This window comes from Spinacia oleracea, chromosome 6, assembly GCF_020520425.1.
Source record: "Spinacia oleracea cultivar Varoflay chromosome 6, BTI_SOV_V1, whole genome shotgun sequence".
Taxonomy (NCBI): Eukaryota; Viridiplantae; Streptophyta; class Magnoliopsida; order Caryophyllales; family Amaranthaceae; genus Spinacia; species Spinacia oleracea.
The window spans coordinates 136,118,148-136,173,122 of NC_079492.1; the positions used below are offsets into that span (position 1 = coordinate 136,118,148).

Sequence of the window (54,975 nt, forward strand, 5' to 3'; positions counted from 1 at the left end):
TTAAAAGAGCTACTCGTGAGCTAAGCTCGAACAATGAAAAACCTCAAATAAGTCAAGCTCAAAAAGGGAAAATGAAAGCTCGGTTAAGCTCGGCTCAAGCTCGAGCTTGGAAATTTCTTATCTAGCCTAGATCGAACAACCAAATACACTGCTCGGCTCGGCTCATTGACATCACTACTCCCAAACATCAAACCCAACACCAATAACATTTGAAATTTTTTAGCAAATACCAAAATTTACAAGTATGCATCACTTTTTTGAAGGAAATAATGCCCTTGGTCCAAGTATGCATTCTATATTAAGTCTAATAAATGCGGTTCAGTATTAATTAACAAGTTAATAATTCAGTGAGATCAAGTGAGCTGAATGCCTAGCTAGAGGCCGCTTCAGTTCAAGTGGAATTAATGATATTAATCCACAGCTTACTCTTGACTGAACCCGTAGGGTCACACAAATAGTACGTAAACGGATCAAGTATTTAATGGCATTAAATACTCCATCTATGAATATTCGGAACCGACGGATCTTGGTTTCAGTTGGAGCTAAGATCGTCACAGGCAAGGAATGAATACTCCGGAAACGATGATATTGCCGGAAACGGAAATATGGATCGTATCGGAAATATAAATATTATCCAAGTCGTAGATGTTGCCGGAAACGGAAACATGGTACGTGTCGGAAAATATTATCGGAAATGGAAATATTGCCAGAATCGGAAATATTGCCGGAAACGGAAATATTGTCAGAATCGGAAATATTACCGGAATCGGAAAATAATTCCGGAAACGGAAATATTAAATATTTGTTCGAAACGGAAATTAATTCCGGAATCGGAAATATTAAATATTGTTCGTATCGGAAATGAATTCCGGAATCGGAAAATTTAATCGGAAGCGCATCGTACGAATAAGCATCGGACGAGGCCTGCCGGACGAGGACCAGCACGAAGCCAGGCCATCGCCCAGCAAAGCCAAGCGCGCCGCACAAACAGCCATGCCAGGCCCAGCGCAAGGCCAGGCCCAGCAGGCTGCGCGCAGCGCGCAGCGCGCACAGCGCGCACAGCACACGCAGCGCGCGCGGGCGCTGAGTGGGCTGCTGCTCGAGCGCACGCATGGGGCCCATCGTGGCTGCCGTGCGTGTGTGTGCAAGTGTTTGTGTTCGTGCACGTTTCCTAAAACATGCAGAGTTCGGTTAATGATTAAATTCCTAATTCTATTTGATAAATTAATTAAATTAGAGTTCTTGTAGAATTCTAGGTTTAATTAATTTGTATCTGAATAGGATTTCGATTCCCTTTCCATACCCCTATAAATATGAGGCTAGGGCTCACAATTTATAACACAAGTTTCAAAGTATTCAAAGTGAGTTTTGAGAGAAAAATTCAGTCACACATTTGCCTATAAAGTGCCGAAAATAATAGTACCTTAAGGGCGATTCTAGTTGGTCAATCTTAAGGCGGATCCGGATGTGCTGTGGACTATCTACGGAGGGACGACACTTGGAGTCCTAAAGACTTGTTCTTGTTCGGTTCGGGCGCAGCTAGGGAAGGCACGCAACAAAGAGTATGCATCTAATCTATGCTAAATGATTATGTGTAAATAATATGTTTTCCTGGGTTTATGGTTTTTCCGCATGATTTATGAATTGTCATATGTATCATAACCTAACAGTGGTATCACGAGCCCCTTATTATTTTCATAATCTAAATTGCATGAACATGGTTAAATATTACAAATTTGCAAGAATTAAAAGGGGTGATTAATTTTCATAATTGTTAATTAATTGCAAATTGCGTTTATTTAATTATACGTACGCAGTTTTTCGGCAGTTTCTTCGTTACTCATCCGAATTGAGTGATTTTTGTGTCAATTCCGCATGTAAAAGGCATTCTAAAATTTTGACAAAAACAGTATTTTTCTGCCGAACCCAGAATTCTCAAATTCGAAGCCTAACTATGACTTTTCGAAGGTTTTAGTTTTTCGAATGCAAAATTTCGTAAATTTAAGATGTTAAATTAAATATTTGCGATTCTTGTTGATAAATCTTGAATTTTTGATTGACCTACTGCATATGTTTAACAAGTTTGAATGCCTAGTCTTGTTAATTATGCAATCTAATTTGTAATTATGATTAATTTGTTGAAAATTAGAATAATTTAGAATTAATTTGATTTTCATAATTAATTGTAATTTAATTAGAAACCTAAGATTAAAAACCACCATAAAAATTGTAAATTTACGATAAATTTTAAATTTTTATGACCTAGACTTGAATCCATATCAATCGGAAATCAATTGGATAATAAATTTTCGATTTTTCGCCCTAAAATTATGAAATTAATAATATTTATTAATTTGTCATTAATTTTAAATATAAATTTTAAATTTTTTATGCGATTCGTTCATATAACTTGCACGCACAAAGCAATGGACGCTTCGTGTTACCCTTAAGGGGTGTTGCATAATGCGGGCATGCGACGACGAGCAAGGGAGCTCGTCGCCCATGCGGCACGAATGCAATGAGCAAGGGCGTAGTGCACGAGCACAAGGCAGCAGCCCTGCCTTGTGTCGTGTGCCACGAGCAATGAACGAATGGGCATGGGCGAAGGGCGAGCCAAGGCAGTCGCGTGTGGGCAGCAAGCGAGCTGCGCCACAACGCGCGCTGCCTCGCACAAGAGCGCGCAGCCTCGCGCGCAGCGAGCGCAAGCTCGCGTGCCACGAGCGCTGCGCCCAGCATTACTCGCGCGCACAGCGAGCGATGTCGCCCGCCCAGCGAGCGATGTCGCGCCCCCAGCGAGCGATGGCTCGCGCGCACAGCGAGCGATGTCGCGCGCCCAGCGAGCGATGTCGCGCGCCCAGCGAGCGATGGCTCGCGCGCCCAGCGAGCGATGTCGCGCGCCCAGCGAGCGATGTCGCGCGCGCGCACTGCGAGCGATAGCTCGCGTGCGATGAGCGCTGGCGCACGAAGCGAGCACCAATGCGTGCGGAGGCTTGCGATAGGGAAGCAGCAGCTATGCGACGAGCGCATGGGCTGCGCGCACATGGCCAGCAATGGCTGTGTGCGTACGGCCCATGGGCGTGCAACGCGTAGGGTGTTTGCGTTACGATTAGATCGTTTTGAATGTTTAATTTGAAAATTTCAGTTCACGTAATTTTAATTAATTTTAAAATTAATAATTTAAATTATTTTCTTGGATTTTAATTTTGAATATTATAATTATAATAAATGTTATTTATTCTAATTATTTTACTAAAATTAAAATCATGAATTAATTTAAATACGACTGAAATTAAATTAAATTTTTGGATTCAATTATAAATTGATATGAGCTTTAAATTTTAATTAAATGTGTATGTTTCCGGTTGGACTAGAAATACATTTTTATGTTTAAAATTAGTAAAGCATATAAATTTATTGGTTTAAGTGGGAGCGCTTTTTAGTCATAAACTCTTGATTAGGTCTACAAATCGTTAAGGTTAAAACAACTTGATTAGAATTAATAAGGACTGAATAATTGGTAGATTATTGGTGCCCTTGATTAATTGCTGCAAATGTTTACGTGATGCATAATGTGTTTTACTAACCAGCTATGTGGGCCATTCATGATAATGAATGGGTGAATGGTATATATTGTATATGTACTGTTTTGCAGGTTATGAAGTGACTAGTATGGCCCAAATAGGATAGAAAATATGGTCTGCGTACCATTAATTTGAATGTAATTGGTCTAAAGTACCAAAGTTATTTTTCAATTCAAATATGGTCTGCGAACCATCAAATAGTTGTAATTAGTTATAGCTTATCCTATTTGAAGAAAATGGTGCCTCCCACGGAGATTTTCAAGACGGACTTTGAAGTCAAAGCTTCAAGATGAAGTCGGGCCATACTAGATCACAAATATCTTATGCATGTTTTAAGTTATTTATTGTTTTAAATATGTCTTAAAATGCATGAGATCAAAAGCTTGATTATGTTGCATGATTAAGGATTTTAGTTCACTTAAAATCTAACCAACATAGTAAGAGCCTTAAGTTCCAAACTTAAAAATTGAGTTAAAAGGTGCCATGCCAAAATATACACTTGCTTGGATATCCTTTACATCAATCTAGTAATAGTTTTCGCTCAGCGAGGTGTTACTTATTGGTCCTAAAGGGGCAAGGTACACAAATAATTGTGAGTACATGTTAGTTTTGGTGAAACTCAACGATATAAGTAAGGAGTCCTTTTATGTCGTGGCAAATTCGATAGGTTTACCTAATAAGTTCTTAGACGTACCTATCAACCAAGAATAGTTTCTAGACTATTAGCAAAAGGCTTTTGCTTACCTAAGATGTTCTAGGATTAAGTCGACAAACTGTGCTTAGTTCTTCAATGATTTTAGGATCTTGGAATCATTTTATTCACACCTGCCGGAACACATAATTTGAATAAAATGCTTAATAAACATTGAATTATGCATGTATGCTAGAATTTAAGTTTATTAAGAGAAACTGTGAATGGTTATTTATTTGTTTATTCTTTTCAATTGTAGTTTTAATATGGCAAACAACAATCAAAACATCATCATGGGTTCTGAGCTTATGGTCAAGCTGAACCTGACAAATTTTCTTGAATGGGAAGCTAAGCTAGTTGAAATAGTCAAACTCAATGGACTAGAGTATGTACTGTCACATCCCATGCCAAGCTACTATGCCAGAGACATGACCCCTGAGAGATTTTACGCCTGGGATGCAGATCTCAAAAAGGTTATGAGTCTCATGCTGAACAATATCCCTGATGATTGGGCTAAAAGGTTTGTAGCCTATGAACCTTTTACGCTCATCAAGAATCTGAGGGATATCTGTCGTGGAAGTACGGAGGACAGGGACCTGAACGTCCATGAATCAATGTCTGGTCTAAAGGTTAGTTCTCCCAACAGGTGTTATATGATGGAGGTCCAAGAAACACATGTTCAGCTCCTTCGCACTAAACAGAGGGTAGGCGTCCCACTGAGGTTCCATGTGGATCTTATGTGTTCATATTTTGATCGCCTAAGTCTACTAGGAACACCAATAAGCGAAAGGATGGCAGTCTCTGTCTTGCTCAATTCACTACACAGTGGGTTTGGTCGCTTCAAGCAACTATACCTAAGTGAACCAAGAGAAGAAACAGTTGCAGAATTTATTCACCTTGTCAGAAAGGCTGAAATAGTACTGGACTGTGAAGCCAAAGATTTACTCAAGGCTAGAAAGAGACCATTCAAGGAAGGTGGAAAGTCCAAGGGCAATGCTAAATCAAAGCAGGACAAGTCCACATCAAGCTGTCTTTATTGTGATGGAATAGGCCATTACAAAAGAGAATGTCCAAAGCTAAAGGAAGATCAGAAGAACGGAACAGTCGTTCCATCTTCAGGTATTTTCGTTATAGACTGTATACTTGCTAATTCAACTTCTTGGGTATTAGATACAGGTTGTGGCTCACACTTATGTTCCAATCCACAGGGACTAAGAAGAAGTAGAAAGTTAAGCAAGGGTGAAGTCGACCTACGAGTGGGAAATGGAGCACGGATTGCTGCATTAGCTGTAGGAACTTACTATTTGTCGTTGCCCTCCGGGCTAGTTTTGGAACTGGAAGAATGTTTCCATGTTCCAAGTCTTACTAAAAACATCATTTCAGTTTCTTGCTTAGATGCTAAGGGATTTTCCTTTTTAATAAAAGACAATAGTTGTTCGTTTTATTTTAAAGAGATGTTTTATGGATCTGCTAGATTAGTCAATGGACTTTATTTATTAGATCACGACAAACAAGTATATAACATAAATACCAAAAGGGCCAAAAAGGATGATTCAGATCTCACCTATCTGTGGCATTGTCGATTAGGCCATATAAACTTGAAACGCTTAGAAAGACTTCAAAAGGAAGGAATTCTAGAACCATTTAACTTAGAGGATTATGGTAAATGCGAATCATGTTTACTTGGCAAAATGACAAAGCAACCTTTCTCTAAAGTTGGAGAAAGAGCAAATGAACTATTGGGTTTAATCCATACAGATGTATGTGGACCAATGAGTACAAATGCTAGAGGTGGTTTCAGCTACTTTATCACTTTCACTGATGACTTCAGTAGGTATGGTTATGTCTACCTAATGAAGCATAAGTCTGAATCCTTTGACAAATTCAAGGAATTTCAGAGTGAAGTAGAGAATCAATTAGGCAAGAAGATTAAGGCACTGCGGTCTGATAGAGGCGGTGAATATCTGAGCTATGAATTTGATGACCATCTGAAAGAATGTGGAATTCTATCAGAGTTGACTCCTCCTGGAACACCACAATGGAACGGTGTGTCGGAACGGAGGAACAGAACCTTGCTAGACATGGTCAGGTCAATGATGGGTCAGGCCGAACTTCCATTAGAATTTTGGGGACATGCACTAAATACAGCTGCACTCACTATAAATAGAGCTCCGTCTAAAGCTGTCGAAAAGACTCCATACGAATTATGGTTTGGAAAGCCTCCAAATGTGTCTTTTCTTAAGATTTGGGGATGTGAAGTATACGTCAAACGATTAATTTCAGACAAACTTCATCCAAAATCTGACAAATGTATCCTTGTGGGCTATCCAAAGGAAACAAAGGGGTATTACTTCTACAATACATCTGAGAACAAAGTGTTTGTTGCTCGAGATGGTGTCTTTTTGGAGAAAGATCACATTTCCAAAATGACAAGTGGGAGAAAAGTAGACCTCGAAGAAATTCGAGTCGAACAACAAACTCTAGAGAATGCTCAAGATGACATTCAGGATGAAACTCAGAGATCTTTAGAAGAATCTGGTGAGAATCATGGTCAATCTAGAAATGTTACCCCGCGTAGATCGCAAAGATATAGATCTCAACCGGAAAGATACTTAGGTATTTTGACGAACGAGAGCTATGACGTTCTATTACTTGAAAGTGATGAACCTGCGACTTACAAGCAAGCTATGACGAGCCCTAGCTCCAAGCAGTGGCAAGAAGCCATGCAATCTGAATTAGACTCCATGTCTGAAAACCAAGTATGGGATTTGGTCGATTTGCCAGATGGCTACCAAGCCATTGGAAGCAAATGGGTTTTCAAACTGAAAAAGGACAAGGATGGGAAACTTGAAGTTTTCAAAGCTAGATTGGTTGCAAAAGGTTACAGGCAAGTCCACGGTGTGGATTACGATGAAACCTTTTCACCAGTTGCAATGCTAAAGTCTATTCGAATAATGTTAGCAATCGCTGCATATTACGATTACGAAATATGGCAGATGGATGTCAAAACTGCTTTCTTAAACGGCGTTTTAACAGAAACTGTGTTTATGACACAGCCTGAAGGTTTTGAGGATCCAAAGAATGCTAAAAAGGTATGCAAGCTAAAGAAGTCAATCTACGGATTGAAGCAGGCATCCAGGAGCTGGAATATACGTTTTGATGAAGCAGTCAGTGACTTTGGTTTCATCAAGAACGCGGACGAATCTTGTGTATACAAGAAGGTCAGTGGGAGCAAAATTGCTTTCCTAGTATTATATGTCGACGACATATTGCTTATCGGAAATGACATTCCTATGTTGAACTCTGTCAAGATTTGGCTTGGGAAATGTTTTTCGATGAAGGATCTAGGAGAAGCACGGTACATATTGGGCATCAAGATTTACAGAGATAGATCTAAAAGGATGATTGGACTTAGTCAAAGCACTTATATCAATAAGGTGCTTGATAGGTTCAAGATGGCGGACTCCAAGCGAGGCTACCTACCCATGTCTCATGGAATGACTCTAAGCAAGACTCAGTGCCCAAAAACACTTGATGAGCGTAGACGAATGAATGGGATTCCATATGCATCATTGATTGGTTCAATAATGTATGCTATGATATGTACACGCCCGGATGTTGCGTACGCACTCAGTGCTACGAGCAGATACCAGTCAGACCCAGGAGAGGCGCATTGGACTGCTGCCAAGAACATTCTGAAGTACCTGAAAAGGCACAAAGATGACTTCCTGGTCTATGGTGGAGATGATGAATTAATTGTTAAAGGCTATACGGACGCAAGTTTCCAAACCGACAAAGATGATTTCAGATCACAGTCTGGGTTTGTCTTCTGCCTCAACGGAGGAGCAGTAAGCTGGAAAAGTGCTAAGCAAAGCACCATTGCGGATTCTACAACTGAAGCGGAGTACATTGCTGCACATGAAGCAGCAAAGGAAGCTATATGGCTAAGGAAGTTCATAGGAGAACTTGGTGTAGTCCCCTCCATTAAAGGACCAATAGCCCTGTATTGTGATAATAACGGAGCTATTGCACAGGCAAAAGAGCCTAGACACCACCAGAGAGTCAAGCATGTACTTCGTAGATTTCACCTTCTACGAGAGTTCGTTGAAAGAAAAGAAGTCGAGATAAGCAAAATTGGAACTGATGACAACATATCAGATCCATTAACTAAACCTCTGCCGCAAGCGAAGCACAACTCGCACACTGCAGCTATGGGAATCAAGCATATTGGAGAATGGCTTTGATGTCTCTGTTTAATGTTTTAAAGTTTTAGAGTTTAAATCTTTGTAAAACATTATTGGTTAATCATTCACAATAAATGAAAGGAATTCATTTTTCCATTTAATTTGTGGTTTATTAAATGATGAGTCCCTTCAATTTGACGATATATTCAAGATAGACTGTCAGGACCAGTCCTGTGACTAAGAAATGTCTATCAAGTGAACTTGAATGTCAAAGGTTGAAAATGGTCCCTAATCGGAGTTTTCTATAAAATTGGACGCATAGAAAACGTTAGACGATTAGAATGCAAGATGACTAGTAGTTCTGTTTCTTGAACTATGTGGACATGGCAATGTCATAATCATTTGCATAGATACTTACTTTGGGAAGACTAGTATCGGACAAGACCTATGAAACTTTACTGTAAGAGATGAAAGTCTGTCATAAGTAAATTTCATTAAATTATTAGACACTAAATCCTCAATACCTGAGTGATTTGAGATTACTTGTTTGAGAACTGGTTGCTTTGACGTTGACCAACCGTCGCACCGTAAAAGGAGGCTATAAAGGCAACGCTCAGGTAATCACCTATCAAACGAAGTCTAATCTCAAGATCGCAAGATTGGGATTGTCCTCCCATAAATCGGGATGAGATGCTTAAAAGTTGTACAAGGCCACTCGGAGAGCTAGAAACTGTGAAATGCATGGCCGTGCTCGGATGAATCATAGGCTATGATTATCTGTTTATTTGATCAGTTGAACTCTGAAACCGAGGAACACCTCTGGACATAATAAGGATGACAACTCTTACCTTATGTTCAAGAGCAAGCATCGAGCGACAAAGGAATTAGGAAATGCACACTTGTCCCTAAGGACAAGTGGGAGACTGAAGGAAATAATGCCCTTGGTCCAAGTATGCATTCTATATTAAGTCTAATAAATGCGGTTCAGTATTAATTAACAAGTTAATAATTCAGTGAGATCAAGTGAGCTGAATGCCTAGCTAGAGGCCGCTTCAGTTCAAGTGGAATTAATGATATTAATCCACAGCTTACTCTTGACTGAACCCGTAGGGTCACACAAATAGTACGTAAACGGATCAAGTATTTAATGGCATTAAATACTCCATCTATGAATATTCGGAACCGACGGATCTTGGTTTCAGTGGGAGCTAAGATCGTCACAGGCAAGGAATGAATACTCCGGAAACGATGATATTGCCGGAAACGGAAATATGGATCGTATCGGAAATATAAATATTATCCAAGTCGTAGATGTTGCCGGAAACGGAAACATGGTACGTGTCGGAAAATATTATCGGAAATGGAAATATTGCCAGAATCGGAAATATTGCCGGAAACGGAAATATTGTCAGAATCGGAAATATTACCGGAATCGGAAAATAATTCCGGAAACGGAAATATTAAATATTTGTTCGAAACGGAAATTAATTCTGGAATCGGAAATATTAAATATTGTTCGTATCGGAAATGAATTCCGGAATCGGAAAATTTAATCGGAAGCGCATCGTACGAATAAGCATCGGACGAGGCCTGCCGGACGAGGCCCAGCACGAAGCCAGGCCATCGCCCAGCAAAGCCAAGCGCGCCGCACAAACAGCCATGCCAGGCCCAGCGCAAGGCCAGGCCCAGCAGGCTGCGCGCAGCGCGCAGCGCGCACAGCGCGCACAACACACGCAGCGCGCGCGGGCGCTGAGTGGGCTGTTGCTCGCGCGCACGCATGGGGCCCATCGTGGCTGCCGTGCGTGTGTGTGCAAGTGTTTGTCTTCGTGCACGTTTCCTAAAACATGCAGAGTTCGGTTAATGATTAAATTCCTAATTCTATTTGATAAATTAATTAAATTAGAGTTCTTGTAGAATTCTAGGTTTAATTAATTTGTATCTGAATAGGATTTCGATTCCCTTTCCATACCGCTATAAATATGAGGCTAGGGCTCACAATTTATAACACAAGTTTCAAAGTATTCAAAGTGAGTTTTGAGAGAAAAATTCAGTCACACATTTGCCTATAAAGTGCCGAAAATAATAGTACCTTAAGGGCGATTCTAGTTGGTCAATCTTAAGGCGGATCCGGACGTGCTGTGGACTATCTACGGAGGGACGACACTTGGAGTCCTAAAGACTTGTTCTTGTTCGGTTCGGGCGCAGCTAGGGAAGGCACGCAACAAAGAGTATGCATCTAATCTATGCTAAATGATTATGTGTAAATAATATGTTTTCCTGGGTTTATGGTTTTTCCGCATGATTTATGAATTGTCATATGTATCATAACCTAACATTTTTCACCATTTTTTTTGCAGTTATACAAACAAACAAAAATCGATATTATTTGGTCCTCATTTGCCATATGTTAAGCACTAGCTCTTTGCATCAAATTGGTTTTTCATTTGGTGTTGCATGGTTTCACTTTCTCTCACACATATCTTAGGGCACAGTGGTAATTGCACCATAATTTTAAAAACTTTTCAATACCATATTTGAGAAATAAACACCATTTTTGAACTTTTGAGTACCATTTTTGAGCTTCTGAGTACCATTTTTGAACTTTTGGGTACCATTTTTGAACTTATGAGTACCATAATTGAACTTATGAGTACCATATTTAAACTTATTCTGATCTGATATATTTTTGTCAAAACATATCTGAGATTGGAATATAGTTCCTCTTTTCTAAACATACTCTTAGGGGCTATTAGTTAAGTTAAGTGAACTTAAATTAGTTCAAAAACATTCATTTAATGTAATCCCCCGTAAATTTATAAATTTTATTAATATATTTTAACGTATATTATTTTTATTTAAATAGAATTTATGAATTTTAGTAATAAATATATAATTAACGTATATTTATTTATTACATTTTTAATATTTTCAACGGTTTACGAAATTGAAAATGATTTTAGAATTTTAAGTTAAAACGAATTCGAATTACGAAATTTCCGTTCGATTGAAATTAGGAAGCAATCTTAACCATTTTGGATTCAACAACCCAAATCCTACTCCTAGCGCAATTGGATAAAGCCCAAACCATTAAAACCCAAAAAGGAACCCAAACCCTTACCCAAAATTGATTTACGTGAAAAAAAAAAAACAAGAAACCTCAAAAACCCTCATTCTCTCATTCAGCAACCACGTGAACCCATCCCTCCCCTGCTTCACGTTGCTGCAGCTGTCCACGCCGCCTCCACCGCCGGCGTTTCTTCCGTCGTAGTCCCTCTCCGTCGTCGCCGGTAACTCTCTCCCCCTCCTCTTCTCTTTCGTTTTTCTCTCTCTCTCTCTCTCTCTCTCTCTCCCGTTTTATTGCTCTCCTCCTTAAGCCTTGTGTTCTTGTTACTTGAACAGCACCTCTGCCGCCGACGTCGACCAGTCACCCCCCACTGTGTCGCCGCCCCCTAAAGGACCAACCACCGCCCTCCTTCATCTCTCGCTCGTGGAACTCTTCCACTCGTTGCTTCTTTGTTTCTTGCTCAGCCACGTGCAACCACCACCGCAACCACGTGCAACCACCAACACCAGTCGCGTAGCCCAACCCGCGGCCACCAGTGCTTCTGCCGTCGTACCTCCGCCGGCCAGCCACTCTCTCTCCTTGTTTTGGTTAATCCTTTACCCTTTAATTTAATTAATGTAATATTAATGTTTTAATAATTTAATTAGTGTTTTCATATTTAAATTATTAAGTTTTGATGATGTAGTTAGAAATTTCAAATTATATGTTGTTGAAATTAATGTAATCATTTTCAGATTTGTTAATTGCGTTTAAGTTAGAGTTTTAATGAAGTTTTATTAATTTAATTCATGTTTCTTGAATATAAATTATAAGTTTTTATGATTAAGTTAGATTTTCAGATTATATATTATGCTTAATTAATAATTTAATTTTCATATTACATAATCAAATTGAAATAAGAGTTTTTAGTATTTAAAGCATGAATTGTAAGGTTTTAATATTATAAAATCATAATAGAATGATTATATATTATTAAAGTTATTATTTTCATGATTTTAAGAACGTTGATTATATTTTGTGGACGTTTGAAATTATTTTATATTGCTGGAAATTTTAAAAGGGATGTTTTATTGGAGTTTAGAACGTTTTGGGATCATTAGTTTAATAGTTATTATGCTTGGAGGTTAATTAGTTAAGTTTCGATATTGGGGATGGTTCAAAATATGTTTAGGATGTATTTAGAGTACTTTAATATTGCTGTAAATTGTTGGATATTGATTGGGGAATTTTATTGGTTGTTTTTAGGCGGAGAATTCTTTGTAGGCGACTTTTGAATTCGTTAAAGTGACTTATCAGTTTGTTTACACAAGGTACGTACATACCGTGTGCTTGGATGTGTGTTGTATTGAGAATATGATGAATATATTTATGAACTTGTTTATGTTGGAATTTCATGTTCAATGTAGTTGAATTAATGCGTTGAGCATAGAACTTTATTTATAAGAATTGAATCATGTTAGCATGGAATATTGATGCAAGCATGTTGGTTTTGTGGAACTTTATATTATTTAATATTGGTTTAGATCTTTATTGATCGTTGTTCCTCTTTAGATTTTCACTACTTTATAAGGGCCGAGGACCTTGTTTGGTAGTTGAACCTTATACCTAATAAAGGTTTTTAAATATGGATAAAGGACGGATTAAAGTAGTTGGAATTGGCTCTTGGTTGAATGTTGTGATCACTGGTTTAATTCAAAGATAAAAGAAGTTGTGTTTACTTGTAGAATATAATATTTATGTTCGATGGGTCATAACCAAGTATTAAAAGTTAAGTCATGTAAAGTGAAAATGAGTAGCAATAGCTTTAGACTATGCACGTCTAAAGTGACGGACATCAGGAGTTGGGGTCATGGGTAGCCTATGGCTTTTTCTGGGGCCGGATTGATCACCGGTTCTATTTTTATTTAAAAGTCCCTCGATATCGCAGGTCATTGGGGTTTACGGAGTCGCGACCGTACCTCGTCTTCCTTAGTGAAGAAAAAGAAGTTTCTAGTAGACAACTCAGTCCATTGACTATTTCAATTAAAATAATGTTAATGATACAAAGGTCTAGTTCAGTCAAATATAGTCTTCAAGTCGATATATCTTGATTATCCTTGCTTATGTTTTATTTAGTACCATGTTAGGATCGTTCGTTTAATAGAATCATGTTAGGATTATTATTGATTTAGTATGTAGTACTCAGCTTTGCTGATTACGTGCTTTTGCTTGTGCATGTTGATCATGGCTATGCCTTATTGATCCTGTGATGACCCAATCTTTGGTGAGCAGTCTCTAAGGATCAATAAGCATTGTCCATCTGCAGGTTTGAAGATGTTGCATCATTGGGATCGGGAATAGAGAGCTTGTATTTAGGTTTGATTTGCTAAGTTAACTTGGGTTTGTTAATTGGGACTTTAAACTTGTCGTACTATTTATATTTCTTTATTTTCGTTGGATGATTTTTGGGACTAAACCTGTAATCGATTATTTATAAACCTACAGTTAGTTTTATGTTTTCCGCTGCAAAATTCTGAATAATCCGTTACGTTTTCACACGGGCGATAATGCCTTGATAATTCTCTACGTTTTATATTAAAAGATTATTTTAGAAAAGAGAGAATTGTCGGGGTGTTACATTTAAGTTCAGCTCAAAAGTGTCTAAGTACTCGTAACCCCTTACTTAAATTAAATAATACTCGCACAATAATATTTTTAAGAGTTACAATTACTATTTGATTCTACTACGAAGAGTTCCCACCGCCTTTGGCGAGTGGACTAATCTCCCGCGGAGTTTGCATGGGTATCTCGATAGGCATCATCCCTCCCACTTGAGATATTTTCCATACCCAAGGCTCGAACTCGAGATCTTGGTTAAGGAGCAAGAGACTCTTAACCACTCATGCTAACCTCAATTACTATTTGATAACTTCATACAATCATCCCGTATTTTTTTAGAAGTTACAATTTCATTTTTGATAACTATTACACCCACTCCCAATCGGATACATGTACGTATATAGAGTTACATACTTTTTTGCCCATTTGAAAAGTTTTACTCATTTCAAATGAGCAAAATTAATCAAATGAGAAAGGTAACCCTTGACTAAACCTTGCTATAAGATTTCTTCTATTTGGCTTATTTTGTCTGAACTTATTTTATCTGAAAAAACTTATTTTTGTGTGAAAATGTATGAAAATAAACCTATTTTTTCTGAACTTATCTTATACGGAATATGAACTTATCTGAACTTAATTTAGCTTATTTGAACTTTTCTAAACATATTTTTTATGAAATAAGTCAAAATAAAGTCGAACAAAACAATGCTTAGGTATACCTAGATACAAGAAGGATTTCGATCGATATACACGAGTATAAAAAGTAAATAGTCGTTGCGATGTAAGGTCCTGTTCTTTTTAGCTTAATTTCAGTTTCAAGGCTTATTTTTCAATTCAGTGTAGCTTATTATTATTACTAGCTTTTGAGCCCGTTCATAGTGGTTGTTAAGCCGTATTTTAAAATACTAATTTTATTGAGGGCTTGTGGTTTTAGTGGGAAAATATGACTTATATAGAGGTGGAATTTAAAAGTTGAAAAAAAAATATCTAAATTAGATGGTGAATTAATATTGAGTGTTAAAGAGGAATATGGAGTGGAAGAGCTTGAATGAACATATATGTATTAAATGGTAAATTGATATTGAATGAGGAAAAAGAAGCGGAAAAGGTGTTGAAACGGTAAAATTTCGAATAACAAAAAACAAAAGAAAATTTTAGAAAAAAAAAGTATGGATTAAAGATGAGGTGACAAATGTCATCTACTCATCCATGATTTTCCTTTTAAAATACTAGGTGTAGACTACATATAGATTATTATTTAGTAATATACGTAGTACTATTATTATTTAGATATAATTTATTATTACATATTATTAATGACTATAATTTATTATTATAATTATTGATTTCTATTATTTATTACGGAGTATTTGTTATTCAATATTCATCATTTATTTCATTCGATCAGTAATATTCATTTCGATTTAGTTTAATATATTCAGTTATGTTGAGTTAAATTAAGTTAAGTCTAGTCAATTTTGAAACATTTAATCTAGTTCAGTTTAGAAATATTTAATCGAATTCAGTTCAAAAGAACATGGTATGAGTATTAAGTGTATCCAAACGAATCTCAAATCATATATACTTCCTCTGTTTAGAAATAGTTGCACCACTTTGACTTTCACGTTTGCTAACACACACCTTTAACCGTTAATATATCTAATTATCTATTAGCTAGTACACATATTTTCTTTTGATACTTTGAAATGTATAGACATTGAGACTCATCCAACCATTTTTTTGTATGATAACATTTATTTTTTATATATGTGTAAAAAGAGAGTCAAAGTTAATACTACCTTGTTTCAAAATGATCTTTAGACTTTTCGTTTTAGTCCGTTTCATAATATTTTTTACACTTTGCTTTATTCTATTGGAAAAATTACTTTTAATAATCCAAACTTTGGACGATATTCCTATATGAATCCAACCTTTTTATTATAAAAGTTAAAAAGGTATAAAGGTTAGATTAATAAATAATAATCAAAAGGTTGAATTAATTTTGGAAAATCGTCAAAAGGTTGGATTATTAAAAGTAATATTTCTTATTTTATTTTTGGACATGAAAAATTATACCTTACCCTTCTTGTCCCACAATATTTACAATCTTCCACTTACTTTATCTTATTTTATTCATTTTTTTCTTACACTCACCCACATTTTTACACATTTATCCATATTTTTATTATATTCAACCAATTTTTTTACTTTTGTTTTAATATTTATACAAATAATAACCGTAAAAATCTTTAAAACCGGAGGTAGTATATGAATAGTGATAAAGTGAAAATGATACAACTATTTCTAAACAAAGGAAGTAAAACCCACGAGCAAAATAAAATCTCAATCAAGCATGAGTGCATGACAGCACTGATCTTGCATTATTGTTTCTTATCCTGTTGCCCTATATATATGTATCATGTATGATGTATGATGTATGTAGGACAAGGGGTATTTCCCACTTCCATCTTCTAATTAAGCTTCCTCCTTTGTTATTCACAAACCACGTTTTTATATCATGTTGTCGTCGTCAAACTTGAACCACCCAAACGTTGATGGCATTGGAATCATCAATTTCCTTAGCCACAAATACTATTTCATTACTGGATCCACTGGTTTCATAGCCAAAGGTACACCTTCTCTACTTGTACTACGTATAGTGTTGTGTGTGCGCTGTTTTTAAAGTTACACATTTGGGAAATAATCAATATAGTTTGAATAATACGATCTCATGTTTTAAGTATCATCTTCCCGAGCTTGATTGATTAAGCAAACCACCACGCCTAATAATTGTAGACATGTGACGTACGGAGTACTAGCTATTGACCTATTGTGTACTACGTACATACATTTGGCACTAATAACATGGATCATTCTTAAGAAAATGTATTACTATACCTTGGTCAATATAATTAAGATTCTATTTGTTTCAAAGAAAAATTATTTTCAAGGGAACATCAAGGGAAAATAATGTTCCTGATAAGAAAAGTTAATAAGTTATAAATTTTAAAAAAAAATATAAGAGGAGATCGAGAAAAAAAAATACAATACTACATAGTATAAGGGATTAGAGAGAAAAATTTGACATTCCTTCTTTTTAAAATGAAAGTTGTTTTTGTCCTAGTTAAAGTGGATTTTCACATTTGAGAAAATTGTTTTCACTCTTAATAAAAACAAATAAAGAAAAATGGGAAAATTATTTACCAGAAAAATATTTTCCGCCAAAGAAAGGGAGCTTAAGTTTATTCAAAAGTGTTGAATTAAAAGGTTAATCAAATTACGTTAAGCTAGTGAAAATAAATCAAAACGTTGCTAACATTTAACACGTTTATCATTTATCAGTTTTTATTGAAAAGCTGCTGCGAGAAGTTCCGGAGGTTCAAAAGGTTTACCTCTTGATGAGAGCTCAAAATGCTGAAGCCGCCGAGCAAAGACTTAAAACTGAAGTAAGTTAAATTTGTTTTTTACAAAAGAAAAAATGGTATGGGTTGAAAGTAGACATGTCAAACGGGTCAATTGGGTCGGATTGTAAAAAATTATTTTTGGGTTAGGGTTGAATCGGGTCGGTCACTTTTGGGTTCGGGTTTACAAATGCTTGTTCAAGAACCCAAAACTTCCGGGTTCGGGTCGACCCAAAGTGTTGAGAGATTTTAAAATACGCATCCTATTTGCATTAATTTGGGTGATAAATACACAAAATATGGGCACAAATTCACATATTTTCCTACACAAGTTTATATTTAGTCAACTTCAACCATAAAATGGCGTATAATTCAAATTAAAATCATATTACACACAACAATAGTAAAAACAACGTGTTTATTATGCTTAAATTTTCTCATAATCTCATTTATTACTATAAATACAATGGTTTTCAATCGGTAGGGTCCAAAACGGATTCGGACGGGTTTTGATCCATTACTTTTCGGGTTGTTCGGGTTCAGATAAAATCGGGTTACGGGTCACAAAATCTTGTTCAGGACCCAGTATATTCGGGTCGGGTTCGGATCGAATTTTGACAGGTCTAGTTGAAAACCACATGTGAATTGTTCCTACATAATATACTTAATTATATGACAAAGTTTATTTATTATTTGATGTGAATAGATAATAGATTGCGAACTATTTAAGCGGGTGAAAGATGAACACGGAGAAAGATACAATGAGTTCATGAAGAGCAAACTGGTTCCTGTTGTTGGAAATTTCAGCGATCCTGGTCTTGGCATGGATGCCGATCTGGCTCGTCTCATTGCGGACCAATTAAATGTCATCGTAAATTGTGTTGGCAATACCAAATGGCATGAAAGGTTAGTACGGAGTAAGTTAATTCATTGTTTTTCCAACAATATTGTTCTAGATCGATGACAATTTGATATAATTAGGTGGCAAATTTGCTAAAAGAAAATTTTATAACCCAAAATTTGCGAGAAATGACTTTATATAATTTTTTTGTGAAATCACACCTTAATGTAACTTTTTTTTTTTGCGAAAGACAACCAAAAGTAAGTTTCCGGTATTGACTGAGCTTTTCAGGCCATTGACTTGCACGTGAGATATACGTGTGGCTTTATTTTGCTAACCGCACCCAATTTTCCTCCAAAATTTTAAGCTTTCAAACCTAAAGTTGAAAAAAAAAAATCGAAATAAAATCAAGATTGAAAATTCAAGACTCGGGAAAATCAGTGTCTTTAGCCAACTTAAGGCCACACGTGCAAATCAATGGCCGAAAAAGCTCAGTCAATGCCATAAACTTCCCTTATGTCCTTTCTCGCAAATTTTTTTACATTAAGGTGTGATTTTACAAAAAAAAATTATATGAGATCATTTTTCGCAAAATTTTAGTTATAAAAAGGTCTTTTTTGACAAATTTACCTACTTAGGTCTTTATTTATTATTTTAATTATAGTTAAGTCTTCTTTATCAGAGCGGTTCACTTGGGCTAATCAAACTATCCAGATAGATATATACGAAGTACTCCCTCCGTTTCTTTTTGTTTGTTACGTTTGGACTTTTGCACGTTTATTAATGTATAATAAAAATTCCTTTTCTTTTTTATTAAAAAAATAAATTCAAGTAAAACCTCAATCCACTAATCATTTTTTTTTGTTTTTGTTGATAAACAAATTAATTCATTGATAAAAAGTCATACGACATCTACATAAAGACTTAAATCTAACAAATACATAACAATCGAATCAAATAAAAACTTCCTTTCACCATAGCTACGATCGTAATATATCAAACATTCTGTATACCCTCTTTTATATCGCTGAGATTTACAGCCTTCATTGACGAGGGGGTCTATAGATCTGTTGTAGCCGTGACAAATATGATTTCCGTCTGATTCGTATGATTGTAGTCGAAAGATTGACATCCTCTTCGATCCCGCGTAAATCTTTACCAAAGAAACAACCTGAATTAAACTAAACACACAAAAATTAACTAGAAACAAACCCACCATAGGGGTACTTACTAAACTGAAACAAACAAACCCACCATAGGGGTACTTACTACAATGAAACTATGTAGTTTTATTGAGATCTAACGCAAAAACACAACAGAATTAAAAGAGAAGGGGCGGAAATAACCAAATATCCGAAGAAAATTGGCTATTTCCGCCCTAGAAAACCCTAATTTTTGTAAACCCTAAAAAGAGAGAGAAAAAAGGGAGAGAGGGGAGACACGCAGAATTGCTTTTGCCTCTTCGTTAATCCACTAATCATTTACAACCAATAAGATTGTTTTATTTATCAAAATGAACCAATAATGGAAAAACACAAAGATTGCTAAATTAACATATTTGGAAAATTGCAAAGATATTTAATGAGTTGAAAAAATTGGACCAATTAAAATTCAAACATGACAAAAAAAACGATAGTATAATAAGTTTATAAAAGGAAAGATTTTCCCACGTACTCCCTCCGTATTTATTTAAGAGATACACTTGGCCGGGCCCGGGTATTAAGAAAAAAATTTGAATGAAATAAAGTAATAAAACAAGTGAGATTGAGTAGATATTTTAATAATAAAAACAAGTGGGGACCATGTCATTTTACGGAGCGGGGGATGGAGGTGGGGTGTAGATATATTATTTAATTAGATAGTGGGGTTGATAAGTTACTAAAAATGGCAAATGTATCTCTTAAATAAATACGGTCGAAAAAGGCAAGTATATCTCTTAAATAAATACTGATGGAGTAACAAACATTGTGAAACACTTTAAAATGAATACGTAGCAAACAAAAAGAAACGGAGGGAGTATTTTGTATATGGTTGATTAGTCAGGTCTTTATGACTTTATCTATCACAACACTTTCACGCATAAGGAAAAGTTTCCTCGTGAATGAAAATATGGGGAAAAACTTGTAAATTATGTAATTACGTACATATGTTAATGCTTAAATATAAGTAGACATGTAGTACAAACTGTCAAAATCAAAATAAGAACAAATCTTGTGAAATCAAAACAAAACCAAAACTTGTGAATTACGTAATTACACATGTTAATATTTAATTTTCTAATATAATAAAACAAAAGTAAAAAAAATATATGATCTGATTCAATTTTAATTTTTTTAGTCAAATCTAATTTTATACGAAGTATTGTCTTAATAAAATGATTTTTTTTTTTTACAGAATAATGAAATGAACTTAACTATTTATTTACATTTTGGATGAAGTTGTATACTTAATACTTGTATCTATTTTTAACCACATAAAACGAAGATTATTTTATTTAAGGATAAATTAATTTTTATTACCTATAAAAACCGAGAAATTGCTTTTTACTACCTAAAAACAAAGATTTGACCACTTAAAATAATAATTTAAACTTGGTTTACAACCTAAAAAAAGGAAGAATAGATGAAACTGTTATCTAGGATCCACTAATTCAGTTTCTCTCCATTTTTTTACACTCTCTCTACAATTTTCTTTAACTCCTTCACCCTTCTGTCTTTACTGCCATTAAATTTTGTTAAATTATGTGAATTAATGGAAGACAAAATTACGTAAATTCATAGAAGAGAAAGAAGTCGGGAAAGAGAAGGGAGTTAAATACTACATCAAATTGTGGAATAAGAGAAAATATCACAAATGTTAGGTTTCATCTATTTTTTTCATTTTCAGGTGATTAAAAATAAACTTTAATTTATTTTAGGTGGTAAAATAAACGAAGTAATTTAATTTTTTAGATAGTATTCTTAAAAAATAAGTTTTCGATTTTTTTAGGGGTAAAAACACAAATCATGCATGCTACGAGTACTGGGCCCACGACCTTCATGAAATGTCTAAGCTTTGATTGAGCAGAACACGTGAATTTTTATTTACATCAGATTTTGCTCAGGTTTCGCAGGGTACACTCGTGTCGGCTTAACAAATAACAATATACTAATATTATTCGAAGTACTTCATTGTTAATAATTTAATATAGAAAATTTGTCAAATATAATCCTATATATTTTCCCCTTTATAAATTACAACCTCAAACTTTCATTTTCCCAAAATACAATCTAAAACTTTATTTTACACTTAAATTACAACCCTGAATCAACTTCTGGTGAAAATAACTGACAAATGACGTCATTAATATATTTCCAACACAAATACACCATTTCTTTTGCAAATCTCATTTTTTTATTTTACGTCACAACTTTTTGTCCATGGGAATTTCTGACCGAGGAATTTCTGAACAATGGTGAAAAATATTTAAGGGTGTATTGTTCCCTAATCTTTAGCTTAAGATCTGTTCTGTTCACCTTATTTCCACTTATTTCAGGAAAAAAAGTTCAGATAAATTCAGATAAGTTCAGTTAAGTTCAAATAAGTTCAGATAAGATAAGTTCAGGGAAAATAAGGGTTGGCCAAGTACAATTTATAACTAAAATAAGTTTTGATAAGTTCTAATAAGTTCAGATAAGTTCAGTTAAGTTTAGTTAAGTTCAGATAAGTTCAGATAAGATAAGTTCAGGAAAAATAAGTGGAAATCAGGTGAATAGAACGCAGCCTTAATCAATTTATCCGTAAAGAAAGAGTACACGTATGAGAAATCTATCTTGTTAAATTTGTTACAATATACTTCCTCGATCTGTTTCATAAAAATTGCAACACTTTAACTATCACGTTTGCCAAGATACTACTTGAACCCTAATTATCTCTAATCATCTCTTCCTACAAATCTTAAAATTTAATATTATGAAAGTTTATAATGAAATGAATTGAATGATATATTACTTGACGGCATTTGCTTTTAATAAATTAGTAAAAATATATGGTCAAAATTGGTGTATGAATAGTAGCAAAACTAAAAGTGTTGCAATTTTTTTGAAACGGAGGAAGTATACCCTCAATAAGAAGTAAATTAACTTTTTTATGAATTGCAGTCAAAAAAAAAAAAAAAATCATGATTTAAATTTAACATGCATGATTAGAGATAAAAATTATCGAACTATACACTCTATTTTGTTTAATAGGTATGATGTGCTTTTGGATGTGAACGTGAGAGGACTTTCAAAACTTCTGGGCTACGCGATGAATTGCAAGAAACTCCGCCTTCTTGTACAGGTTTCAACTGGTATGCAAATGTCAATTGTCATGATTTGGCATGTGTATTGAATTGCTATAGTATAGATGAACAAGTAAATTTTGATATCAGATATAACTTTAACCAAAATCATGGGAGTGTGGGAGTCGTGGAACATGAGAAGTGTCTTACGGTCTTACCTATTCTCCCTTAAGTAAGTCATAATGCATATGTCTATTCCCAGGATATGCATGTAGTCTCTCAACTTTTATCCAATCAAACGAGTACATGTCATTTCCTAGTAAGTTAACAAAAGAAGGAACTTCCGTCAGTTTGATTCATATGATAATAAAGCTTCCCACGCAAATTTAAAATTGTGATCATGTGCGTGATGCATTTACATGGCATGTATAAGACGTATAGTTGTATACTAATGCTCCGTTCTATTTGACTTATTTTGTCTAAACTTGCGTGATGCGTTTACATGGCATGTACAGACGTATAGTTGTATACTAATGCTCCGTTCTATTTGACTTATTTTGTTTGAACTTATTTGTCTGAAATAAACTTATTTGTGCGTGAAAATATGTGAAAAAAACTTATATTTTTTTTGCTGAACTTATATTATATATTTATATGAACTTATCTGAACTTATTTTGTCAGAAATAAGTCGAATATAACAAAGCCTAAAAGTAATGGCCTGTTTTTGTGGTTTTCATAGCTTATGTTGAAACGAGATATGAAGTTATTATGGAAAATCCCATATTCATGGAAGAAAGACGCATACCAGAGAAGAAAATGCCACATTTTATAACTCGAGCAGAATTAGACATCGAAGCTGAATTAGAGATGGTTTCAAATTTTGCATCTGGAATACCAAAGGATAAATTGCAAATAGAGATGGCTAAGTTTGGTATGAGAAGGTAAGACATAAACCAATAGGGAGTACTCACTCTTTTCCATTTTGATTTTGAATCAGTACGTACAACACTTTGTTTTTCACGGCTGTCAAATCTATCTTTACATATTACAATCACGAAGTAAATCAATTACTACGTACTTGTTTGATCGACGATTATTAATGCATGTTGTGAAAATAACAGAGCTAAAAATCTTGGATGGCCAAACACTTATGTACTAACAAAGGCTATGGGAGAAGTGGTATTAACCAAGTTCAGAGAAAAATTACCAATGATTATCATCCGCCCGACTTTGGTCGAAAGCAGTTTAAAAGAGCCATTCCCTGGATGGATTGAAGGATACAGGGTGATGGATCCGATCATCTTATCTTACGGAAAAGGACAACTTCAAGGAATTACGGGAGACCCCTTAGCGGTTCTAGACATTGTGAGTATCGTAAATACAAAAACTTATATATGTCCTTGTTATTTTCCATGTTCGATTTCTGTATTTTGATATTCATTTTCATTAGGTAGGATCAACGCCTGTTTTTGTTCAAAAAACAAAATAGTTTGGGATTTTTATATTCATTTTCATTAGGTAGGATGAACGCCCGTTTTTGTTCAAAAAACAAAAAAAGTTTGGGGTGAGAGAGGCTCGAACTCTCGACCTCAGGATCACTCAACTTAGCTATGAGACCTACGCGCTAGCCAAATGCGCCACCACCCCTTTGATGTTATTTCTTTGAATTAATATTATACATATAGAGTAGTCTGGTTTACAAAATGTTCCTATTCTATTCCATCAATAATCAAGATAATATGGTTAATTTCACTTAATTGATTAGGTAGATAATTCAAAAGTTAAAAAAACTTATTAAAGACAATAATTAATAAAGATTTCATACTTTATATTTCGTACTTAATTGGTTCCGGCTATGTTGTGACTTGTGAGATATTTTCATGTTCGGTCTCTCTTTCCTCAATCAAAAGGCTATTACAAGCACCTATTGACCGTTACGTTTTATTTTATTCATTTTCTTTAATATGTGTAACGTAGCTACAATAAGTGGGAAGAACATCATTCATTTTTTATAAAATGAATCTAATGCGATTTTAATGTATGTTCACGTGTTATAGGTACCAGTTGACATGGTCGTAAATACTATGATGGCAGCCATTGCGAATCATGGTATTGTAGGGAAACCCGGGATAAATATTTACCATGTTTCTTCATCTACGGAAAACCCACTCTTTTGTCACAAGTTATTTGAATATTGTTGCAATTACTTTACATTGCATCCCCTCAAAGATTCAAGAGGAGAACTAATAAGAGGAGTCAAAGAAATGGAATTCTTCACAACAATTGATGAATATGTATTGTTTGGATTGGATGCTAATAAGCCTTCAAATGTTAAGCTGCATAGCAAGCTTGTTCGCATGGCTGCTATCTATAAGGGAACAATGCTCAACCCATCAAGGTAAATTGTACTACTTCCTTCCTTCTTTTCGCTATAGACTAGCATAATTTTAACCATTATAATGCCTCTAAATCTCTAATTATTAATAATTATAAATCATAAATAAGTTGATATATCTTTTAAAAATATACATTCAGATGAATCCACTTTAAATCACTAATATAAAATTTGGTTATTGTAAATCGCTAGAGTCAGTACGTCAAACTACGTTATGTGTGAATAGTGTAAAAAGTCAAACGGATCAGAAGAAGTATCAAGGAAGTAACTTATACATTTTGATGCATGTATATTATGTTTACTCTTTACACTATATGTTGTACTACGGTATTTGTTTTCTCTTTTTCCATCGTCAAACTTTGAGAAAAATGGATTAAGAAACACAAAGTATTCAAAATAAGAAACCTTAAAAAAAGAAAGTAATTTGGATAGATGAGAAGATTCTTGTCAGAAAAAAGATTAGAAGATAATGTTAATTAGCATGGATTTCTAATCATGATTTTGATTTGCCTAGGTTCAGTAACAAAAACAGTCAAGAATTGTTTGGGAAAATGTCCAAGGAAGAGAGGAAAGTGTTTGAGTTAAATATGAAAAGCATAGATTGGGAGGATTATTTCATCAACATTCATTTCCCTGGTCTCAGAAAGCACATTCTCAAGGAGATATTTTTACCCCCAAAACTTTGAAGCCTTAATTCTTTTGCAATATGTTTCCTACTCCTCGATCTACCTTTGTTGGAACTCGTCTTATGTACGTAAAATTCTACTCTGTAATAAATTCGGCACATGCATTGTACTTTCAATTCCGACTAGCTATTCAGTTGTCGACAATCTATACTAATATATTAAAATGCGTTAGAGCAACTCCAATTGTTTCTTATAGGGACTCGCTTGCAAATATTATAAATGTTAAGCTAGTAGCTAAACCATTGGTGCACATGTCCTAAATTAGCTTTGTTAGGCAAATTAGCTTTGTAGAGCTAATTAGCTTGAAAAAAATGGCAAAACCAAAATGATGTTTTACACGTACAAAATAATAAGTGGCAAGTAGCCAACCATTGGAGTAAAAAATAGCTAGGAATTGTGTAGCTTAAAAAGTTGATATGGCATTACAAGCTATAATATGATTTAGCCAACCATTGGAGTTGCTCTTATGGAAAACGTCTATGTGCCACGTAGTGCTCTTCCCTTTGCGCCACATCATTCACTCACCAAGTGGTATGCCATGTCATTGATAACCAAAAATTAACACAATGAGGTACGAACTCTAGACCTCATGTTTGAATGATATTTCTCATTACCATCTTAACCAACCACCAATTGTGGTTTATTTCTTCACATTAATTTATAAATAAATGTTAACATGAAGTATAAACCTACTAAATTTGGTATTTGATTTTTTATTTTCTATGGAATATTTTGAAAAAGAAAAATAAAGAATTAGGACAACTATGAAGAAACATGATGTCATGAATCTCATAAGCATCAACTATAGAAATACCTTCCATGGCTGCTTATATCTAATTAATTTGGTGTTATTAATTTGAAGCACTTAGTTCCACTAGAAAACAAATTATATAAATTGTAAGATTATCTAATTGAAAAATTACTTTGCATGATAAATGGCGTAGTGTGTCTTTATAGTTGACAAACTTAATTGATGTTTTTCACTTTATGGTATACATGCATTTCGCCAAATATTGAGCTCAAGAAAAATCTAAAATTTTAACTATTTAATGCGACCGGGGCATCGCCCGAGCCACACACTAGTTCTCTAAATAAATACAGAGAGGAACATGGTAATTACGTATAGTACAAATTATTGTCAAACAATAACTATTAGACTACATGATAATATGACATATCACTCACCTCCTACATACCTAATATATTATTAGGTATTTTTTGACAATTAATTAAATATCAAACGGTCTAATAGGAAGGGAGGAGGTTATATGTTGTAAAATTCTTCCATCTATGTAACATCTTTTATTTTTTTTAATGTTTCCACGTACCAATATAAACAACACTTCATGATATAAACAAATATCTTTATGAAAACACAATATCAACGATCCTTTCACAAAAGAATATATGTGGTGCAAATTACTACGTACTCATTATCATAACAAAAGGATAAGACAATCACTTCACTCGTTTAAAGTTTTGTACCCACTTGATGTAGTATGTCGAAAACACGTCCACCATTAACATGCATTTCTTTTACATCGATCTATAACTCATCAATGCTAATCTACCCTCATATGTATTCTTTATCTTTATATCAATTTAATCTAATTTTTATATATATATATATATATATATATATATATATATATATATATATATAGATTTACACTCAAATGAGAAGGGAGCTTAAAATGAGAAGAATATTTGCTGAATTATAAGAGCGTTACCAATACTATACGGTCCTGGCATTTTTGGGGCCCAAGGCGAAATATTATATTAGGGCCCCTTAAGCAGTCTCGTTTCTGACAATTTATGGGTCATAGACAAAGTAAGAGATCATGGCCCCTTGTAATGAAGTGATTTATATTACTATAATCTATACTAATATTTTAAAAACACAAAAACTTATATGTCACTTGTCATCTTTTAAAAACTCTATTTATTTTTATTTTTATATTTTTAAAATAAAGATAATAATTATATTGTCTCTAATTCTTAAATTTTAATTAAAAAACTCTTTGTATTCATAACCTCCCTTCTTCACTTTCAACTTTTCATCAACATTTTTTATACTCTTTCAAATATTCTTTGAGGAGAAGAACGAGGAGAAATGTTACTACGAAGTACTTTGTATAATACCCCTTCAAGAAAAAGTACTTTTTATAATAGGTAGTACTTCATATCACTAAGGTTTTATCTCTTATGTTCATATTCTCACTAACTATATAACTTAGTTACCTTCATGTTGCATAGTACCAATAAAAAAAAAAAGATTATTATGAATATGAGAAATGAAAAAAATACTCCATAAAAAGTAATTATAGAAGTGAAAAAAAAAAAAATCCACCAATATGTAAATGGAAAAGGAAGCATAAAAATTGTCCCAAAAAACAAAAAAAAAAAACACGAAAGACATTTGAAAATAAAATGAATGACAATTGAAAATGGGGCCCAATAAATGTCGACAAGAAAGAGTGAGGGGAGGTTTGAACCTCAGACTTCTTAATAGGTAGTAACTAGATTATGTCCCGTGCACGGACATTTTAAAATTATTGTTTGACCATATTTTTTATAAAATATTTATTCTCTTAAACATAATGCATAATTAATAAATCTTGAACATATTCATATTTAATCATCTGATGTGAAACTTTACGTATTACATATTTTATATGCATAATATGCTAATTTGATCAAAATATTGACTAAATGTATTTTCTATTATTGATATACCGATTTGACAGAAATATTTCAATATAATGTTAAGCAAGTTATTATGTGGTATTTATTATTGTCTTATTTACTAAGCCAATATTTTGTTTCCATACATAAATCATTTATAAAAACTGTTAAAAACTAAATAAATATTTCCTCAAAAAAAAAAACTAAAAAAAAAAAGTTAGATATATTTTAGGAAATAGGCTTTTGGAGGGAAAAAATTGCACTAGGAAGTGACATGTGTCATTCCTGGTGTCTCTTTTAGTATATAGTAATAGATGCTCATAATGAGCAATTAACCACAGGGATAGATCACATTTTGATGATAACATTTGTTTTATTTTTGAATTAAAAAAGTCGAGTGCCACGTAACTAAATAATTAGGTGTCATGTACATATTTTAATTTATTAATTAATTATTAACATATACAACTCCATCCAAAATCAAATACTCTAATAATTGGAAAATAAATCTAAAATAAAATTCGATTCAAAATCAAACACTAATCTGTTTTAATATATACTCCCTCTGTGCTTTACTGTTCTCCCCATGGAATCTTGACAATATTCACCATGGAAGAGAATCTTTTGAATTAATTCCAATAATATAAGAAAAAATATAGTCATATGGGGTTAAAAGGAAGAACATTTAGGAACAAAGGGAGTAAAATATAACAGTTATAATATGAGTTTAATTTAATAATTTAATAGAAAAATCCGTGCATTGCACAAGCTAAAAAAATATAGTTGTTGTAATTAAGAAGTTGTTTGGACAAAGTTTGGGAGGGACAAAGTTAATTAATAGGGAAGATCGAGATTGAGATGAATATGATTGATTATTGGAAAATAGATTATTGTATGATGTGAGTTAGTGGGATATATATATATATATATATATATATATATATATATATATATATATATATATATATATATATATATATATATATATATATATATATATATATATATATATAGAGAGAGAGAGAGAGTAGTTGTTAGATTTTTTTTTTTTGGTTGGTGCGAATGAGGTATACGAGTAATATAAATTACATATAGGGGTAGGAGGTTTCGAACCTGAGACATATTGTACACATGACTTCAATCCTAACTACTAGGTCAACGCCTCATTGGTGAGCAATTGTTATAGATATGCTTGGTCTAAAGATCGAGTTTTTTTCCTAAACTTTTAATTAATAATATAACCGGCGGATGATGCATTTTTAAAACCACAGAGGTGCTTAGAGGTGAAATAGTTGTGTTCAATAATTATCATCAATTAAATTAGTGCTTGGCCCGGGCGTTACCCTGGATTTTGACTTTTATTCGGATTTTTTTAACATCACTAGAGGAAAAAACATCATAAGTTGCCCTTAAAATAGGCTTATAAGTTGCCAATTATAAGGGCAACATATGGGGGGTCACTTTTGTGAAATTATCAAAAGTTGCCCTTAATAAGGACAACTTATAATCTTATAAGTTGCCCTTGTTTCAAATAAGAGCAACTTATGTGAAACTTATAAGTTGCCCTTGTAGCATACAAGGGCAACTTATAAGCTTCACATAAGTTGCTCTTGTTTGAAACAAGGGCAACTTATAAGCTTCACATAAGTTGCTCTTGTTGCAAACAAGGGCAACTTTTGAGTTTTTTTTTTTTTTTTTTTTAAAAAAAAAAATCTACAATATAATTCCTGATATTTTGCAATATAAAATTCTGCATTATAATTTATAGAATACTGTTTCACCAAACATCATCTTGACATTTCTGAAAAATGATATAAATTTCAAATTTCCAATAATATTACCGAATTAATTCAAATGTAATTAATTAAATCGATAAATAACAAAATAATGTAAAAGTCACGGATAACTACAAGCCTGCTCTATTTATTACACTGAGGGTAGTTCACAATCGTTGAAGTAAGTAACCCACTTGTCTCGAACTTGATCCAACTCCTCTTTGGTAAAGGGCCCCACCCTTGGAGTTGTGAAAACCTTTAAAAGAACAACGTACATGCAAACCAATAAATTAAATTAAGTTTCATATGCGAAAACAAAAATTATATTGGTCGCGAAAACAACTTTCTGAGTGTACTAAGATTCATTTCAAGTTCTTTATGCACATCTAAGGCTCACTTAGCTCGATATAGATCATATTTGGCCAAAAATGGCATTTTCGATCCCAACTACCAACAAACGAACTTATTTCCATATTCTAAACGTTTTTCATGATTCATATGATTAGTTATATGTTTATAAGACTCATTTTAAGTTCGTTATGCACGCCTATGGGTCATTTGGGTCGATATAGTTCATTTACGGCCAAAAATGGCATTTTCAAACCCAACTACCAACAAACGAACTTATTTCCATATTCTAAACGTTTTTCATGATTTATATGATTCGTCATATGATTATAAGACTCATTTCAAGTTCGTTATGCACGCCTAAGGGTCATTTGGGTCGGTATAGGTCATTTATGGCCAAAAATGGCATTTTCGATCCCAACTACCAACAAACGAACTTATATCCACATTATAAACCTTTTTCATGATTTATATGATTAGATATATGATTATAAGACTCATTTCAAGTTCGTTATGCACGCCTAAGGGTCATTTGGGTCGATATAGGTCATTTATGGCAAAAAATGGCATTTTCGATCCCAATTACCAACAAACGAACCTATTTATATATTCTAAACGTTTTTCATGATTTATATGATTAGTCATATGATTATAAGACTCATTTCAAGTTCGTTATGCAAGCCTTAGGGTCATTTGGGTCGATATAGGCCATTTATGGCCAAATATGTCATTTTCGATACCAACTACCAACAAACAAACCTATTTCCACATTCCAACCCTTTTTCATGATTCATATGATTAGTTATATGTTTATAAAACTCATTTCAAGTTCGTTATGCAAGCCTAAGGGTCATTTTGGTCGATATAGGTCATATATGGCCAAAAATGGCATTTTCGATCCCAACTACTAACAAACAAACCTATATCCACATTCTAAACTTTTTTCATGATTCATATTATTAGTTATATGTGTATAAGACTCATTTTAAGTTCGTTATGCACGCCTATGGGTCATTTGGGCCGTTATAGGTCATTTATGGCCAAAAATGAAATTTTCGATCCCAACTACCAACAAACGAACTTCTTTCCACATTCTAACCATTTTTCATGATTCATATGATTAGTTATATGTTTACAAGACTCATTTCAAGTTCGTTATGCACGCCTAAGGATCATTTGGGTCGATATAGGTCATTGGCATTTTCGATCCCAACTACCAACAAACGAACCTATTTCCATATTCTAAACGTTTTTCATGATTCATATGATTAGTTATATGTTTATAAGACTCATTTTAAGTTCGTTATGCACGCATATGGGTCATTTGGGTCGATATAGTTCATTTACGGCCAAAAATGGCATTTTCGAACCCAACTACCAACAAACGAACCTATTTCTATATTCTAAACGTTTTTCATGATTTATATGATTAGTTATATGTTTATTAAACTCATTTCAAGTTCGTTATGCACGCCTATGGGTAATTTGGGTCGATATAGGTCATTTATAGCCAAAAATGGCATTTTCGATCCCAACTACCAACAAATGAACCTAATGACACTTTCTAAATCTTTTTTATGTTTCATATGCTTAGTTAGAGGTTACTAAGATTCATTTCAAGTTCTTTATGCACAGATAAGGCTCATTTGGGACGATATAGGTCATATTTGGCCCAAAATGACATTTTTGACGGTTCATGCCAATTATAGGCGAATAGTTTTTTTAATTAGTTTAGGGCACATGGAGAGGAGAAGGGGTGCCAAAACATCAAGATATGGGTTGCTAACAGGCCAATGTCTTGCAAGCTCAAAAAAAAGGGAATATACTTACATGACCAGGATCTATTACAAGTACGTTGTGTTGTTTTAGTCCATTCTTTTGATGCTTGGCTTCAACACTGATGAGGGTCCTTGAATGGCCTTGATGCTGAAAATATATTGGCCTGTTAAAAGAAGCCAGTAGATAAATATAAAACGTAAGAACTAAAGGATTGAAACAAGAAAGAAACAAAGATATATAAGTGACACCCATGAAAAGTATATAATTGAGACTTCAGAATTTCACAACTAATATGACAAAGTGAATTCAAATGTTGGTGTTATAAGGCTTTACAGTCAAAATATGCCAGGGAAGAAAAGTTGGTGACTCAGTTTGGCTTAAATTGATGTATTACTATTTCCTCGCTATAGACAATTCAGAAATAAACACCTTAACCATGCAAAACTGTTAGAGATTGGTGGATGGAGGGAACTCAAGAGAGTCTGCATCCAATTACAAGGGCTTCAAATCTCTGCATGGCTGCAATACGGTGAGACCAATCTTTTTCTGGTACAAGTGTTGAAGCAATTTTTTCAAATTCCCTGATCAGCTCCTTCTTTGAGTAAACTTTCACAGGTTCAACTGGCTTCTCTGTAACATCTCCATCTCCTGCACACCACAAAAGGAATCAAGGCTTTATCAGTAATGAAGTTAACGAAGATAATTAAAAGAGTTACATACTCCGGCTACATACAAATAGTCTAGAAAGATTCCAAAATAAGAAATTAATGTACAGTAGTTTTTACCTTTTGATTGATGAAAATAAAATGACAACATACATAAAAATGCAACAGCTTTCCATATCTAAAACTATAAACTTGAAAAGAATAAGATCTAAACTGAGATGGGTAAACAAGCCAACCTCCGAACAGAGATGCCTCACGAGAAGTATTCTTGGCTTTGGGACTGCTTCGCTTAGGATTATGATTATGAGTATGATTATTAACCTTGGGCTCATTAACGCTATTACTACTAACAACACTATCAGAAGACCGAGGCTTTGGTTCAATCCTCTCCAACCTTGCATTTATATCCTTCACCTACAACATACATTCAGTAGGAAAACAAAGTGACGATGATATACCAAATGCATAACAAATGTCCAGGGTAAAAGCCACCAGGCATTACATCAAATTAAGAGTAGAGAATCATATCACATGAGCAATTAACAGATATACCAAGCAATTCCATAAAAATTATCTCTCAGCAGGAAGTAAATATGAAAATCAGTTTCAATGACAATACCATATATGATGGAAGCTGGTGTCTTTGTAGCTCATCTTGAAACTAATCTGCATATACATCTCCTGCAGAGAAAGAGAGAAGAAAATTATTAGTCACTTTAGACAACGAAAGTAGGAAACATTTGTTTTAAAAAGATTTGATAGGTTTGACTGTCAGGGAAAATACAAGACCATGAGAGAAACCACGGGTCTCTTATTCATATTTTTGTATTTGATTCATATTTTATTAGTTCACCAGTGATGCAGATGATAGTCTGATACTACGAAGGTATGGAGCATAGCAAAATCACGGTAATCTAATTTGATAAACTCCAAATTAAAATTTTGATAGATAATTCAACTTTTGAACTGACTACAATATTTTTGGAAAAAAATATTACAATTATACTCGTTTGTTTTTTATGACCATGAGAGCAACCACATGCCTATTATTCATATATAGGTCTGACTGTCAGGGGAAATCACAAAACCATGAGAGCAACCACATGCCTATTATTCATATATACGTCTGACAGTCAGGGAAAATCACAAAACCATGAGAGCAACCACAGGCCTATTAGACTTTTTTTTTCCGGATTCACGTCTTACTTTTTATTAGGTCCACCAGTGATGCAGATGATACTATGAAGGTATGGTGCATTGAAAAATCACGGTAATCTAATTTGATAAACTCCAAAGTAAAATTTTGATAGATATATTGACTACAATTTTTTTTTGGATAAAAAATTAAAAAATCCTTGTTATTTTATGACCAATTTAGTTTCACGACCCATCAGCAGCTGAGCAACCCCTAATATGATCAGTTGATTTATGTCAACGCACAAACAACCTACCATTACCATTGCCATTTACCAGCCAGCTATAAGTCATTACCCTAATTTGCCACTATAAAACCCCTTTGGAAACTGAAACAAAGACCCCTATTTTAAACTGCCTCCCTGCCAGGTATGAATATTGAAAATATTATCATTGAAAGGAAAGAACACCTCCAGAAAGATCCTGTATGACAGGAGACATGGTCGCACTAGCTTGATTATATAGAAATATATCCGTTGGCACATTCATCTGACAGAGAGAGATCCGAAAAACAGGGCCAAACCCTTTTTTTATAAGTAACAAAGGATTAAATGATAAGGATAACAAGGAGGTGCCATCCATATGCAAAAAGAAGCACTACGAACCAAAAGAACAAAAAAATCAGCTACCGTAAAGAAATTTACAGAGTATCACAAAATCAGAAGTCAAGCAATTCTCACAAGCAATTTTCTGTAGGTAAGTTTTGTTGTATCATTTCACTGTCTTACATGGTTATACATTTGTACAACAAAGAGGAAATAACGTACTCTTTGAGCCTTTTCTATTTCATGGACAAAACTGAGGCAAGGAGCTTTGTTTCCATGACAAATAAAAGTCCACTAGAATAAAAACCACGTGCTGAGAGTTATCTGTTATCATTGTTATTTTTCTACCAGATGTGCTACTTTGTTACTCGCACTCTTCACATAACTGAAATGTAATGAATTCACATATTAAGCTCAGTAAATACCTACTAAATATGAAACATCTCACATTATAGTTTATTCACTGTACATTTCAGTTAGAACCTTATCAAAACAAATAGGGGAAAATATCATACAAAAAAATCTCTGATGCACCGTTAGATAACAAATTCCGTGATCACGTCATAAACACAATCCAGGAGGCACTCGATCAATCAAATCCCACACATTAACAAATCAGAACCCTAGAATCACCCATTCGTGCAATTCATCAACTAATCAACAAAAACGTTTGAAAAAATACATTAAGAAAATCTTTCTCAAAAACAATAACAATAATTTAAAAAAAACGGAAGAAGAACCTTGAACATCGTCCATCTCTTTCTCGACTTTAGCCTATGCATCTCACGAAGAGCAGCGGCTTCATCGCATATCTTCAACATCCTGCAATTTAATCATACATTTTCGTCACTGATTAGGGTTCAATCAAAAAAGTTCAAAAAATAAAAGGAAAAAGAAAGAGAGAAAATAGAAAACCGCAACAGGCTCATTGATTAGGGTATACCCAGAAAACCTAAACCAATTATGGTTAAGAATTAGGCTTTTGCAATTACCCAGAAAACTAAACCAATCCTATGCAATTCAATAATCCCCAGTATGCAATTTTCTGACCAGAGTAGTGCGCAGTGGAGACTGAGAAGTGGAGACAGTATTGGAGGTTGCTCGTTGTTTTTTGGGGAAAGAGTGGTAAAGGTCGTGGCCTCGTGGGTATAGTTAATTGCCGCCTTGGATTTGGGTGTGCGAGTGTGTGAGTGTGGTTTCGCCGGTGGCTTCGCCGGTCATCTGAGAAGGAGGAGAGAGCTGGTGCCTTCGCCGGTCACGAGATGGTTTGCAAGAGCTGTGAGAGACTTTGGCTGAGGGAGGAGAGAACAGTTTTTTTTTTTAAGTTCCTAGGTTAGGTTGCGCTTGTATTGGAGGGAGATTTTCAGATTTTAATTAAATTTTTTTTATTATTTTTTTTTTCCTTAAAGGTTGCACTTGTTTGATAAGGGCAACCTTTGATTAGCAATCTATAAGGATTTTTCCTCTAGTGCATGTTCGGATGTTCCCATATAGATGGCATATATCGTTATCGAACTACTGTGGTGACAAAAGATTAGCGGTCGATCAACAACTTTCACAATCTGAAACTCTGTAAATCCGAAAATCAAAACAAAGTTGGGTCATTTTCTTAATTATCAGATGCTTAATTACTTGATCAACCTCCGTTATGTTTCCCCTCTTACTCATTATTACCCCGAACTATTTTTTTAGGCTTAAGCTGGGGAAGTAATAACTGTACATTTATAAATTAGTAATTAATTCCTTTTTTTTCCATTCACTTTTATTCAATTTATTATGGAGTAATATAAGTTATAGTTGGTTAAGATGATAGGAAGTGTAACTTTTAACAAAGAGGTCTAGTGTTCGATCTTTGCTACTTCCTCTGTCCCTTATGGTGATGTGACGTAATATATATGGGTATACATGACACGTATATTGTTTTAAGTACGCCTTTTAATATATTAGTATAAATAATTACAGAGACAATTTACTCATAATTCAAACAATAATCAAATGGGTGATGATAAAGGGCGCAAGTTGCGACAACATTTAGTTGTCGCAATCTTACGTGTCGGAGTTTAATTGGTACATATAGGCGACACATAAGCTATGCGTCATTATAATATTTTTACTATCAATGCAATATTTTTACTATAAAATACGTAAATAAGGTATTCGATATAAAGAAGGAAACAAATTAGAATATTAAGATTTTCTTACCTTTTTTTGTAACATGTATAATACGTTATGTAAGTTAAACATTTTAATTTCCAATTTATATCATGACGTACACATAAGCATACTAGAATCACACTAGTGGAAAAAACCCCTGTTGCAGCCCCCTTGTTGAGGGGGGCATTTAAAAGCACGCCTCAACAACCCTAAGTCAACGCGGGTCAAAGATTTCAAAGAGATGTCGAGGCGGGCTTTTAATTGTTCGCCTCAAGACAACTCTATTGGGGCGGGCTTTGGTGTTGTACGCTTCAACCGTTTCAAGGTTGTGAAGCGAACATTCTATTGCTCGCTTCAACAGAGTCTCAGCCCGCGAATTTTAAAGCCCAATTAAGTAATACCCAAATGCCCAACTCACCTCCATTATAATTAGGGTTTTTTCTTATTTCCTTGGCCGGCCGTTTTTTCTTCTCTCTCCTTATTTCCTTATATTTTTGTGCTTCAACAGATCCATCTCTCATTATATTTTTTCATAATCATCTCACTTCTCATCTTTTTTTCTTGCGATTTATTTCAAATCACCTTATTTCTCAATTACAATTACAAATTGCGATTTAGATTTACAGATTGTGATTTATTTTTTACAACTCATACATTTACAGATTGCGGTTTATTTTTTCTTGAAAAAAATAACCATGGATTCTTCAACCATCTCATTCCCTGTGGCGTTTTCTCTCCATTTGTGTTTGCGGTTCGTGTTTGCGGTTCACAAAAGATAGAGAAACCAAAGCTTCGAACCATCCTCCCTATTTTCTCGACATGGTGATGCTAACAAGGTCCAATCTCCTTTTCTTTTATTTTTTCAATTTAATTTTTGATTGAATTTGGTTTTTTGCTCTATTTTCTACTTTGTTCATGATTTGGTGATGTTTTGATTTCTTTGCTAATGTCGGCAGTTAACTCGATTTTTTGGTGAAATTTTTTGTTCTGCTTATGGATTGATGGTTGATCTTCAGTTGAAAAGATCCATCTCCAACGTTAGGATCTAGATCTAAATGGGTGCGTTTTGTTTTCTTGTCGGTTTTTTTTTCTACTTTTTAAAACATTTCTGGTATATTTTCATGGCAACTGTTTTGTAATTTTTCATCTTATTATTTCATAATTTAAGGATCTTTATTTCTGTTTTATTGTTATTGTTCATTTTTTTTTTGGCAAAATTGTTATTGTTAATTAAATTGTGTCTTACTCGTTTTTTTTTTTCTTTGCAGGTTTGTCATGGCTGTGAGATTTGCAAACAAATACATTTTCAATGGAGTTGTCGATTTTCTTAGTTTGGATTTTTCATATATTTGTACTTTGATTTATTCAACTTTGTAAGATAATATAGAAACTCATATGTACTCCGTATTTGATTAATAATAATAAAAAAGTTAAGTATTTCAAGATTTTTGTCTCCAAAACTTTAATAGCATGCACAAATGTAAACTTTCATAGTATTTTAAGATTTTTGTCTCCAAAAGTATCAATTCGTAATCTGTTGAGGCGGGCAATAGTTGATTTGTGGGTCTGTTATGGGGGGCATTTGTCAAGCCCTCCTCAACAGAGAGTTAATTATTAAGCTTATTTATGGGTCTGTTGTGGGGGGCTTTCAAAAGCCCGCCTCAACAAATATTTTTTTGAGGCGGGCTTGGCCCGCCTCAACATGTCTCTGACCTGTTGAAGCGCCCTCTGTTGAAGCGGGCCATGTTCGCCTCAACAAGCCCGAAATGCCCCCCTCAACAGGGGTTTTTTCCACTAGTGTCATTGTGACACGACTTAAAGCTAGGTCGCATGTTGATTTATCATTTGTAAAACCTAATTAATTAACAAAAATGATAAATCAACATGCGACCTAGCTTTAAGTCGTGTCACAATGATTCTAGCATGCTCATGTGTACGTCATGATATAAATTGGAAACTAAAATATTTAACTTATATAACCTATTATACATGTTACGAAAAAAATGAGAAAATTTAATCTTAATATTATAATTTGTTTCTTTCTTTATATCGGCTACCTTATTTACATATTTTCATAGTAAAAATATTTTGATGATGCATAACATACTTGGCGCCTCTATGTACCAATTAAACTCCAAATGACCTTTATCATCACCCATTAATTAAACGAAAATTTCATGAAATACCCCCGGTTTTGCCTTAATTCACCATACGCCCATCAAGGTTTAATAATTCATAAAATACCCCTCACAAATGACTTAATACCCCAAATACCCCTTCATGACGTCATCATCCCTAATTAACTCAATTAACATCTAATTAACCCACCCATTTACCCATTTCCCTGATTAACCCATACCTTCTTCCCTAACCCTTCCTCTCCCCTTCCTTATTCCCTTTCTGCTATTGAAGCCACCACCATCACTAGGGCTGAGCAAAACTATCCGAAAATCCGATAAGTTTGGATGTCGGATATCCGTCATACCCGATCCGAGAACTTTCGGATATCGTATATTGGATATCCGAAAATGTTCGGATCGGATACAGATATGAAATATTAAATTTTCGGATACGGATATCCGATCCGAAGTCGAATTTCGGATCGGTTATCTGATCAGTGCTCAGCCTTAACCACTACCCCCTAAAGCCGTCGCCTCCTCCACCACCGGCGAAACTCACCTTCCCTTCGCCCAGAACTGAATCGCAACCCCCTCACCTTCCTTCTTTGCTTCTTTCACCATATTCACTATCATCAGAGAACGTGTAGGGGGCTATACCTTTCTCCGACTACACAGAAGCTCCGCAAGGTTGATCACATCACCTGAAAATTCCACTACCATCGTCTTCGAAGAATCCGACGCTGTCTTTACCATCGGATGGAGGAGAACGACGACGAGAGCGGCGCGCGGCGGCGTTTGAGCAGAGTACGACGAGCGTAGGTGAATCATGAGGAGCGAGATCTGACGAGAGCAGGCGCGACGTTTGAGCAGAATACGACGAGCGGAGGTGCAACATGAGGAGCGGGATCTGACAACAGGAGGTGCGCGTAGTTTGAGCAGAGTATGGCGAGCGGAGGTGCAACATGAGGAGCGCAAGATCTGAAGGGAGGAGGAGAGACGACGTCGATTGGGAAGATGATGGAGGAGATTTGGAGAGAGTCGGTGATGGTGAGTTGAGAAGGAGGTACGTGGTGGGTTGTAGGGAAGGTGAGAAGGAGACGATAATGGAAGTGAGCAAGGTGGGCAACCAGGGAAAAAAGCTCTCCCTCGCCGGAAAATCAAAATCCGGTGGGTTAATGGAAAAAGGAAGGGGAGAGAGAAAAGAAAAAGAAATGGGTGGGTTAATGGGGGATTTGGGGGGTAATTAGGGATTATGGGGGGTTAATTAAGGATTAGGTGGATAATTAGATCGTAATTGGTTGATTATGAGGATGATGACGTCATGAAGGGGGGAGGGGGTATTTGAGGTATTAAGTCATTTGTGAGGGGCATTTTATGAATTATTGAAACTTGATGGGCGTTTGGTAAATTATGGCAAAACCGGGGGGTATTTCATGAAATTTCCGTTAATTAAAACCTAAGATTTGTAAGTAGGGTTGCACATTGGTCCAAGACTGGACCGAAAATTTCGGTCCGGTCTGAGTTTAGGTCGGATTAGAAAGAAAATATTGAATATGTCTCCATATAATTTTCAATGTTATTTATTTCCGAACAAAATATAGTTAGAAAATATTTCTAACTTTAATTCTCCATTTTCAAGGGAGTAGAGGTAAACATAGAAGTCTAAAGAGTAGGAATACGAAACAAAATAACACATGATTTTAGGGCATTAAAGATGATTTATTTAATATAAACCGGGTCAACCAGTCCGGACCCGACTGGAAATTCAGAAACCAAAATTTAAAGGACCGAAGACCGAACCTGAACAAAACCGGTCCGGTTTCGGTCTATTTTTTGGTACAGGCCGGATTTTGAACACCCCTACTTGTGAGTAAATTTTGGATTTTTATAATTAATGAAAATTACTCAAATTAATTAGAAATCACAAATTCTTATTTAAGAGTAGTGTACAATAAATGTTGTACATAGAGTAAAAGTTACTCCAATATAATGTAATAGTTATCTATTTTTTTAGTGATAAGAATTTTTCGCTTTAACAAAAAATATCTCTTCAAGATCACTAATAATGTATAAAATTAATTTATTTAACCTTTTAAAATATTTATCTATCAAAATCCCCCCAAAAAACTATAATATGAAAATTAATCAAAACATAATAAAAGTTAGCATAAACTGGATAAAATTTAAGTTAATGTACAATAATTTATTGTACACTTTGTGCGAGCAAAAAATTTTAATTAAAAATTATTGTTTAGAATAACTGACGGTATCGTGTCTTCAAAATGACAGGGTGAAAATTCATAGATTAGCCAACACTTATCTACTTACAAAGATCATGGGAGAGATGTTCATCGTACGCCCGACTTTTATTGAAAGTTGTTTTAAAGAGCCATTACCTGGATGGATCGAGGGTTACAAGTATTCAAGCATTTCAATTAAGTAATCTTCGTTCTTTACTACGGAGTAAATTATCGGGCCTATTTATAATGAATTCTGGTAATTGACTTAGGGGGAGTTTGGTTGGGGGTATTCAGTAAAGGGAAAGGGAATGAACAAGAATGAATTATTTGTTGTTGTTGTTTGTTAGGCCATTTCAATCACTCCCTTTACCCTCCTCGTTACCCCAAAATCCTCTAGGTTGATACCCTACCCCCCATGGTATTTCCATTCCCTTTCCCCCATCACCAACACACAACAGACCCACCAACACTCCTCGTCAGCACCTCCTATACAACTACCCTACTAGCATCACCAACCTTACTACAACCACACCACGACCACCCAACCAGTCAATACATCACTGCCGCCAGCACATACCACCACCTCCACCCACGAAACAACACCTTGCCCACTTGAAATTAAATCATCCCCAGCCAGCAGCGACATCAGCCCCAAAACACAACCTCCATCTCCAAAAACCCAACCTGGCCATTCGCAACCCCACAACCCCCAGCCACGAAATTTCGGCCAAACTCAGATGACCGTTCGACCTCAATCACGAAAAACCCAGAATTTTAATAGTATTTTACCTCTTGGAAATACATCTCTTGTCATGATTATGATTTTAGATGGTCAAATTCGAACACGAAAACTCTAGATCTAGAGTTTTCAAGGTCGAATTTGTCCTTTAAAACCTTGAATTTAATGGTGGTGGTGAGACATAGAGAAGAGTAGTGAGAAAAGAGCTAGAATAGCAAATGGCGGCTGAAGGGGGAGTTGGTGGCATGCGGCGGCGGTGGAGAATTTACGGTGGAGCGGCGAGAGCGGCGGAGAAATTAAGGTGGAGCGGCGAGAGCGGCGGAGAAATTAGGTGGAGCGGCGGCGGTGGAGAAACCAATGTGTAGCGGCGGCAGAATTAAGAGGAGCGGCGGAGGTCGAAGGATGGCCGAGAAAGTTTGTGGTGGAGCTAAGGAGAGAGAAGAAAGAAATAAAAATCAAACAATTTCACCCAAACAACACACTATATCAAAGGGATTTCCATTCTTTTCCCCCTCATTTCCTTTGTTGATTACATTCCCTTTACCCCTTTCGAACCAAACGCCCCCTTAGGGGCATGAACCCTATGCTCTTGTCTTATGGAAAAGGACAACTTCAAAGGATTTTTGCCGACCCCACGTCAATTATAGACGTTGTGAATCACAATTAATTAAGCCCCGAATATTGTATATCTTGTGTTATTTACTTAATTGCATTTATTGCATTAACCGAGCTTCCTTACTTCATTAATTAGAAACAAACTTAACTTTTAAGAGAACATTCTTGTATGCATGTACTTAGGTAGTAAATGTGATGATAGCAGCCATGGCCAACCATGGAATTATAAGAAAAAACGGTGTTAATGTTTACCATGTTTCTTCATCAATGACAAATCCACTCTTATGCGAAGATTTCTTCAAGTATTTTACATTGCATCCGCTCAAAAATTCAAGAGGAGAGGTAACGAAAGTCAAGGATATGGAGTTCTTCTCATGAATTGATGAATACATAATAGTTGGATTGGATCCTTGAAATGATAAACTTTATAGCAAGCTTGTTCTCATGGCGGCTATCTACTGGCCACCAATGTTCTCCAAATTTCAGTATACTCTTACTCTCTATCTTCACACTATATTCTATCTTAAGTTTCTATATTTGGAATCTTAATTGATCCATGATTTTCATATTAACAACAACACTCAAGACTTGTTAGAAAGAATGTCATCGGAAGAGAAGACAATCTTTGACTTGGATGTGAAAAACATCGATTGGGAGGATTATTTGGCGAACATTCATTTCTCCGGTCTTAGAAAGCACATCCTCAAACAGAAGTTTATCTCCCCGAAACTTTAAAGGTTCAATAGTTCAGATGGTATAGTCTATAAACCTGTAATTTGTAATGTAGTTATTGGTTACCACAAATTCTCTTGAGAATCATAGTTGATACTAGAGATCAGAGACTATATATATGGCTGTATCTGAATTGAGATGGTATAGTCTATAAACCTGTAATTTGTAATTGAGTTGCTGTTTTGGTGCCAGTTTCTCTGTTAATAACAGATTATTCCTTACACAGTTTGCTGAAACTGCATCGAAATAGTAAGTGTTGGTGAGTTTCAACAGCATCAGCACACAGAAGACAATCAGGTGTGTTACGTTACTCAGTACTCACCCCCATCTTTACCAAAAGTTCCCGCGTTTGTAGCCTTTGCAAGATAGCCAACCAAACAAACAACTTCTGATAGATTAACTTAACATAACAAGCATTTAATTAGTTGACTAATATCCATGAATGTATTAACATATCTTCAATCTCTCTTTTCACTTCACAAACTTTCTTCCAATACCAACTGTTATCTTTAGCTGGTCGGTATTGCCACCAATCACTATCCTTTACATAAACTGCATTTCCCCATTTAATCCAAAGGATGTCTTCTTTAGATGACACCGCCAATACATATCTCCCCATAATTTCTCACCATATCCTGACAAACCATGATATTATGCACAAATGCATCTTGATTATCAGAGATTAAATCTTTAATCTACCACATATCATTTTTGTAATACATTTATAAATGGTACTTGTAGGCACGAAAAATTTGTTAGTGTGCCACGTCGGACATTATTTGGGTCAAAAGTCAAATTGTTGACTCGGTGACGATCAATTAAAATTAATTAATATGGGTAGATAAATAATATTGGCCCATTTTAGTTATTTTAATAAAATCGTTTATTATAATGGTTAAAACTCAACAAACTTGGGTTAAACTGTTATAAACGGGTTGTGACTACCAAGTCCAAATAAAAAGGCCCAGCGTATATCAAAACCCTAAAAGTCTCTCCATCTTATAAAAAGGGCTCTTTACTTCATTTGGGGAGGAGGAGGAGAAACAGACGGCAAAACCTAAAACTCTCAAATACTCTTCCTGCCAGTCAAGTCACAACTCTCTCCCTAGAAGAAGAACATCAAGCATCCAAATCGACGAAGAACATCAAGCATCCAAATCGACGTGCAGTTCCATTCTAGAAGATCAACCTTGAAGAAGATCAAGCCCGGAGGCCCTTATTCGAGAAGATCAAATTGGTTCGTGGACGACATCAAATCATCCCGGTGGAAGAAGAACAACAAGCATACAAAATTGACGTGCCTTTCTATTCTACATCAACATTCTTGAACGAGATCAAGCCCGAAGGCCCTTGTTCAAGTACAAATCAAATCAGTCTATCAACCAAGTCAAATTCAACGTGGAGATCGAATCAGAGGAGAAAATATTAGAGATTGTACCCAAATACAGAAAAATCAATAAAATTATATTTTGTCACATATTTTGATTCTCTTATTTTGCAGACTCTAAAATTTGTGTTTACAGTACTGCAACAAGAAATGGGTCTGAAACTCTGAACTCTCCCACATTCGCAGGACATCTAATCATAGGAATCAGCACTAATTTCAGCGTTAAGAGCATCAATTATAAGGGTCACTCTTATTTACCCACTCTTAATCTCTCTCTTCATCCACCTCATCACCCTCTCTTAATAAGAGTTACCTATCAAAAAATCCAAGAAATAACTATCTCTTAGTTACTCCCTCTTAGTTACTCCCTCTTAAACACCTTTTACATGTATTTATTTTTATTTTTTGTAACAAAAATGTCAAAAAATTGTATTATATTCCCACAATCACCCATCTCACCCCACTCTAATTTCTAAGAGTTACCTCTTATTTAGAGGATGTCTTAATCAACCTCTAAATAAGAGGTAGCTAAGAGTTAGCTCTTTTTTATTAAGAGTTACTCCCTCCGTCCCGGAATACTTGACCTGTTTTCCTTATCGGGCCGTCCCTTAATACTTGACCTGTTTCTAAAAATGGAAATATTCTAACAATATTATATTATTTCTCACTCCACCCCTTTTAACCCACCTACCCCCTACTCCATACAAAAAATAATTAAAAATTCAACCCCTACTCTCCCCAAACCCCACCTCTTAACCCACATCCCACTAACTACATTAAAATAATACCACACTATCAACTACTACCTATTAAATTAAATAAGTCAATTCAAGTCCCTTAAACTCTGTGCCGGTCAAACCGGGTCGAGTATTCCGGGACGGAGGGAGTAACTCTTAAATTTTTCTCTCTTTAAGAGTGGGCTAAGAGTCTATTATAATTGATGTTCTAATAAGACTAATTAATGTTAAGAGGGTCTTGCTGTACTTGTTTTTGACATTCTCATTTGTCTCCCCCTGACCAACAACTGGTAGTTACACTCAAGTGATATCTTCTATTTTGGAATTGCAGAGGTCAGAAAATGGCCAGGTCACAAATATGCAGAAATTCATAAGCATATGATTGTGCTTACAAAGTTGCACTGACATGAAAGATAGTTAAAACCATTTTTGCATACCGTTAATTCAAAATATACACACACAAGTTTTAAGTTAAATACGGATAGAAGTTCATAAAACTGATATATTTTCATACTAAGGCTAGAAAGAGATTATCGGATCTAAACTAAAAGACTCGTCATACTAATATGACCCGTTATGTTTACTTTATGTCATAAAATTAATTTAAATACTTCAATAAATTCTAAAAATATTAAGGAATACCAAAACTCAATTTACAATTACAATAGGTTCAAATAAATATATACGGGGTATAAGTTTAGAGAATGGAAAATCAGATGAATAAGCACACCCTTACTCAATACATAGCACTATAGGTCTATAGCAGTAAACACAAATCACGTTTATCCTTTCACAGCTTAAAAGGGCACGTTTTAACAACATTAATCATGATTCATGCCTTCTATCTGTTTCACACAGTCACATTATAAACACCCTTACCATAAGCTTCAAAGTTCAAACATAAAAGTTAATCGAAAAAGCTCATTCTTCTAGAACTCTTGCATAACTTACAAACTACGGAGTACCTCTCCCTTTTTATTCGTGAACCATAAATTGTGTAAATTTTTAAAATCAAATATAAATAAGTAATTAATCTGGAGTATTACCTTTTTCTAGGATTTGCCTCGTTTTTTCCCTTTCAAAAAATATCCCTCCTTTTTTCATTCCAACCACAAACTTCCACAACCCCATTATTATGAGTATTATCTTCTAGTTTCAGTTTCACTCCCCACTTGCTTCTCCCACAATCCCACCACCATGATGACACTCTTCCATCTCCTCCCTTCCACCACTCTCGTCCTCCTTTTCTTCGCCTCGACATATGCATCCCCCATTTCCGACCCCACTATCCTACTCCGTGTCAAACACGGCCAAATCCTCGACCCCCTAAACCGCCTTGCAAATTGGGTCATTATTCGCGGTCATTCAAATAACTCTCATTGTCATTGGACCGGCATTAAATGTGATTCCTTATCCTCCGTTATCGCCGTCAACCTCGATAACCTCAACCTCTCCGGTAACTTCCCTTCCGGCTTCTGCCGCATTCCCACTCTCCGCAACCTTTCTATCTCCTATAACGACTTTAACGGTACTATCCCTTCTCTTTCCCTCTCTCTATGCTCCCACCTTCACTCTTTTAACCTCTCTATTAATGACTTCTCCGGCAACCTCCCGGATTTCTCGCCGGAGTTTACTTCACTGGTTGCGTTAGACCTTTCTTCCAACTTCTTCTCCGGCAGAATCCCCCGGAGTTTTCAGCACTTGTCTTCTCTTAGAGTCCTACGTCTCCAAGGTAACATCCTCGTAGGCCCTGCTTTTCCCGAGTTCTTACTAAATCTAACCCGGTTGACTCACCTTGAACTTGCTGACAACCCGTTTTATCCCTCTGAGCTTCCTACCACCACTGGAACCCTCTCGAAGCTTGAGATTCTATGGCTCACGAACTCGAATCTCGTAGGGAGAATCCCGGTATCTCTTTGTTTCTTACAGTCACTGCAACTATTTGACGTTTCCAATAATTCTATCTCCGGAGAGATTCCGCGTTGTATCGGTAACTGCACAAGTCTGCGGCAGTTAGAGCTTTACGAGAACCAACTTTCAGGCGAGTTGCCGGATAATTTGGGAAATTTGAAAAGTTTGTACTTATTTGATGCATCGGAGAACAATCTCACCGGCATTTTGCCGGAAAAACTTGCCGCATTACCTCTGGGGTCGCTTAATCTCAATGATAACTTTTTACACGGGGAGATACCTGCAATTTTAGCGGAAAATAAGAATCTGTATCAATTGAAGCTCTTTAACAACAGTTTTTCCGGAAAATTACCGACGGGATTGGGATTGAATTCAAAATTGGAGGAATTCGATGCATCAACTAATAATTTTTCGGGCGAATTGCCCCCCAATCTTTGCTATGGGAAGCGTCTGTTGCAAATTATCGCCTTCAACAACAAATTTTCGGGTAATTTTCCGGAAACGTATGGAAATTGCAGTTCATTAGGGTATGTAAGAATTGAAAACAATAATTTTACCGGCGAATTGCCTGAAAGTTTCTGGAATTTACCTGATCTTTATTGCGCCGAGCTTACGGATAATAATTTTCAAGGTACTCTGCATCTTACGGTTTCTGAATCTCATAAATTGACGGAAATTCACATTTCCGGCAACAACTTCTCGGGAAATTTGCCGTCGGAAATTTGCGAATTGAAAGGGTTAACGGAGCTCCGTTTGGGCGAGAATCGTTTTAGCGGCGAGTTGCCGGGTTGCATTACGGAATTGAAGGGACTACAGGTTATTGAATTGCAGGGCAACATGTTTACCGGCGAGTTACCGAGGGATATGAGGTCATGGGTTCGATTGACGCAATTGAACTTGTCAAGAAATAGTTTTACCGGCGAGATTCCGAGTCAACTAGGTGAGTTACCAGTTTTAAATTACTTAGACTTGTCGGCTAATTCATTTTCCGGGGAGATTCCAGTAGAATTGACTCAACTCAATCTGAACCTGTTCAATCTTTCAAATAACAATCTAGAGGGGCAAGTCCCTTCGGGTTTTAACCATGATTATTATGCTGATGGCTTGTTGGGTAACCCGAGATTATGTAGCTCGAATCTTAAACCCCTTTCGCCGTGCCCTAAACCCATACCTATCTTATATTTGGTCTCCTTTTTATCGGTTTTAGCTTTTGTCCTCTTTTCTTCTATTTCCTTGCTTTGCATAACTAAAGTTCAATCAAATATCGAGTTTAAGAAAAACCATAGGTGCAAAATAATTGCTTTCCAACGGGGCGGGTTTAGTGAACAAGAAATATTATCTCAACTCACCGAAGAAAATGTGATTGGGTCGGGTGGGTCAGGTCAGGTATATCGAGTAACACTCAAGTCAGGTCTTATCATAGCGGTTAAGAAGCTGTGGGGTGGTGGTGGTGGTGACAAGAACTCGGATATGGGTTCATTATTCAAGTCAGAGGTTGAGACTTTAGGGAGTATACGTCATGGGAATATTGTAAAATTGTTGTTTAGTTGTGTAGGGGAGGATATTAGGGCTTTGGGGTATGAGTACATGAAAAATGGGAGTCTAGGAGATGTTTTGCATGGAGAGAAAGGTGGTGTTTTGTTAGATTGGCCTCGGCGCTATGCAATAGCTTACGGTGCAGCTCAAGGGTTAGCTTACTTGCACCATGATTGTGTACCGGCTATCATTCACCGAGATGTCAAGTCCAATAATATACTGCTCGATGACAAGTTCCTGCCACGCGTTGCTGATTTTGGCCTTGCTAAGCCGGTAATAAGGTCTAGAGGCACACAAAATGGCGAGAGCGTTGGGACCATGTCGCGGATTGCTGGCTCTTGTGGCTACATTGCACCGGGTATGTTTTCCTCTAGAGCTATAATTGAACTTGATAGAGTTGAGTTAATGTCTTCTGAATAACATGATAAAAGTGTAGGGCATGAGTTTTGTACATATGCATTGGAATTTTATACGAATTTTATTTGACAAAAAAAGAAACAGTTCTTGTTCTAGGATTGCTTTTATAAATTCATAAACATGGGGTCCCCTCAATTTTTGTACAATTTTGAAGGTGCCTCTTCTTGACTTCTTTGGGGCATCACTTTGTTGGAAAATTGACCGAGGGGCCCGTCTGTTTTTGCTTTGATTATTTTTCATATTATTACGTATTGTCGTTTTTGCTTAGATGCTTGACATGGCATAAAAATAAATCATTCTGATTTGCTCATTTATGATTTAAAATGCTCTTGTGGCTCATTCGCAACAACAAAAAGAAAAACAAATCACTCTGGTGCATGAACGATGATGAATGAAATTTTGTCACTATACAACATTTAAGCTCCGTTTGATAAGGTGTTAAACGTTTTCATGGAAAATGATTTTCCCTTTCAATCAGTTTACGTTGTTGATGAAAACAATTTTCCATAACTCCATCAATGTTGGAAAAACCTTTTTCCTTGGGGAAAACCACTTTTTCACATTTCCTCCTCGCCTCCCTCTCCCTTTTTCTCCTCAATCTTTACCATATTCTCTCATTTTCTTTTAAGGAACTAAACAAAGAAAAACTAGTTTGGAATTGTGTTTTTCCTTAGAAAATATTTTCCATGAAAAATCATTTTACACGAGAACGTTTTACACCAAACCAAATAGAGGCTTATATAAAAGTCATATAGAGCCGACATTTTTAGAAGTACTTGCATAAATGGCAAGGCCAGTATTTAGAAATGGTACATTCCGTCTATAAATAATTGATTGTCACATTTTTAGATGTTCTTTTTTAACACAGTACCAGTACCACTCAAGGTTGTACAATAGTACCTTAAAAGCTTTAATAGTTTAATTAAATCCTTTACTGTTGAATGTTGATTAGTTCATGTAAATTTCTTTGACTGAGCTCTGTTTCAACATTCCTATTAACATTGATTAATATGGTTGGCAGAATACGGGTACACGCTCAAAGTGACAGAAAAGAGTGATGTGTACAGTTTCGGGGTGGTACTGATGGAGCTAATAACAGGAAAACAGCCAAATGATCCATCATTTGGGGAGACAAAGGACATAGTGAAATGGATGACAGAAACAGTGTTAGAATCTGATGAGTTAAAACAGCTGATTGATCCAAGAATGAGTCCAACTTCATGTAACTATACTGAGATAAATAAGGTAATTGAAGTTGCTATCCTTTGTACTTCGTCTTCCCCGGCGAACAGGCCCTCCATGAGAAGAGTTGTTGAGTTGCTTAAGGATCATTCGGTGTTAGCTGTTAATACACAATGACTCTCCTCTATATATAGTTTTCATAGTGGTATACTAATTAGTTTTCATAGTGGCATGCTTGTCCAGTTGTCCTGGTTACAACTTTCAACATACATATATGTTTATTTACAAGAAATCCATGTAAAAAGAGAATAGTTCGACTCCTCGTGTGTCTTGAGTTGAGATAGGATTTGTAATGCGAATGCGTAAAGAAATAGATAACTTGTTCATAATTGGGTTGTATTACGTACTAACGCCCTATTCTTCTGAACTTTGTTTGGATGAACTGGACTGAGCTGAATTGAATGGAGCTGAATGAATAGTAAATGATAAATGATAAATAATAATGATAAATGGTAAATGGTAAATGGTAAATGATAAATGATAAATGACAAATAATAAATAAGAAATGATAAATAATAAAGTATAAACGATAAATAATAAATAACAAATACTCCGTAACAAATAACAAATAATAAATAATAAACGATAAACGATAAATAATAAATAACAAATAACAAATACTAAATAAAAAATAAAAAATAACAAATAAAAAATAAAAAAATAATAAATTTGTATTGTACTTATGATGTTTATACAGAAATATTTACATCGCTATTTTCCAATTTCACTCACGCATATGCCGGCCACTATTGTAGTAGTGATAATTTTAGCAATATCAATTGATAATTAAAAGACTAATAGTAATAATTATAATGTTAATATTTATAACAATACTCATAATAATAAATAATAACTACGGAATACAATAATCATAATTATTTATTAATAACAATAATTACATATAATATTAATATAATAATAGTAATATTTAAGTAATAATAATTTATAAATAAATATATATATATATAATAATAATAATAGACTGACATCTTTCTCTCTCTACTTCCCAAAATGTCTCATAGTTTCTCTCTCTTCCTCCTTGAAAAGTTTTGCGCGATTTATCTTCGAAAGTCTTCGTTCTTCAAATTCCAGAAATTCCAGAAATTAGTCCCAAGATTAGGTATAATTTTTCAAACTAAATTTGCAATCACACTTTAATTATTTGTGATATCAAAATTCCTAATGTTCTACAATGATATTTAACTTCGATTTTGAAGTTCATAATGCGAAAATTTCGAATACTAATTGTTTGATTTGATTAACTAATTCTAATTTCTTCTGCAGCAAGTTCTCAATTAACTTGAATCTGCACTCATCGAGCTCAAAATTGAAGGTAAATGTTCCTAATTAAGTTCAAAATTAGATTGCTAGGATATCAAATTTCGTTAAGATTCATCCCGTATTTGATTTGATCTTCGTTCTCGAATTCATTATTTTCTTCTACGGTAATCAGAAAATATTTCGTATCATTTTGCAGATTGAATTTCCTGAGAAATGCCTAAAGACAAGGCCAAGAGTTGCGAGTTCAATCCAAATTGATTTCTAGGTACTCCAATTTCTTCAAACAAAAAGGATTTGGTAAACTAAAAATGTGTAAAAGTAAACTAAATTACTCAAAAAGTAAACTAAATAACTTGAAAAATGTTGAAAGATAGATGTTGTAACGGTTTGTTATTGTTGCTCTGATGCCTGCTCCTGCTCTTTTCTGTTCTGAATTGTATTGTTGTTGTTTTTGAGATGATTAACAGTCTATTTTTCTGCATTGTATAGTGTTCATGTTGATCTGTGATGTAGATACCATAAAAAATTGAACAAAAGTAGACTCAATATCTCTTAAAGTATGTGAATATTTAAGAGATGTTGCAAACGAATTATCGAACTCAAGTATGTGATATTTAAGAGATGTTGCAAACGAATTTTGAATTCAATTTTTAGGCCTAACTCAAGTGTTGAATGTTGTTTGGTGTTTAGCCAGTTTGTTTTTTCAATTGGGTTATAGCAACACCTTCTTGTTGTTCTGCATGAGTTGACCAGCATGGATGATGGGTTGAAGTTGTGCCTGGTGGTGTAAAATTTGGTTTGCTAGGGTCTGTTTTGAAGCTTAGTTTTTCTAGGCTTTAACTGCTAGGTAAAATATTTTTCATCCTCAATTTGGGACAGATGACTAGCAAACACAATTGCATATTTTCTCCCCTGTAGCTATCCAATTTCAAAAATTAGATTGAAACTTAGTAGAATTGAATCAGTTAGCTAGACTAAAAATGTGTTAAAGTAAATAAAGATTGAACAAAAGTAAACTTAATATCTCTTAAAATAAACTAAATTTATAGACGATTAAGCCTTTTGTCAGTGTTCGCTACAAAAGGCTTAAAGTAAATATTCAAATGATATAAGAAAATTGATTAACGTGTTTCTATTCTAACAATAAAAAAAATTACCCTGTTTTTGCAGAGAAGAAATAATAAAAGGCTAACCAAAAAGTAATTTTTTTACCCTTGAACTAGTAACTAAATCTCTCTGAAAGTAAACGACATCTATGTAAAAGTAAACTAAAATTGTAATTATCTAATATGTGGCCTTCAAGAAATAAAGGATGATTAATTAATACTTTTGCTTGAATTATTTTTTTATTTTAAGTAAACAGACATTTAGTAAAAGTAAATTAAGTATCTATAAAAGTAAAAGTAAATTAATATACATTGGTATAACAAGTGAACAAGGAAGTAGTGCAATAAACCCATCAAAGATATGAATTCTCATAAAGCAAACTAAATATCTGTAAATGTAAAATAAACCTCCCTAAAAGTAAACCTTAATCTTTATAATATTAGACGAGTTGTATTTCTTTGTAAGGTTGCATTACTATTTAGATGTGATTGCTGACATTCAACCTTCACTGGTAATAATTACATCTCCACCTTCATCTTCTATACTCAACTTCGAACAACTTTTAACGATCTCCTAGGCCATAGAGCCAGGGATTGCAAGCACAATCGTAGATTCACCGGAAACTCACGGTAGGGTTTGTCTATCACTTTCACGTAGAGAGGAAACCCTTTCTTTCGAGGGAGGTTTTTTTACTCGAGTACTAATTGAAATGAAGTAAACAAAAGTTTACATATTATTTTATTGAAAATAATTTTTTTATGCAAGCTAGGAACGATATATTAAAATATTAAAAAGTTACAACGTTTCAAGGAGGCTTGTCCTCCAATAAAACATCTGAAACATACCCAGGTGGTTGCTCAAAACTAAAAAGTTCATCGGTTGATCGAGCCACAAGGGTGAGGATGAGAATCGATCTCAGGATCACCTGAAATCGAGATGAAATCTCTAAATAACTAAACTATCCCTCACTCTCCTATTGGAAAGAATTTAGAGTTACCCGTTGGTCTAATCAAAAGGTCTTGCGCACACAAGGTGTAGAATAAATTTATTGTACACCAAGATAACTTTTACCCATTTTTTTGTAACTTTTAATCTAGTTTTGATTAACTTTTATATTAGTAAAAAAAAGTTGATAGATAAACATTTTAAAAGGTTAAATGGTTAATTTTATACATTATTTGTGATTTTGAAAAAATAAGTTTTACTAAAATGAAAAAATGTATCACTAAAAAATAGATAACTTTTACATATATAAGCTTAACTTTTAAGCATTTTGGGTTAACTTTTACTCCGGTGTACATCCCCTTGTAAATAAGAATTTGTGTGGTCTAATAGCCTTAGCCTTGCATGTGATTTGTACAAACAAATACTCCGTAGTCCGTACCACATAAAGTCGAACACGCGCGTGAGATAATATGTGCAGAGTAGAAGTAATGGCGTAATTATTTATAAATGATTATCAATGATGTACCTTAACGAGAGATATTACGTGCGAAGTAGTAGTAATTAATGGAGAGTAATGGTCATGAAGTATCCTTTAATACTTTAATTTCTTCGAAATTTTGATGTACATATATAACTCACGATCTAGGTTATCTGGCAACAACTAGCAAACTTAACTCGGCAAATCTTACAAGATTTCAACAGGTAAGAGACGAGTGCGTCGAGGCGGATATCGACCATGCAACAACAAACACATATCAACTAAAAGACAAATAGCTAAAAGACAAAAAAGGAAGTACCATTCATGTAAAAAAAGTACCATTCTAATACCATTCTGTAAAAAAAAGTACCATTTGTGTTTAGAAAAGTACCATTTAATTATTTTTTTTGTCCTTTTTCCTATTTTGTCTTATGTTCTGATATGTATTTGGACACACATATCAGATATGTGTTTTTACTTCCTCGGTAAGAGACACGTCAAAGTGTGTATATTAAAAGAAAATAGTACGGAGTATAAGAGATTACTCCCTCCGTCCCGGAATACTTGACCTGTTTTCCTTATCGGGCCGTCCCTTAATACTTGACCTGTTTCTAAAAATGGAAATATTCTAACAATATTA

The 54,975-nt window shown here is 34.8% G+C and overlaps 2 protein-coding genes, 2 long non-coding RNA genes and 1 other non-coding gene across 9 annotated transcripts; 3 read left to right on the forward strand and 2 right to left on the reverse strand.

The window, feature by feature from the left end:
- The first annotated feature begins 16,547 nt into the window (after positions 1-16,547).
- On the forward strand, positions 16,548-25,819 carry LOC110794794 (fatty acyl-CoA reductase 2, chloroplastic). Its single transcript, XM_021999756.2, has 8 exons — positions 16,548-16,748; positions 17,461-17,564; positions 18,226-18,425; positions 22,590-22,690; positions 23,362-23,563; positions 23,744-23,987; positions 24,680-25,020; positions 25,532-25,819. The coding sequence occupies exons 1-8, from the start codon at positions 16,637-16,639 to the stop codon at positions 25,701-25,703; spliced, it is 1,476 nt and encodes a 491-aa protein (XP_021855448.2). The 5' UTR covers positions 16,548-16,636; the 3' UTR covers positions 25,704-25,819.
- Positions 24,183-24,269, reverse strand: TRNAM-CAU (transfer RNA methionine (anticodon CAU)). Its single transcript is given in 2 exon segments — positions 24,183-24,218; positions 24,232-24,269. It is a non-coding gene; the product is annotated as a tRNA-Met (tRNA).
- A 4,344-nt stretch (positions 25,820-30,163) lies between the features above and the next one.
- On the reverse strand, positions 30,164-36,095 carry LOC110794764 (uncharacterized). 4 transcript variants are annotated; one of them, XR_008923820.1, is made up of 8 exons: positions 35,687-36,095; positions 35,435-35,516; positions 34,560-34,638; positions 33,575-33,636; positions 33,192-33,369; positions 32,720-32,938; positions 32,342-32,453; positions 30,164-30,419 (listed from the first exon to the last, which is right to left on the reverse strand). It is a non-coding gene; the product is annotated as an uncharacterized lncRNA (long non-coding RNA). The 4 variants fall into 4 exon arrangements; XR_002535122.2 differs by lacking the exon at positions 34,560-34,638 and having other exon boundaries at positions 35,638-36,078; XR_002535123.2 differs by lacking the exon at positions 34,560-34,638 and having other exon boundaries at positions 35,745-36,075.
- An 899-nt stretch (positions 36,096-36,994) lies between these two features.
- Positions 36,995-38,293, forward strand: LOC130463838 (uncharacterized). Its single transcript, XR_008923999.1, has 2 exons — positions 36,995-37,684; positions 38,117-38,293. It is a non-coding gene; the product is annotated as an uncharacterized lncRNA (long non-coding RNA).
- Positions 38,294-46,349: 8,056 nt separating this feature from the next.
- LOC110794762 (LRR receptor-like serine/threonine-protein kinase HSL2) lies at positions 46,350-52,286 on the forward strand. 2 transcript variants are annotated; one of them, XM_056830915.1, is made up of 4 exons: positions 46,350-49,223; positions 50,304-50,527; positions 51,809-51,857; positions 52,002-52,286. In XM_056830915.1, the coding sequence occupies exons 1-3, from the start codon at positions 46,616-46,618 to the stop codon at positions 51,821-51,823; spliced, it is 2,847 nt and encodes a 948-aa protein (XP_056686893.1). In that variant the 5' UTR covers positions 46,350-46,615; the 3' UTR covers positions 51,824-51,857; positions 52,002-52,286. The 2 variants fall into 2 exon arrangements, with proteins under 2 accessions (XP_056686893.1, XP_021855408.1); XM_021999716.2 differs by lacking the exons at positions 51,809-51,857; positions 52,002-52,286 and having other exon boundaries at positions 46,352-49,223; positions 50,304-50,853.
- The last annotated feature ends 2,689 nt before the right edge of the window (positions 52,287-54,975 follow it).

Coding starts and splice junctions, on each gene's coding strand:
- LOC110794794 (XM_021999756.2), top strand. CDS start 16,637: ATGTTGTCGTCGTCAAACTTGAACCACCCAAACGTTGATGGCATTGGA. Junction 17,565..18,225: donor AGCAAAGACTTAAAACTGAA/GTAAGTTAAATT, acceptor TGATGTGAATAG/ATAATAGATTGCGAACTATT. Junction 23,564..23,743: donor GCTAAGTTTGGTATGAGAAG/GTAAGACATAAA, acceptor TGAAAATAACAG/AGCTAAAAATCTTGGATGGC.
- LOC110794762 (XM_021999716.2), top strand. CDS start 46,616: ATGATGACACTCTTCCATCTCCTCCCTTCCACCACTCTCGTCCTCCTT. Junction 49,224..50,303: donor TTGTGGCTACATTGCACCGG/GTATGTTTTCCT, acceptor TATGGTTGGCAG/AATACGGGTACACGCTCAAA.